A 72,089-nucleotide genomic window follows, 5' to 3' on the forward strand; every position below is an offset into this window, starting at 1 on the left:
ATTGGAGACAATTCACACTGTAGCGACGTGTGCTGATGTGTGTTTGTGTGTGTGTGCATGTGTGTATGTGTGTGTGTGAGATTATATGTGTCTACATTCTGAATTATGTGTTTGAACTCTTTTCTGTGGTTAATAATTGGTTTCCCCTCAAGTCACACACACACACACACACAATCTCTATGTGTTTTATATTTTATTATAGGATATAAATATTATATCTCTATATTATATTTATATATATTTGTTTGCATAGACTTGGAAGCTGAGTGGTAGTCACACACTTAAACATGTTTTGCCCACTGGTCCATTCCTCAAATTACTCCCACAGCTGTGTCTGTTTCAAACTGAAGCCAGGATCCAGGAACCCATGTTGCTCTCCCTCAGGGGTGACAGGGCTCTAAGTACTTGGGTCAACCTGTCCCACTTTCCAGATGCATTGCTAGATGCATGTCTAGAAAGGAGATGGGTAGCAAAACAGACTTTCTGAAATGCATGTGGGTATCCCCAGGCCGACTAATCCATTGTGCCACAGCACTCATCCCTCCTTTTTCCTTTTAATTTTTTGATCTGCTTTTTTCTGGCCTTCTTTCCCTCTCATTTCATCTCTGACTGCATCTTGTTACATTTGCCTCCAAGAACTCTTAATTTCTTTTGTTGCATTCAAATGAGATCACTCCAAAAATATCTAAGGTTTATTAAGCAGTTGTTTTATTAACCAAGCATGGTGATAACAGGGACCTCTAGAAATAGTAAATCACAAATCCACATGGCCATACAATCAATTGTAACCTCGAGTCCATCCATTAAACTGAAGACTTATGTCCCAACTTTCCCAACAATATAAATTATCCTAAGAGACATACAATGTATAATCTGGACACACAAGCTGCACATATTCACCTTTCCCTGGCTTCTCTGCCCACATTCCACTACTGCTAGGCCTCATGTCTCTGAGAACTCCTGATAGTACACACATTAGAAATACAAAGCATCTTAGCATTGCTATCTTCACTGTCCTACCAAAGCAGTGAACATGGACCATGCTCAGGGGCTACCTGTCCTCAGAGTGTGTCCGTGGGAAACCAGAGAGCAAGCGGGCACTGGGGAGGCCAAGAATCAGAATGCCACAGTGATGGAAGCATGTGACGAAGAGAGAGAGTCCGCCTTACCATGAGCCTTTACAGGTGCCTGTAAGGGGAGTGGTTGCACAACAGTGCAATACCACCCCCTCAGGTTCCAGGTGATGATAGGTGAGCAGCACAGGTGGACAGCAGGAAACACCTAGAGGGAGTTGGGGGGCTGGGGGTAATGGCTTTCAAAACTGTGATCCTGAACTAGCTGCTGACCTCACCATACTTTTATGAAAAATACAAACATAATCAAATAAAATGTCTGAATTCTGTTAACAATATACTTTTGCTGACAGCTTATACATATTAAGCAGTTATGATTTAAAAACTAAGGTTAAAAAAAGAAAAGGAATAAGAAGAAGTGAGCAATAACCCTTTCGTTGAAATATTCCCTTCAAATAAATTATAATAGTTCGGCATGCATATAAAATAAGCCAGGAAGGAGATAAAGTGAGTTTGTCATTCAGTGTGCTAACAGACAAACCAAAATGCTCTGTTCATGTCTTTCTATTTTGGGGGCACACATGATCATTGTGAGTCTGATATTCCTTATAAGGCTCAAATGAGGGGCAGACGAAAAGTTACTGCAGCCCACAGATCACACCCATTGGAGATGGTTGGAATCAGTGCAAGGCAGCCACATTAGAAGAATGAGCTAGACTAGCTTTTCTAATGAATAAAATATGAGGAATTTCACAATTACCCACAGCAGAGAGAAGAGGTCAGAGGATCAACAGTATAATGATAGCAATAAAAATCGGATTTTGTGCTGTTTCCTAGCTCATATTTCCAATTCTGAATAATATTTGTTAACCACCCTCCTGCTTATGCTTATTTGCAGGAGTACATAAGATAAAAAGGAAGCAAGGGTAGATTTCCTGCCTTCAAGGACTTTCTGCGCCTTGACAACCCACAAAGTTCATTTAATTATTCTGAAAGATATTCCACCATTAGAAAATATATACAAGTGGTAATTTCATTTTTTGAGTCAAGCTATATAATTTAAAAGGAAAGTTTACATGTTAAAAATTATATGTCCAATTGATATCACTGAATGATTTCATATGTCGTAGGAAGTAATTTTCCGAAGAAATGACTGAAAACCTTGGCCATCGTCTACTCAGATTTACAACCACTGATTAGTATGTTTACATATTGCAATTGGCAGACACAAAGAAATATTGTGTGAAATAATAGAGACAAAGAAACAGAAAGAAAGCAAATGAAAGCTTGACCTACATCTACTTAAAGACAAAGATGGTAAGGGTATACAGTCAGCATGTATTAAAATACCAGTAATTATTTGATTGAATATATGTGTATTCAGGGTGCATGTTTTTGTACTTGCATACATCTGCCTACTGCACAAATGTAGGAGGACAATTGATGAGAGCTGTAGGAAGTTAACTGATTAAGAGAGGACCTTGGGAAGCCTTGCCATTGTGGAGCTATAACTTGCTGCAATTCTGTTGGGAACACTCCTGGATCTGTTGATATGGAAGTACATAGGCCAGGAGGTTCCCAATCTTCAGGTTTAGATAACAGTTCAAAGAGAGGTGCTTCCTCTTGCCAGCAGAGCTGCAGGAAGTCCAAAAGACTCTAACCCCTGTTGCTACTGACATGTAAATTTCTCAAACACTCCTGGCTTATACCTAAGTGACCTTCAGTCTTTTTTATTTTTAAGATGTATTTATTTTTATTGGAATGTCAGATATACAGAGAAGAGGAGAGGCAGAGAGGAAGATCATCCATCCAATGGTTCACTCCCCAAGCAGTTGCAACAGCTGGAGCTGAGCCAATCAGAAGCCAGGAGCCTATTCCAGGTCTCCCACATGGGTGCAGGGTCCCAAGACCTTGGGCCATCCTCAACTGCTTTCCCAGGCCACAAGCAGGGAGCTGGATGGGAAGTGGAGCTGCCGGGATTAGAACCGGCGCCCATATGGGATGCCGGGGCATGCAAGGTGAGGACTTTAACCACTATGCTATCTCGCCAGGCCCGACCCTCAGTCTTTAAAAGTTTGATGCTGTTAATGAACCTCAGCTATTGACCATTAGTCCATAGGCTATGTGTATGATTATTGGTTCTGTGTACTAAGTCCATCACTGGCGGACAGTGAACGCTCAATAGAAAACACTATCCTCTGAATATTGCAGTGATATACACACTCGCAATGCTGCTTTCACAAAGATGAACACTGGTACCAAAGTTCATGACTACCACCCCTCAACAACAATGACAAGTACAGGAGCCAAATAGGATGTGGGACAGACTGGACTAGTCTGCTATACATACTGGCAAACCAGGGTAGGGGGCAGGCCTCGTGGGGGTTATTGTGGGTCGCCCCGACTAGGCTGCAGCTCTCACTGGTTGATGTAAGGGCCGAGTATATGCCGGTCAGAACCAGGCTGGACTGCAACACCCATTGGTTCCAGTGCAAGTCGGGACCGAAAACAGAACCAACCCAGCAATTGAAACCACAAGCTGATCGTGGTGATGGACTGTATCGGGCCCTGTGCTTGCTAGAACATATAAGAATCTGATCTGGGAATACCTCAAAGTTTCTTTGGAGATCTCCCCAATTGAACTTCTGGACTCAGAAACCTAGCCAAGAAAAGACAGAGGACAGAGCAAGTCAATCAACCACCTCAGCTATACGTTGGGCAGCGAAATACTGGGCAAATGAAGACTCTATGATGGACTGTGTCAATCAGTGGATGACCTCATCAAGCAAAACTGGCAGCGATTCATACCTGGAGAACTATTAAAACCATTTGAGCAAGGATCTCGGAGCATGCCCCACATCCGGGACTTGGGGTGGGTGGGAAACTGGGTGGAGCTTCTCCCTCAATATCCCCCTTTACCTCAGATACATGATGGAAACAATATGGACATAATACTATTACCCACTTCCCTATACCCCCTGAACCTTTTTTTTTTTTTTACCGTAATTAACTATGTAAAGATTGTCAACAAAAATACAATAAAAAAAAGAAAAAAATGTAGTTCTGTTTCTCACAGTCAGTTATATAGATTTTGCAGAACCCCATTGTTCAAGAAAACACCTTACTGCTATGAAAAGGAAAAATCTAAGTGATTGGTGGTAACATGATATGTTACATTAGCACTTAAAACTGAGGCTAGCAAAACTAGCTCTTGGCTCCTGTCAAAATGAACCATTAACCAAGCCTGCTATTTAGGATCTCAGGTGTGAGTGGGATCATGCTAGACAAGACTAAGGTATTTTAAACAAGCTTGGTGATAACAGGGACCACTATAAACTGGCAATCTAGTCTGACTTCAAACCCATGGAGGAACAAGTGGTCATTACGTGAAGGCAATCTTTTAAACCAAAGACTTATGCCCCAGCTTCCCAATTTAAAAAAAAAAAAAGTTATCCTAAAATTCATGCAGTGAACAATCTGGGAACATTTAAAAACCTGCAGACATTTACCTTTCCCAGGCTTCTTTGCCCATATTCCATCCATCACTGCTAGGCTTCACCTGTGTTGGAACTCTGGAAAGTACGGCAATCAGAAATACAAAGCTTCTTCATGACATTGTGTATTTCTGTTTTTTTCTTTCTGTTGTTGATTTTGTTTTGCGGCTTTTCACTTGGGGGGATTTGCAGTGTCTGTGTGGTGGAGACTGACATGTGCAGATGTGAGGATGCGATGCAGTGTGCCTCTCTACTTTCAGATCAAGGCTGGTCTCCAAATGAAACTGTAGGATGTGTCTGGATGATGGGGATGCTGGACTCTGCTATTTTCTATGCCTGCAATGATGGACTTATGACTGTCTATAAGAAACTATGCCGCTATAATCATATGGGAGATTTCAGTGGTGGAGGAGAAATTGGGGGCAGGGAGAGGAAATCACAGGGCCTATGGAACTGTATCATAAAATGATAATACTATGATGATAATAATAAAAAATAAAATTAAAAAAATGCAAAGCATCTTAGCATTAAAATCTTTCCTGTCCTGCCAAAGCAGTGAACAGAGGGTGAGGAATACAGACACACAGGGGCCATGCTCAGGGGATACCTGTCCTCAGAGTCTGTCCATGGGTAGCTAGAGAGCCAGCAGGTACTGGGGAGGCCAAGACTCAGAATGCCACAGTGATGGAAGCATGTGGCCAAGAGAGAGAGCCCCTCCTTATCACAGGCCTTTATAGGTGCCTGTAAGGAGAGTGGTTGCACAACAATGCAATACTTCCCCCTCTCAGGTTCCGGGATATAATAGGTGAGTGTCACAGGTGGGCAGAAGTGACCACAAAGGTGGTGGGGATGGATGGAGTGGTTTCCAAGCTTGAAATCCTGAACGAGCTGCCTATCCCAACAGAACAAGATAATTAAAGAGTTCCATTGAACAGACACAGCTAATGCGTTGTTGAATGCTTTTAGACTCTACAATCAAGTAAGAGGAAGGAGCACATTGCATAATGGAAACAGTGGGCAAAAAAGTCACATCTGTCAGTGTACCTAGTTTTCCAGGACAGTGTAATTACATAACCGGATTGATTTCTAGTTTTATGGAAAATATCTCAAGATGAGGGTATTATTTTATCCTGGTTACATCCTAGTTTCTGAAATGGCAAATAATGATCATACAACATCAAATACAATAAAATGGTTGACATTTTAGCAAGTCCTATCATTATTTTAGGTATAACTATGAAAAAATACATGGTGACCAGCACAACAAAGAGGCACTATTGACTGCAATATTCATTGTAATTTTACAGATATCAATTGGCAATGTGAATTGTGCTCCAACTCTATTTAAACAGTGATTTAGAGTTAAACTGATCAACATTTCATTTACATATCATGAATGGCTTTTAAATATGAACTGAAGAAATGGCTTAATATTTGTTACACTTTCTGTACACATAACTAGAATGAAGAATGATGTTCTGGTTGGCATGTAGCTCAACATGTTAAGCCGCCACCTGTAATGTGGACATACCAAATGGGTTCTGATTTATGTGCTGGCTGTTTCATTTCTGATTCAGCTAAATAGGTGTGTTACACAGTGTATGATGGCCCAAGAACTTTGGTTTTGAATGCAATTAAAGTCCTTATGCGCAGCCAATTCCCGCAGCTAAGTCCTTTTACCTTAAACCAAACACCAGATGCAATGACAGAGGTACTTTAGGAGGTTTTATACCAGTAGGGTAAGAATAGCTTGATGGGAGAGTGAAGAGGGATAGAGAGGGGAGCAGACCTGGGGGCCGGTTTGTGTCATGCAAGCGAGCTCTCAAGGTTTGAGGGGGGCGGTGCAGGTGGCGGAGTGGAGGAATTGAGGGCAGGCCCCAGGGATTGGTGTCTGAGATTGTCACAGGTAATTTCCTGAGGGTGATTGTCAGTGGGCTGGGGATGGGGAAAGGCCCGGTGAGATATTGGCAAGGTGGGAGGTTAGGATTCTCAGGTGAGATGCCAGGAAGTTACATCTGATTGGTGGATTCCTGGAACAGCACCAATTTTGTGAACTAGGAGGAGGAAGAAGTGGTGCCGGGTCCAGGATGGCAGGGTCTCATTTCCGTGACAATGAGATCACTCCATACAAACCTCATTCCCTACACTCGCAAAAATGACCTTCATGAGGCTCCTGGCTCTTGGGTCCTATCTTTGACCTGGCTTAGGTTTATCCACTGAAGCAGTGAATCAATGGATGAAATCTCTCTCTCTCTCTCTCTCTCTCTCTCTCCTCTCACACAATTTTGCTCTTGCTCTCACTGTTTCTCTCCTTCTGCATCTTGGCCTCTCCCTCTCTCTCTCTAACAACTTCCATATAGAAAATAAATCCCAGCAAAAACACCAGGATTCTATTATTCCTTTCTTATTTGCGCTAATTATTGCTCTATCAAGTTAGACACTTTTCTAAGTGTTTTACAAAAATTTTTAAAAAATGAAGGCTAGATAGAGTTCCCAAGCAAGAAGTCCATACATGTGGTGTTCCTGAGGAGTCCTGAAGTGAACTGACACTCTTTAAACCAGAGCTAGACCTGACACGGCTAATGATGCTGTAGCTGATAGAATGAAAATAACAATGGGGCTTCTCAGGGAGGGATAGGACAGGCCTGGTCAAGTCCTCTTGTTCATGGGATCCTGAATTTATGACACTGTTACTTGTATTCTGATAGTTTCCAAAGCTCTCCTCTTGCGTGTGAGTCAACCAAGTGGGGAAGCCATCTCAAGACTTTAAGGATACTTAGAATTGAACACTATTGAGTTGCGAGCCGCCCTTGAACCTCTTTTTGGATCATGAAAATTCATTACAATCATTTTCTCTGGTATGGGGATATAAAAATTGATCATTTGAAAGAGTTGAAGGGACTTGGTAATATCTTAGAGTTTTTTAATCCAATATCTTAATACTTCAATTGTAAATCCTGTCTCTTTAATAAATTTATTTTTTTTGCTGGATTAACATCATATCCCACTTGCTTGAGACTTTGTTTAAAAAATTAAAAAGAAAGCAAATTGTGTATTTAATACAGATTTCTGTTCAAAGATATATCCCTTAAAGAAAGAACAATTTTGCTAATATCTACTCATTTACTTGGTTCATTATGATTTTCAGTAAGGACATGGACATAACACAAATGAATAAGGAGACTGCTTTATGAATCAAATCTATGAACAAAGAAAAATTGTGGACTGCATAAAATATTTAAAAGTCATTAATGCCAATCCATTTCAAACTCTTCCAAAAATCTGTAGATGAAGAATACTTCCTATGTGGTAAGTCTAGTACCAAAGGGAAAAATAATAAAAAAAAAAAAAAAAAACAGAAAAGTGTAAGCTTATGTCAAAAATGCAAAGAGTTAAAAACAATCCTCAACCAAATATTGACAGTGAATTCTGTAGTCCATTTTAAAAAATCATATACCATGGTCAAGTGAGATTTATCACAAAACACAGTATTCACACCAGATCCAGAAAAGGTGTTTGGCAAAAATCAAAAAATTTTCATGCTAAAGAGTCCTGTGGTATGGCCTAGTGGCTCAATTCCTCACGTTTAATGGACCAGGATCCCATATGGGCGCTGGTTCTAATCCCAGCAGTTCCACTTCCTATCCAGCTCCCTGCTTGTGACCTGGGAAAGCAGTTGAGGATGGCCCAAGATTTTAGGACCCTGCACCCGCATGGGAGACCTGGAAGAAGTTCCTGGCTCCTGGCTTCGGATTGATTCAGCTCTAGCCGTTGTGCTCACTTGGGGAGTGAATCATCAGACGGAAGATCTTCCTCTCTGTCTCTCCTCCTCTCTATATGTCTGACTTGGTAATAAAAATAAATAAATGTTAAAAAAAATTTTCATGCTAAAAACTCTCAAAATATTGGAAGCAGAAGAAATGTGCCTCAACACAGTGAAGGTAGTAAGGTCATATATAATAAATGCATCACTAACATTGTGCTCGGTAATGAAACATTTCTTTCTGTAGAAGTACCAAGACAAGTAGTATTCACTTTTCCTACATCTGTTCTGGTAGATCAACTAGAAAAATAAAATTCATAGCATCCATCTTAGAAAGGAATAAATCAAATTGCATTTGCAGATAACATAATTAAGTATATAACTCTAAAGACGTCAAAGAAAATGCAGTCAGAATTTTTTTTAAAGATTTATTTATTTTTATTACACAGTCAGATATACAGAGAGGAGGAGGAGAGACAGAGAGGAAGATCTTCCGTCCGATGATTCACTCCCCAAGTGAGCCGCAACGGCCGGTGCACGCCAATCCGAAGCTGGGAACCAGGAACCTCTTCCAGGTCTCCCACGTGGATGCAGAGTCCCAAAGCATTGGGCCGTCCTCGACTGCTTTCCCAGGCCACAAGCAGGGAACTGGTTGGGAAGTGGAGCTGCCGGGATCAGAACCGATGCCCATATGGGATTCCGGGGCATTCAAGGCGAGGACTTTAGCTGCTAGGCCATGCCGCCGGGCCCAAAGAATTTTCAAAATGAACTCAGTACATTTGAAGTTTACTAAATCAACATACAAGGAGTAGTGAACACTCTTATGCAATAACAGTACATTTTTTAAAAGCAATAAAGGAAACAATCCCAATTACATTAGCATCAAATAAATAAATACATGAAATGGTTAAGGATGAAAGCAAATAAGAAGGTTAAAGGTCTCTACACTGAAAATATCAAATATCAATGACAGACCTTTGGAATGACAAAAACAAACATGAACACAGTCCGTGTTTATGCAATGGAAGAATTCATATTGCTGAAATAGCCACACTATTAAAGTTGTCTACAGATCCAGTGCAGTTACTATCAACAAATTCTGAGGTTTTGCCAGAAACAGAGAAAGTAAGTCGAAATTCATATGGAACCACGTAAGAATACAAATGACCAGATCAAGCTTCAATAAGGACAAAACTAGAGGTATCATAGTTCCTATTTTGAAATACAGAAATACTGTAAGCAAAAGTGGCATGATGCTAACATGAAAGCAGACACACAGATTAACCAGACAGACCAGAAATAAATGCATGCATCATGAGTCAAGGGATTTTCAGAAAGGAAGCCAGCAGCCTGGTTAGGAAGGGGCAGTGCTTCTGTGAAAACCGGATGCACAACTTAATAGAGAGTGCAGCTAGAGAGCAAGTCAAAGAGGACCCAATAGTTACATGTTCCTCTTCTATCCATAACACGACTGAGAGAAAACTTCAGAGAAAGGTTTCTTGGTACTTACCTGAGCCATAATCTTCTAGTTGTTGACTCAAACAGCATAGGCACAGAAACCACAAACATGAAAGTACATCAGACTTTTGCACGGCAGAAGACAGAAATCAGTGGCCCAGTGGTTGGGACTATGTTCGGAATGTTGTCTCTACTTCTGCTTAATGTAGACCCTGAGAGGCAGCTTACATGATGAAGGCAGGTAGGTAATGCTAGCTGGTGCAAAGAGGTTGAGATTGGAGGGCTCCAACCAACGCACATACATGAAGAATTCCGGCAGTGTGACAGCAGGAAGAAAAGCAAGAACCAGGACATGAACTGAAAAAAATGGACAATCATGTTAGTGCTTACAATATTTGGTAGGGAGAACGGTGTGCTTATGAGATGAAGGTAGGAAAAATCATCTTTTCCTGGTACAAGCTACCCACATGGGATGGCTTTCCTGGACGCAGAGAGGATGAATCCAAAATAACGCTTGATGTGTGTGTGTGTGTGTGTGTGTGTGTGTGTGTGTGTGTGCTTTCTCTCATTTAAAGTTCTTATTTTGAATCTACTATTTGGCAGAATGTGGCAGTATTCAGAATTTGGACAGACAGGTGAGATCCATCAATCAGCTTTCCTGCTCGTATCTATTAATCTAATCGGTCTGATGCAGACACAAAATGAAGGGTGTGGGAAGACTATAACGTATCCTGTGTTCAGTCTCGTTGTGTGACTAAACTTTAATTCAAGCATAAATACTGTTCTTGGAAATTGACAGGCAATTTGAAACTTTGAATATGTCAGACTACAGTGAGTATGTGATATTTATGGCAATGAAGCCCATCTTTTTGGTGAACATCGCATGAACGTGTTTGCATTTGGATGTGTTAATCAGAGACAACATGGCTGTAAAGAGGAACAGATAAACTTCCTCCTGAAGAGCACAGGGGTCAGTGAGACCCACACTCTCCCTTGCTTGTAAGCTTCACAGTTCCTTTAGACAAGCAGGGCCAGCACTGTTGAGGTCAGATTTTCCGTGCCTTCCATTTGGTCCCTCTGTGTTACTGGCAACAACGCCAAGTGTAGCGTCATCATCATTGCATTATATGGCAGATTTCAGGTCCTGATATCTCAGGCACTAAAAACGATTTTCTGGAAATAGTGCCTAGGAAAGAGAATTTCACCAAGATCCTCAGATGATTTTTACACATGAATCAAATTCAGAGGAACACAGTGTGTGGTCAATCAACTGTCTCTGTCGACCTGTTTCCTGAATGCCTTTAGATAAGGACAGCAATTCCTAAGACTAAATCAACTAAAATACAACAATCCAAACTCCTCAAGTATGCTTCGGGTGTTAAATGGATACAATTCCAGTTTCCTTCATAAATAAGAAGCTTTTCTCAGAGTAGATGGTCACCCAGCAGCACGCGGCCTCTGCTCTCCTTAATAGCACCACCTTCTACTCGAATCCCAGTCATCACCATCACGTGGAACATCACGTGAGACTATACTCATTTTCATTTTGGCATTATTCTGAAAGCCTCTATTGCTATCATGGTTACTGGCGAGGACACTCCTGATTAACATAATGACAGTTTGAGAGTGTCTAAATGGAAACACAGCATGGGGATGATTATGTAAAGATTAAGAACCATATTCAAGAGCATAGACAGCCAGGATACTGAAGCAGGGGTGATTATAAGCAATAGAAATGAATTGAGCAAAGGCACATGTGCACTTCAAATCATGGAAGTTTTGCCAGATCCATTCCTTTTCTCCTGGGATGAATTCTCCAGAGGTGGATGTATCCCCAGGTTGTTACGCACTACAGAGCCCAGCAGCCTAAAGCTATCTGTTCTCATCACAAATAGAGACCATGCGAAAAAGATCTGCTAGCTAATCAATATCTTTTTGCTTTTTGGCTAGTAGTTGATTGTTCTTTTTTTAAATTTATTATTATTATTTTTTGAAAGATTTATAGAGAGAAGAATAGATCTCCCATCTGCTAGTTCAGCCCAAGAGGCCTCAATGGCCGGAGCTGAGCTGATCCAAAGCCAGGAGCCTCTCCCGGGTCTCCCATGTGGATGCAGGGTCTCAAAGATGACTTTGGGCCATCCTCAACTGTTTTCCCAGGTGATAAGTATGGAACTAGAAGGGAAACGGAGCAGCCAGGGTATGAAATGGCACTCATATAGGATCCTGGTGCATGTAAGGCAAAGACTTTAGACACTAAGCTACTGTGCTGGGCCCATAGTTAACTGTTCTAAAACAGGTGTAGGCTCTTGTTTTTTGTGTACCAAAGTATCCTCGACACGTAGTGTGGAACCTGACTTCAGGTAAGTGACTGTTGGATAAGTGAGAAATAAGCACAGGGAACATAAGCACTACTACTACACTTAAGCTATTACAAAGCATAATAAAAAAGTGAGCATATATGCAGGAGCTGATTTTTTAAAAGATAAAGTTTGAAGTATTACCTGAGTAATAGCTTCCACTGCTATTTGTGCAATATCGAATATATCCAGCAATTTCAGAGGGAGCCATTCTCTAAGTAAATATTCCAAATAAACATGGATTTCTCATCATGCATCTGGATGGGAAACAGAGCCTCATGTACTCAACTCTGCACTTGGATACAGCATTTGACTTTCAGGCTGCAGCTTAACCAGCAGTGCCACACCAGGAGTCCTACAAGGATTTCTAAATGATCACCAAAGTAGAGTCAAGCTGGGGCCTGGAATGGTAGCTTAGCTGCTAAAATCCTCGCCTTGCATGCACTGGAATCCCATACGGACACCGGTTCATGTCTCAACAGCCGTGCTTCCCATCCAGCTTTCTGCTTATGGCCTGTTAAAACAGTAGAAGATGGCCCAAAGCCTTGGGATCCTTCACCCGAGTGGGAGACCTGGAAGAGGCTCCTGGATCCTGGCTTCAGCTCAGTACAGCTCCCGCCATTGCGGCCACTTGGGGAGTGATCTTCCTCTGTCTGTCTCTCCTCCTCTCTGTATATCTGGCTTTCCAATAAAAATAAAATAAATCCTTGCAAAAATAGAACGCAGCTGCAGACAGGGTCATTAGTATAAACACAAACTATCCTTAGCAGTGATAGCTAAGAGGTACCTTAATTGTTTTAATGCATTTTTGTACCCAAATGTGAGCATTTTTATGGAGTAAAAGCACAATATATGAACACATGTCCACTGCATGAAGTGATTAAACCAGGCAATTAGTGTTTCCTTTCATCTTAGAAGCAGTTTACTTACTTTCAGATACTTCAAAGGCCGAAGGACAGAGAGAATGAGAACAAAAATGAGAGACAGCAAGAGATCTTTCATCCACTGATTCACTCCCCAAATCCTTCCAACAGCCGGATCTGTGTCACGCCTATGCCAGGCAGCGTGATTGCAAACAGCAGCCTGGAGTCAAACTTACACTCTGATGTGGGATGTGGGCATCCAACGTGGCAAATTCATCTGTTGACCCAAAACTGTTATCACTGTTTTGTTCAGCTTTTCTTTATGCTTGAGTACACCAGTTTCTCTCTTGCAATTTTTTTTAAGATTCATAGATTTTGGTTGTAAAGTCAGATATAAAAAGAGAAGAAGAGACAGAGAGGAACACCTTCCATCCGATGTTTCAATTCCCAAGGGGCGCAACATCTGGTGCTGAGTGAATCCGAAGCCAGGAGCCTGGTAGTGTTGGGGGATACCATGGTTGCTTCCCTGCCTTGTATTGCATTAGCAGCAGGGAGCTTAGATACTCAGCTATTTCAATGCAGAAACTATTGGATGAGCTTAAAACAGTCCTAGATACTACTGCACTCTCCCTGGCCTGTCTCCAGTCTCCACTTAGCTCTCTAGTAGTTAACTCTCCCAAACTGGAAGGCCTTGGACTTCCTTGCCACAGACAATGGAGGCAGCTGTGTGTCCCTTCAAGAGGATTTTTGCTATTACATTAACCTCTCAGGGGATGCTGAACAAAATGTTAAATCCTTATTAGACATCAAAGTTTATCTCCATCAATCTCAAGCCAATGACAGCTCCTGGTGTTCTTGGACTTTGTCTCCTTTAATGTCTCTGTTTACCCAACTCTTACCTTCTCTAAGATTTCTCCTCTTGGGACTCACCACACTCCATTGCATTATCTCTTTCTTTCTTTTTTTTAAAGATTTATTTATTTTATTACAAAGTCAGATATACAGAGAGGAGGAGAGACAGAGAGGAAAATCTTCTGTCCGATGATTCACTCCCCAAGTGAGCTGCAACGGGCCGGTGCGCGCCGATCTGATACCAGGAACCAGGAACCTCTTCCGGGTCTCCCATGTGGGTGCAGGGTCCCAAAGCCTTGGGCCATCCTCGACTGGTTTCCCAGGCCACAAGCAGGGAGCTGGATGGGAAGTGGAGCTGCCGGGATTAGAACCGGCGCCCATATGGGATCCTGGGGCGTTCAAGACGAGGACTTTAGCCGCTAGGCCACGCCGCCGGGTCCCATTATCTCTTTCTTTCAAAAATGTATCCAAACTCAGATGCAAATGAGTCTCATCAAACTTTTAGCCAGCTTCTCTGTAAGGATATCAGCCTGTTCTGATCTCCGAATCCTCCCACGCGCCACTACGAAACCACTGCCTAGAGAACGCTGAGCCCAAGCTCAGCTAGAGGAAGCCACAGAAGAGAATGATTCCCCTTGTCCTTTACGTATAACAAAATGGAGGAATGTGAGACGTGACTCAAATATCAGCCCCAAAGATTGAAAAGTCCCCACCAGTTTTGTCTCAGTGCAATTTTGAATGCCTGCTTCCCCCAGGTCTTGGTTTCCTTCCTCCAGTTCACTCCAGTAAGTGTTGTGTTCTTCTTACATTCAGAACTCTACTAAAACACTTGCTGGCACCGACGTGGAGCAGAAAGGAAAGGGAACTGGATGGGAAATGCAACAACCAAGACATGCACATGCTATCCCAACACTTGAAGGGGGAGGATTAACTAACTGTGCCATTTTGCCTGGAGTGGATACTGTCATATTAAATAAACAGATGGTGGGCCTGGCACGGTAGTCTGTTGGATAAAGTCCTCAACTTGTACTCATCATATGAACACCGGTTCATGTCCCAATCCCCCTGCTTCCCAACCAGCTCCCAAAATCTGGCCTAGGAAAGCAGTAGAGGATGGCCCAGGGAGTCAAAAGGTGGAGTTCTGATGGTGATTTTGGTGCCATGCATTTATGTTCCTGGATTTCCAGGCAGGTCATGCTGGGACATCACTCGGGGCAGAGCCTGTCAACCTCTTTGCTCTGCCTCTGTGAGTGATTCTGGATTCTTCTTCACCCTTTCCCCACCCCAGGATAATTGAAAGGCCAAAATAGCCATGGCAAACTAGTAAAAGGCACACACATGCATTATTCTTGCAAAATATGCACCAATGATCACATTTTCATAAATTGGTAAATTCTCACAAAATAAAATTTCCGTATAATCAGTTATTGGAGTGTACAGCATGTCTCTGTATCCCAGAGAAAGGAAAACTGTGCAATACAGAAAAACTTTTAATTCTGTCTTGTCTTCTCTTTCTGAATCACACAAAGCCAAACATTGCTAACACATGGAAAGGGAACATTTGCTGTTCTGGTAATTTCTTGATGCTCTTGATAATTCCATTTCAAACTATGTGGGGCAGCATCTTACAATCAGAGATGCCGCTTGCTAATTTGCCCAGGTCTAGACAAGGTCTATATTGACTCAGTGTTGATTTCCAGGTCTGCTTGCATGCTGCTCATACTATTCTCACTCTCAAAGCAGTTTTTTTGGGGGTGGGATCATAATGCCTGGGGAAGTGATTTGAGAGGCAGTTTTGATGGATATCTGCCACCCTCATGAGAGACTTGGATTGAATTTGAAATGTTTTGCCTTTGCTAGACCCAGCTCCAGCTGTTGCCAGTTTTACGGAATAAGGTAATATATATGAACATACCATAATATATATGAACATGTGTATATATATATATATATTTTTATGTGTATGTATACTGAAGCCTCCGCCTTCAGAACCAGCATCCCATGTGAGTATTGGTTCAAGACCCAGCTGTTCTACATCTGTCCAGCTCTCTGCTTAAAGGCCCAACTCCTGGTTTTGGATTATCCCAGCTTTGGCAATTGAAGACATTTGGAGAATGAATGAAAGAATGGAAGGTATTTTTTTCTGTTTCTGCTCTGTCCATAACTCTGCCTTTCCAATAAAAATGAATAAAATCTTTAAAAAACATCTTACGACACTCGATGACTCTATTCCAATCTTTACTCATTCAACACAGAGACAATGCCAATTGTTGATCACATGCAGTTATAATTGTAGAAGGACTAGACTTAAAACCTGTAAATGTAACGCATCCTTGAAGAAGGCAGCATAACACACACACACACACACACACACACACACACACACCCCACTGTCTAAAATATGTACATGCATACACAAGGATTATTTCAGAATTCTTAGAAAACATATATTACAAGATCACATACATGTAAAATCTGTATACCAGAAGATATACTTTTGTTTTAATTCTAATGGCCACAAATTTTTGTAAGTACTCTAATATCATTTATAATTATACTGTAAGATATATACAACACATTGCGTGTTACATAGTATAGTTACATACTATATAATTAAAGGACTATACTATTGTAATTATATGGGGAAAATCAATCTGGGGTGAAAATTTGGAGGGGGTAGGGACATCCTAGACCCTGTGGAGTTGTACCATAAAATTAAAAAAAAAATAAAATAAGATAAACGAATTTTAAAAAGCCAAAATAGAAGACATTAAGGGGGATTAGATATGGGGATTTGATTTGATCTGGGAAATTATTCAACTCCTGAATGTTCTGTTTAACCACCAGGGAAGAAGTGTCCAATAGGCAGGATCGTTCCTCCCTTCACAGCTAATACCATTGTTGGAATTTCCCTGCAGAAATGTCTCTAACTTTTCACAGCCATGGGTGGGACATGCATCACACAAACTTAACTCTGGAATACATTCTTATGCATATTGATAAGAATATGTCATTCACTCACTTGGCTGGGGCCATGGGTCACTGGCCTCCAACAATATATACAGAAATTGCAAAAATATTTCCAAGAGCTCCATGTGTTTTCAAAAGCAGAAAGGAAGCAAGGCAAAGAGGGAAAGTATGGTGATAAACTTCACTCATATGGATGTTTTATTGGTAAAGAATCTCAAATGCTTTGTTTTACTTTCAAATAAAACACATATATGCTTATTCAGACATGAGAACAGATGGCACATTTAACACTAGAATGCAAACATCTGTTCAGTCTCAGTCACAGAATAAAAGCATATTGGGTGGCAATGTTCCAAAATTTCAGATTGGTCTTAAAGCAGTTTTTGAAAGCATGGAAAGCAAAGGGCAAAACCAGGAAGAGAGAATGAGGGCAAACTGTTTTGCAAATTGGCAAGACAAATCCTTTAGTCATGCTGCCATCCTCTTTACTAGTGGGTCCATCCCTTGACCGGTCATCTTAAATTCAGGTACATCTTCTTAATTGTGGATTTTACATAAAAGCAAATTTTGTTTGAGGTTTCTCTTCCCAGGGCTGTATATAACAGACACAGGGCAGACACATTAGATGCTATGAAATGCTGCTAAACTTTTTGTTTTTTTGGAACAAATAATGCAGGTGGTTGCAAGGATAACATCTTTGCAATTATTAAATCGTGAAATATAAAATAAGATATTAGAGAACGTGCATTTTCATGCACAAAATTTTTAAAGTAAAGTCTTTTGCCTATCTTTAAATTGGGGTTATCCTCAAAGCATAGAACCGTGCATGAGAACTCACCTGTGTCAGGATGATATATTGATAGTACAGCATTTTGCATCTTTCCATCTTGGATTGAAACGTTAACCTGGACCCTGTGCTGCTAGTCCTAGGGATGGTTTGCACTGCATGACATAAAGCACACATTGTATAAAACCATCTTCTTCCTGCCTTCCTTCCCTCCCTCACTCACTGTACTGTACTGAAGATAACAACGACTCTATGGAAGCTTCTATCCAAGGAACTCAACACAATTAAGCATTCGTTGAACATATTTCAAGTGCCCAGTGGCCACTTGTTGGGAGTGACTGTAGTACTGGACAGCACATATTAGAACATGTTCATCTTCTTCAAAACTGCTTTGAACACACTTGGAATGGACTGAGAAAGGAAAGGTGAGGGAAATGGAGAGGTACTCCATGGGGAAGGGCCAGAATGGATCTTTCATGCAGGCCTCCTGATGAAGGAACTGCTCAGCAGGGGAGACTCCTGGTGGGCCAAGGATGTCTGACCCACCCCTTCACAATTCCACAGAGACTAAGGCTTTGGCCTTAGTTAGCAGAAAGAGCTTATCTCAGTACATCATCGCAATAGCTATTGACCACACACGCATGGGCAGCATGCAGTACTTAGCAGAAATAGTTAATAACGTAAAGAATTATGCAATGATGGTGCTAATGATGAGATAGTACCAACATGTTTTGTGCCCTTAGATTAGGGAATCGGTATTGGAGGATGCGGGCCTCATGTCAGACTCTACAAGGATATGGCTTCTTCCTCATGCTTCATTTTTTAAATAAGGGTAGGTCTTTAAAATCCATCCATCAGTTTATTCAATAACTTTGCTAACATGAGACAGGCCTTGCTAATTTTATCATGGTGGAAAAATGTTATTATTGAATTAAGGGAAAAATAACATTAAATATTAAATTAAAAATCAAAGATACTTCCTAAACCAAGATAACTTACCAGTATTCCTGAAAGCTGTCAAAGTCATCAAAATCAAGGAAGGTGAGAAGTTGTCAAGGTCAACAAGAGACTGAGGAGACAGGACAAGTACAGTGTACTCTCCTGACTAGAATCCAGGAAGGGAAAAAGATTTGAGATAAAAGCTACAGAGACTACAACTACTCTGGACTTGAAGTAATGATAGAGAACCAGCAGAGTTCTCTTGGTACTTTAATGATAGCAGAAGTATTAGACAAATGTCAGGTGTTAAAAACACAGGAAATGGGACATAGGAAACTTTGTGGGTTATTGTCCCAATTTTATAATAAAAAACATTCTAAATCATTGAAAGCTATGAAGATCAGGAAGAAGCAGGGTCTATGAGCCGCTCCAGGAGACTCACTGGTGAGTGGTCTCTGGAGGTGTGGCTGAGCTTAACCTCACTCATCCTCCTGAGGAACTATTTGTTCATGCAGCCTTCCAAATACAGTAGAATGAAGCTAGATCAGAAGTGCCCATCAAACTCTGATATGTAATGATGTTGTCCTGTGAATCACCTTCATATGCTGCCACACCACTCCTGTTTGATTTGTAGTAAGTTTGTTCAACTTGTGTTTGGAATACAGATATGAAATACAGACAACCAGAGAGACCATTGCCCAAATGTCCTTCAACAGCCAAAGATAGGGCAGGTCAGGTCCAACGACTGGACACTCAGTGCAGGTTGTCCCTGTAGGCAGCAGGAGTTGAGGTGACAGAACCAGCACTGTTACTTATCAGGTGTGCATGATCAGGAAGCTGGAATTGGACACAGATTTGGGGCTCAAACCCAAGCAGATTTATATGCAACTCTGATCTTTCAAGTAGGATCTTCTCACAGTAGCAATTACCAAACCCACATTTAATTTCAAAGTTGGCCTGCAGCTGGCTTTTGGGCACAGTGACTTCCCACATTCAGGGTATTTATTTATACATATGGTGCTTACTTAACACCTAGTTTGGTGGAAAGTGTGAGTATCAAATCTATATTTCCTCTCACCTTTGCAAGCCACCAAAATCTGCTAATTTCTGTAACTTTATCATGTGGTACATGGTACCCTGAGTGTTTTAAGGACTCATGTCCTCCTTACTGATTCCATTTCCTATTCTACACGTTGACAAATACTCAAACTCTGTAGCCCTTTCTCTGTCACTCCACAGTGACAACCTACCTGCAGACTCACAGCATTGCCTACCTGGCTTATACTTTGTTTTCTCCAGGTATCCTTTCTGTCCTGACACTCTCTGCCTCTATACTAACCAACACAAAGTGAACAAGTGAAAATATGTGCCAGACTTGATTTTTTTTTTCCTGTCACAATCAGAAACTAGATGAGTTGATAAAACAAAGAGACTAAACAGGAAGAAAAGGACCTTTGTGAGATGCCATAGCCTATTAAATGCAATACTGTACTTATAACATGGGTGATGTTTGGGGGCAATTCCATACACCTGATCTTGGAACATATTTCTCTGTTATTACTGATGGTGCCAAGATTCCCCAAGGTCTTGATTATCAAGAATAGCAGGAAAACAATTTGTTCCATTAAATTTTGTATGTGTCTATTCTGATATTTGCTTCATGAGCATATTTAGCAAGCTATGGAGCATATATGGGAATAAGATAGACATGGAACAGATAAGGTTAAGTGGTCCACTCAGAGCTAGTTATTGGTGGCACAGGGCTGGGCATGGAAGTTGCTTCCTATCTGGTTCCTCAGTAGTACAAATCCTGAGGGAGCTTTCTCTCTTGCCTTAGGCAATTTTAATTTCATTTCTCATCCTCTGCCAAGCCTTAATACTCAGTTTACCTAAACATTAAGAATTATGAGTCTTATTAAGAGGATAGAGCAACTCCACTGCATTAGCATTAATAGTCCATGGAAAGCACTCCCTGTGGCTTCATTTTTAAAGCTGAAGTCATTGCCATGTCCATTCTCTCTTCTTTATATTTCCTCCCTGCAACACTTAATGAGAATCTAACGGTAGCAATGACACCTGTTGTAATGCAAGAGGAAAGGAAACCACCATTTCTGCTGGTCACATTCTCTTTTCCCGATGAAACGCAGTGAAAGGCAACAGCATCCTTGAAAAGGTTTGCCTTGTTAGTAAGTTTCATTGCTTGGGAGAGGAGACTGAAGAATTGGAAATTCTCAGGAAGGCTCAGCCATAGACAGACTTGGTTTAACTCATTCATGTAAATTTTCCTTTCTTGCTGAGCTCGCAGGCTGTTAAAGAGTGAATGATGTAATGTGAAACACAAGTGACTAGTGGTTATGATCAGTGAGCCCCTGATTTCATAACACTGTGAAGTGACTCTTGTGCCCTGCTTCTGTGTATACATAATGTTAACAGCCTCCTCTCTACGTCCTTTAACAGAAATCATTTATTTTGTGATAGAGCTCTGTAGGCTCAGGTGTTTCCCTTCCCCCAACAAGCCTTTCCCCACCAATTTTCCCTGTATGAAAACAATTGAATAGTCCTTCAAAAATAGTCATATGTCCATCTTTTTGCTATTTAAATGCATTCTGACATTGTAGGTATAGACAATGGCAAAAAGTCCAATATCCTATTGCCAGGATATGTTTAAAAGCTTTATTGGGAGCCCATCTTTGATTTAGGAGTAGAGATGCATACTGCAATGTATCTTCAGTTCTCGATATGATACTCTGTATTATAGAGTTTCTCTAGATGACTATACTTACGTGTCACCTATCTGTTATGTAGTGTACAGAGAATTTTTTTCCCATTCTTTTGGTTGCCTCTTAGATTTTATTTTTTGGGACCTGGCGGCGTGGCCTAACAGCTAAAGTCCTCGCCTTGAATGTGCCAGGATCCCATATGGGCGCCAGTTCTAATCCCGGCAGCTCCACTTCCCATCCAGCTCCCTGCTTGTGACCTGGGAAAGCAGTCGAGGACGGCCCAAAGCTTTGGGACCCTGCACCTGCGTGGGAGACCTGGAAAAGGTTCCTGGTTCCCAGCTTCGGATTGGCTCAGCTCTAGCCATTGCGCTCACTTGGGGAGTGAATCATTGGAGGGAAGATCTTCCTCTCTGTCTCTCCTCCTCTCTGTATATCTGACTTTGTAATAAAAAATAAATAAATCTTTAAAAATTAAAAAAAATATATTTTTTTTAAATTTTGTTTTCTGTACAGAAGCTTCTTAGTTTGAAGTAGTCTCATACTTTCATTATTCCTACATCTTGGTGTGTGCTTCCTAAGCTTTCCTCTGTTAAATTGAGTGTTTCTAGGCAGATTTAGGTCATTGATCCATTCAGTGCTTATTTTTGTGTAAGGTAACTGGTAGCGCCGTGCTTCTTCAGTCTGCTATCCAATGGTTCAAACAGCAATTTTTGAAGAGACCAAGATTTTTCTCTGGGTTATTTTCAGTTCTCTCATTAACGATTAGTTGGCTAAACATGTGCAGGCACCTTTTGGGGGTTTCTATTGTTATCCATTGATCTTCTTCATGTGATGATCAAAGAATCCATTCAACAAGAAATCACTGTAATAAATATAAATACACCAAATCCCAAGACGCCTAAGCTAAATGAAAAAGAAAATAATTATAACTGTAAAGGGAAGAATAGAATGTAACACAATGAGAGTGGGGGATCCTAACACCCCATTTACCTCAATGGACAGATTGATGAGACAAAAACTCTGCAAGGAATCAATAGGGTGCACCCAGACAATAGAGCGAGTGGACTTAATCAAGAGATTATTGGAACTCAAGAGAATTTGGCAAGTCAGCATGAGACAAAAATTTTTTTTGTGTGTGGCTTGGGAATTATTATTATTTTTTTATTATTTTTATTATTATTTTTAATTCATTAATTACATTGTATTATGTAACACAGTTTCATAGGTACTTGGATTCTCCCCACCCCTCCCCAAACCCTCCCACCATGGTGGATTCCTCCACCTTGTTCCATAGCCACAGTTCAAGTTCAGTTGAGATTCCCCCATTGCAAGCATATACCAAACATAGAGTCCAGCATCTTATTGTCCAGTCAAGTTCAACTGCTTCTTAGGTATACCCTCTCTGGTCTGAAGACAGAGCCAGCAGAGTATCATCCCGATCAATTGGCATTAGTGGACACATGGCTGAGAAAGAATTTGCAAGTACAATCCCCTATAAAACAGCCGAAAACAATCTTAAATATCTTGGGATTTGCCTAACCAAACGTGTGGAAAACCTCTATGGTGAAAGTTACAAAACACTAAAAAACGGAAGACATTAAAAGATGGAGAAACCTTCCATGTTCCTGGATCAGCAGATCAATAATTACCTATCCCTTAAAGCATGCTTTCCTCATCACAAGTTTTCACCATGAACCATGGCTTTCTCTTCTGGCTTTATAGTCAGGGAGAGGCAAAGGCCCCAGCATTTCCACACTTCAGCCCTGAGTGATCTTAAACAGATAAAAGGCTGGGGCAGCTGTTTGGCATGCCGTGCATTCAACAGACACTGAGGGCCAAGGGGCAAATGAAGCATACACTGAGTCATTACCAGAATTAAGAAGTTACCCAGAACACCAAGGGTGGTGGAGCGAGGCCTTCGTAAATATTTTATTTACCGACACTGGGCAAGTTGCAGCTGATCTTTTGTTTTGTTTCCTCCATTGGTTCTTGCTCCACGTTCTATGTCTGAGCTTAGGGATTTTCAAGGTGTGAAAACGCAGAGAGTATTTATGGATGGACATCTACAAAACTTTTCAACCTAAGAAGTAAAACTCAGAGGATGATTTTACGAGATGTGATATTAATTCAAGAATAGAAATACATTTTGACATGAATATACACACCATGGTAAGCTAGATTTGCACTCGAAGAGAACAGGGGAAGTTCTTAGGTACAGACATGAGGGATCAGCGTTTAGGACTGTGGTTAAAATGTTCCTTGGGAACACCACATCCTGTAACTAAGTGATTGGTTGGAGTATTGGCTCAGCTTTCATTTCTGGGTTCTTACTTATGCTCACCCTAGGACAAAGCAGGTGTGTGGACTGCTTATTTAAATTCGAGAACACTTTATTGGAGCACAACCAACCTCTTTCAAAAACTAAAACGTGCTACTCTGGGTATTTCCTCTGGCTAATCTTGAATATTGTGGATCAGGTGTCAAGATCAACTATTGAGGTACTGTTCTTTGGCCTACCTTTGGTAAACCTGAACTTGAACTCTATGGCTGATACATTGCTATTTTATTTGAGATTTATGTATTTGAAAGGCATAGTGGTAGAGACAAAATCTCTGTCCACTAATTCACTCCCAAATAGCCAAGAAACGCCCTAGTCAAGGGGGCATCTTCCACTGCTTTCCAAGTCTCATTACCAGGGAGCTGTATTGGCAGCACAACTAGGAATCAAAATGGTACTGCACTGTGTGATTCTGGCAGAGATAGCTTAGGTCCTGGACCACAATGCTAGCCACCATTGCTGGCTTTTAAAACCTCAAAATCTATAACACATTCTCCATTAATTTAAAACACATTTTTTTGGTTACATAAATCATCAGAAATAAGGGTATTTGTGGATTCTTTGTGTCCAATTCTGCCTTTTGCTGGCATCTGGACACACTAGGATAGACAGATACTGGACTAAATATTTTTACCACTTTCATAGCAGAAAAGAAAAAAAAACAAAGTCTTCTAATTAATCTTGCAAAAGGTTAGGTAGCTAACATTTATCGACTAATCACCTGACTGTGATAATTGAGTAATCTACTTAAAACCACGGGGGAGGTGGTTTTTGGAAATATTGCCTTCAGCTATTCCTTTTAATTCTCTGTACAAGACCCAGGGATCCTTAGAGCCAGATTGTACTGAAGAATGTCATGTTTCCAAAGGATAAGGTTTATCTTCCATGAAACAGACCATTTGCAAAATTAATAGGTAAATTAACAAAGTGTAACAGCCCATTAGCCCCACTGTCATAGCTCTAAATCTGGGTTGCAGGAAGGAAGCCAAAGCTGCACATGTCCACAGCAGTTCCCTGAAACAGCAGGAAAGGTCAGTCTGTGGTGGAGAGTTGTGGCCACTCGCAGGAAGCAAGTGCAGTGCCTTTTACATGTGGCCCTGCAATGTGGAAAACACACTCAACTGGGCAACACATGGGATTAGAGACCAGAGCTAGCAATCTCAGCTAAAGAGGTTGGGCCGAGTGTGTGGTATTGCAGAGTCAATAACTACCAACCATTTCTTGATTTACTCAAAATATTTCTATTGAATACTCATTGTGTTGAAATTCTAGTTCCCTTTCCCCAATGCCAAAGCTCTGGCTGTGATCATCGGTTTCACTCGTAAGGATCATTCTCTGGGGAAACTGGAAACAACTGCCTTCCTAGTTTGAAAGCTGTTGACCGGGCCCGGCGGCCTGGCCTAGCGGCTAAAGTCCTCGCCTTGGGGGCCCCGGGATCCCATATGGGTGCCGGTTCTGGTCCCGGCAGCTCCACTTCCCATCCAGCTCCCTGCCTGTGGCCTGGGAAAGCAGTGGAGGACAGCCCAATGCTTTGGGACCCTGCACCTGCGTGGGAGACCTAGAGGAGGCCCCTGGCTCCGGACTTCAGATTGGCTCAGCTCCAGCCACTGCAGCCACTTGGGGAGTGAACAATGGGACTGAGGATCTTTCTCTCTTTATCTCCTCCTCTCTGTACATCTGTCTTTCCAATAAAAATAAATAAACCTAAAAAAAAAGTTAAGGAAAGTATCTACTATTAAAAAATACAAAATCTGTGCCTTCTAGAAATCTTTAAGTTTAAAGAAAATAAATCTTGGGCCCGGCGGCGTGGCCTAGCGGCTAAAGTCCTCGCCTTGAATGCCCCAGGATCCCATATGGGCGCCGGTTCTAATCCCGGCAGCTCCACTTCCCATCCAGCTCCCTGCTTGTGGCCTGGGAAAGCAATTGAGGATGGCCCAATGCATTGGGACCCTGTACCTGCGTGGGAGACCCGGAAGAGGTTCCAGGTTCCCGGCTTCGGATCGGCGCGCATCGGCCCGTTGCGGCTCACTTGGGGAGTGAATCATCAGATGGAAGATCTTCCTCTCTGTCTCTCCTCCTCTGTGTATATCTGGCTGTAATAAAATGAATAAATCTTAAAAAAAAAAAAAAAAGAAAGAAAGAAAGCTGTTGACCTCACTTCAGAGAAGGGCTTTGCAATCAAATAAACTCTTGAGTAGTTTTGTGAGCTTGGGGAGTTGGTTCCACTGGAAGTATTGTGGGTGGTGCTGGTAATGTGGTGCACCAGGGTAAGTTGCAACTTGCAAAGCAGACATCCCAATCTGGAGCACGAGTTCCAGTCCTGGATAGTCTGTTTACACTCCAGCTTGCTGCTCCTGTGCCTGGGTCATTAACAAAAGACAATCTAAGTGCTTGGGCCTCTGTCACCCACATGAGAGACCATTATATTGTTCCTGGCTCCTGTCTGACCTGGATCTTTCCATCATGTCCACTTGGGAAGAGAAGATTAGAAATCTCTGTCTTTAATTTAGCACATTATATATGTGTATGCATATATACACATGCATACATATATTTAATAAAAAGAGGTAATGTGATGTTATGATCACCTGGTGAGTTGATTTTAGTGGTGACAATTGTATGAGAGAGCCTATAGAATAATAGGAGATTTTCACTGAATTCTTGTTGCCATATGTAATGTACTGAGAGATTGGTTTGCACTACGACTTTCATTCCCAAAGTAAACCTGTAGGATAGGGACTATTGTTATATACACCTTATATTTGGGGGAGGTGATGTATAAAAATGTAAACATCGTGTCAGGAAGACTCATCTCCGGCACGGTGGAGGTGAGTTCCATACCAAGTCACCAGCACCAAGACCTTCACCGATTTCCTGATCAAGAAGTACTACTTTTGCTGACAATGACCCCTGAGATGACGGGTCACCTCCAGCCTTACCACCACTTCCACTCTTCATATCTGGTCTAGGGATTACAGCTCCATCTGAGTAATTTTCTAGCAACCTCCAAGGTTAATTGGTTAATAAAGCCTCTGATGTTCCATGCGTAAATGACTTGCGAGCCAAGGTGCTCCCTGGTGAAAAGTTCCCTCGGATACTTTTTTTTGTAATTCCAGCTGCCACTGTGCAAGAGGGTTCATTTTGCTTTTGCATTTCATGCAGATTTAAAAAGACAGAGAATCCACATTCTTTTATCGCAGAGAATGCCTTCTCCTCTATTTCCCAGACTACGCAGAATCAGTACTTTCAAATAGCTCTTTCCTGCCCACCTATAGAAATATTTGTGTCAACGGCTAAGGCAGATGATATATTCTTTTCCTTGTAGGTTATGAGCCTGAATAACCCAGCATCTTTCCACTGAAATAAAAGTAGTTACACTTGGTATTTGTGACGATCGAGGTGGTGTGACTATTTTTTACGGTCAACAAAAGCAGCTTGATAGCATTCAATCCTGAGTCACTAAAATCTGAATTTCCCACAGAATGAATCGTGCTGCTTACAACCAAGGTTTTAAACTGAGGGAAGTGGTTACGTAGCCAGTCATCACTGGCAAGATGGCCTAAGTGCTTAATGTCTCTAAAAAGTCTAGAGAAACTTGGACTCCAGTCCCTGAATAGTGTATGGTGTGTGTGTGTGTGTGTGTGTGTGTGTGTGTGTGTGAGAGAGAGAGAGCGAGAGAGAGAAAGGAAGGACACAGAGGCGTAAACATTGACCTCCTGGGCAATGACAGCTTTTGGAGCCTCACGTACCCGCTGCCTGAGAGTTCTTAATGCTTATATAAACTCTCCTGATGTGAAAAGTAGGCAGAGTTATGCTAAGGTTTTTTTTTTAAGTTGTTAATGCTTTTGTAAAAAAAAAAAAGTAAATGTTTTTCATTTATTTATATGAAAGCCAAACACAAACAGCCAGAGAAAGCTCCAGTCTAAAAGATCATATCCTCAAACTCTCTCCAATGTTTGTATTTGAGCTAGGCTCAAGACAGGAGCCAGAGGATTCCATTCAGGTCCCCCAGGTAGGTGGCAGGGATGCAAGTTTTCTTCTGCCACAACCTGCTGCACCCTAGGCTCTGCATTAGTGGGAAGCTGGAATGCGGAGTAGAGCTGGGACTCAAGTCCAGTAAGTTCGATGTAAGAAGCAGACACTGGGTGGATGAGTAATAGGTCACGTCTCTCTATATATACATATGTGTCTGTCAAATAAATATTCACTGAAAAATTGCATCTAGATGATTTCTGCTTCTTTTAAAAACATTTATTTATTTGAAATAATAGAGTCAGAGAGAGAGAGAGAGAGAGTCAGAAGTGTCTCCTGTCTGCTGGTTCACTGCCCAGATGGTTGCAACAGTTAATGATAATAGTTGTAAAACTACTATACCAATGCATGAGGGGGGAATTGGGTGTAATCCTGACAACCTCTTAACAGGAGGTCATGTGCGTGGAGCAGGGGGGCACTCCAGGGTGGAGCAGGTGGCAAGGAGAAAGCCTGGATCCCAACCATGAAGACTCCCAGACCTTCACCACAAACTATTAATACAAGCAACAAGGACTATATCCCAACTGCCAAGGAGGCCACAGGGAATTGGATGCCCTCGGAGGCCGAGTACTCTGAGGTCACCCACCCGCAACCGGAGCTTCCACAGGGGATGGAAGAAGTCCAAACACTACCGTGCAGAAACCAACATCATCGGAAAGACAACCAGAAGCCCTGAGCGGTCCGCAGAAACAGAAGAACAATAAACGTTCTTCGGGACCAGGGAGGAGAGCTTTCTCTGGACCAAGCCTGGCTCCACCTCTGGACCCCCACCCTCCCTTGCAATGACCATCAGGATCTCTCCGAAAACCCCTCATAGCAAACAAACAATCATACAAACTAAAAAAAAAAAACTAAAATAAATAGACAAACAACAAAAAGTAGAGCTTGGAATCTGACAGGAAAGAGCTGGCATGGATTGGCTCATGCCTCGCTGGGTGGGACACAAAGATTAGTCACTCTTCACTGTGGTGTTGGGGACTTTCCTGCACACCCCCCCCCCAAAAATGTGCTGCACCTTAATTGTTGACAAATGTCTTGTTAGAGTTACAAGCCAGTCTAGATTATCCTAAAATCTGCCAAGATCAGTAAAATTATACTTCAACACAATAAATGGCTAAATACTAAAATGAAATAGACACGAGACAGCTGAATGGTACCTTATGGCCATTTTAAGGTATATAGCAGCCGGTCCTGTATACAAACTAAAATTGAAATGTCAATGAGCAAATCATAAGTTGTGGTTAGGACTTGTTTTTTGGTTTTTTTTAACATACTGGTTACGCAAAACCATGTCAATTCCATAATGTTACAAATTGCTGTTAATGTTATATTGGGACTCTTAATTGACTGGGATGATATTCTACCAGCTCTAACTTCGGACCAGAAATGGTCTCCCCAAGAAACTGTTCAACCCATCTGGACAATAAGCAGCTGGACTCTATGTTTGGTATATGTTTGCAAGGAAAGAATCTTGATTGAATTTGAACTGTAATACTGCACCAAAGTGGAGGAATCCACCAGGGGGGAGGGGCGTGGGAAGGGGTGAGGGGATTCCCAGAGCCTATGAAACTGTCACATAATGCATAATAATTAATAAAAAAAAACAGTTAATGATAAGACCAGACTGATGGTCAGAGCTGGAATTCCATCTGCATCTCCCACGTGGGTGGCTCGAACTCAAGAACCTAGTCATCTTCTACTGCTGCCCAAGGCATGTCAGTGGGTAAATGGGTTGGAAATGAAAGCCCAGGAATCAAACTCACTCGTATGGCATGCTGGTGCCACAAATAACAACTTAACTTGATGTATTCTGATGTCAGCTACCAAAACATTTTTTAACTGTTATATAAGTATTGGATGGCTAGAAGCAAATTATTGAAGTGTAAATTCAAAGAACTGTTCATCTACACAACAGGGGCACACAAATAACATCTGAGAGATTGCCTAACTTTAGGGAGAGAAAATCTGGGAACAGCATGACAAAGAGAGACAGAGAGAGACAGCTTTTTCTATGCTCCAATTGAGCAGTCCCTTCCCATATGCCAGACACTGGAAGAAAGTTACCTTGGATATGTCAATTCCACCTGCCATTTGCTCGTGGAAGTCTGAAAAACCCCAAACAAAACTAAGGGAAAATAGTTGCAACTGAGAACTTGTCAGCTTCAGCATTCTGAGAACGCATTAGAGAAAGTATTACAGAACTCTGGGAAAGTCTGTGATCCAGCAGTATAGAGGACACATGATGGGGCTTTGGAACTTGGATAAAAGCTGTGCAAACCGATGGGAATTATAAACACTGCAAGTGCTGAGAAGAACTTGGCATGCACTGATTTCTGGATGCAAGACCTACTGACTGTTGAAAGATTAATTTATTTAAAATCAGTTAGAGAGAGACACAGAGAAAGACACACATAGAAAGGAATCTTCCATCCACTGCTTCACTCTCCACATGGTCATAATGACCAGGGATGGGCCAGGCTGGAGACCTCAGTTAGGAGCTTCATCTAAGCCCTCCATGTGGGTAGCAGGGCTCCAAACACTTGGGCCATCCTCCACTGCTGGAAGAGTAAGTAACACAGCATCATGCATGTATGTTTTCATGCAGCACAGGTGGCAGTGTTACCCACTGAGCCACAAGGTCAGTCCTCTGTTTTACTTTTTAAATATTCACTTGTTTGTTTGTTTTTCAAATACAGAGGGACAAAGAACCATCCTTCTGATTAATTCCCCAAATTCCTGATACAGGTTGTATACCCACAAGGTATACATCTACTGGAAGCTGTGGAGAAGACTTGAATTAAAAATCAGATGCTAAAATTTGGGTTGTTGGCATCCTAGATCGTGCCTTAGCTTGCTGCACCACAGTGCCAGTTCCAGGCTGCAAGTTAGTTTCTTTCTTTCTTTCTTTCTTTCTTTCTTTCTTTCTTTCTTTCTTTCTTTCTTTCTTTCTTTCTTTCTTTCTTTCTTTCTTTCTTTCTTTCTTTTTCCTCCTTCCTTCCTTCCTTCCTTTCTTGCTTTCTTTCACAAATCAATTTACTTATTTGTTTACATAGTTGAAATGCAAAATGACAGAGGGAGAAAGATCAGATATACTCCATAGCCTACAGGTCTTTTTTTTTTTTTTCATGAAATAGCTGATGATGAGTGTTCATAAATATAAATGAATTCACATAAACTTTTTTTAAAAGATTTATTCATTTTATTACAGCCAGATATACACACAGGAGGAGAGACAGAGAGGAAGATCTTCCGTCCAATGATTCACTCCCCAAGTGAGCCGCAACGGGCCGATGCGCGCCGATCCGAAGCCGGGAACCTGGAACCTCTTTCTGGTCTCCCATGCAGGTACAGGATCCCAATGCATTGGGTCATCCTCAATTGCTTTCCCAGTCCACAAGCAGGGAGCTGGATGGGAAGTGGAGCTGCCGGGATTAAAACCTGTGCCCATATGGGATCCCGGAGCTTTCATGGCGAGGACTTTAGCCGTTAGGCCACGCCGCTGGGCCCTTCACATAAATTTTGATACATTTCCTTACTGATGTTTGTCATAACTCGTTTGAGTTTTGATAAACAGCCCTAGAGTTTTGGCTTACTTTGTGTTCAAGTATGTTAATAATCGAATCAATCATTCACTCAGTGAAGTACCATAAGGAAAACAAAAATAGAATCAGTCTCTTTGTTTCTAAAAGCAAACGTTTATCTTTAATCTTTTAATTATTGCACTTTCTTACAAGTCAGAGAGTGAGAGGAAGTGGAAGAGAGAGAAAGGACTGTCACTCTCTCTGGGTAGCCATGTGGATGGGAGTTACCAGAGGGCCATCAGCATCTGCTCCTTAGGATGCACCAGCAGGAATCTAGATCAGATTGGAAGCCGAGGATCTGGACCTTGAACGAGCACTCTGATACAGGGTGTGGACACTGTGAGCATCTTAATATGCTGTAGCATCATGACCACCTCTGCTTCTTCTTTCCAAAGGGTATTTCTCTAAGGGTTTAACATTTCAGGTAACGTAAACCAACAGGATGGTACCCACCTGCCCATTACTGTACCCTGATGAACACTTTGCCTCACATACAGTTCATTATTCTTGGGTCAATATATTGAGACCCTTGGTTTTTTATCATCCCAGAAAAAGCACCTTCCCTCACACTCCTCTTGGCTCCTGAAAGCACCCTTCCGTGCCAGTACTCTCAAGAAACTCCTCACCCTCACACAGGGATAAGATCGCTACTGTTACGGTTGTCTTCTGAGGATTCAGAAAAAAATCTTCGGAGTCTTCGGAAGCATCTAGGCTACCTGCTGGACATCAGAGCCAGGATTAAGCAGATGCATGTCACCTGGTACATGTGCCTGCACTGCACGGTGAGCAACTGAAATGATATTCCCTTCCTGTCAATCCCAGGATTTGCTATTCCAGAGTGGGGAGGCCACTACTGAACATCAGGGGCGGGCCATGCCTTACCTGCTGTGTTGACCAGGTGAGACCTCCTACAGTGGTAAGCCACCACATGCTTGCAGTGCTCTGTGCTGTCAATCAGGGCTTCCAGCTGCTCCATGCTGCCGCCGTAGTCCAAGGTCATGGTGTAGGACTTTTCAGGCATGTAGCCCTGTACAGGTGTCAGCTCTTCATTGTTGTGCTGCACTGTTGTCCAGTTCTTGTCCTCTGCACAGACAACACAAGACAAGGCAAGAGAGGTCACAGGCAGGTGGGAAGAGGATCACATCAGCAGTGTGCTGGGTCACTCAACAGACAACTCTAAGTCACCTCCTGAGTGCTCCACCTGGGCAAAGAGGAAAGCCACAGAAGTTTTGTTAATATTGAAGTTAAAAATAATCTTGAAGTTTGTTATTCCACAGCTTTTTGCTGAACACTCCATGAGCATTATTTTATTTTAAATTAAGCCATTGGGCCCGTTGTGATTGCTTTGCATGCCACACAAGTACAGATTCTAATTCTGCCTCTTCTACTTCCCATCTAACTCCCTGCTCGTGGTCTGGGAAAGCAGTGGAGGATGGCCCAGAGCCTTGGGACCCTGTATGTCCATGGGAGACCCAAACAAAAGCCCTGGTTCCAGGCTTCAGATCAGCTCATTTTCAGCTGTTGCAGCTATTTGGGGAGTGAACCAGCAGAAGGAAGATCTTTCTCTCTGTGTCTTCTTCTCTCTGTATATCTGAATTTCCAGTAAAAAAAACCTTAAAAAAATGAAATTAAGCCATTACCTAATCATAACCAAATTAAACTATTATCTCATCATCTCCTTCAATCATCTTCATGTGTCCACAAGAGTGAGGACTTAGTTCTAGAACCATTATGTATACCCCAATCTGTGGAAGTTTACATTCCTTAAATGTAATGATATAATATTTGAATACAGCTTACAGCTATCCTTTTTAAAACTATAAGTCATTTTTAGATTACTTATGTTACCAGATACAATGTAAACACTAGGTAAGCCACTGTTGTAATGCGTTGTTTGGGTGATAACTAAAAACAGTCCTAACACATTCAGCACAGACACAGACAGGTTGCTTTTTCTAAAATATTTTCAGTCCTAGGTTGGCTGAGTCCTTGGATGTAGAGGTATGAGAAGTAAGGGAGCCAATACTGCCACATCTGAAATGAAGGAAATACGCATGAGGAATATAAGGCAACTCTTTGAAGATCAGACAATCAGTGAGGAACCCAAGGAAATACTTTAGCCAGGGCATCCAGTTCCTCCTTGCTACTGGCACACATTCCCATAAGAGACTAATCAACACAGATGATTCTCTGTAAGAATAATAGATATTGTGTTGAATACAGCAGATAACACACAGAAAGCATCTGTAAAAGATGCCTCATTTACAAGGTTGCAAGTATACAGTTCACATTATAATTGCAATGCACTTAACAGCTTTTACAATTATTTCTTCTCCAAATGGTTTCTTTCTGTCAGGAAAATAAATGTGTTAAGACTTACAGCAAGAGGACCACTCTAACATAAAGACCTGGAAAAGGACCTGGTTCACCCTGAGGGGCAAGAAGAAAGGAGAAGAATATGAATTTTAAAACTTAAGAGTTCATTCTTCAACAACAATAAGCTTGCATAAGGCACTTCGTTTTGATAAAGCTTGATTAAAAATACTACAGGAGTGACCACAAAAGCAGGCTAGAATACCCACAGTACCATAGCAAGGCTGCCAATGTGGAAGAGCAACCCGAAATATGAAAGCACGATGCCTTATCTGGGACGTATCAGTCACTCTCTAACTATAACCTAGGCTAAAGCATTGATTGCAATGGGCCATGCAATTTAATTCCAAACATCCTCACAAATGAAGCAGAACAGGAAATAGGAAGACTGAAACAGACATTGTCAAAAGAGTATTGGCCCACATCATTATATCATTACTCTTTAGAGGCTCTTCGACCTGAAAGGAACCCAAGGTAGCTAGACATCATGAGGTTTTTTTTTCATTGTTCCCTAGGGAAAGTCCGGAAGGGATAGAAATGACTCAAGGTGCTTCTATCAGACACATAAGTTGGGCACTACTCCAGTATCAGTTTACACATGCTAAATGTAAGTAGAACAGTTAACATTGCTTGGTGTTGAGCTGGCTTAGATGAAGAAGAAAAGTGACTACAAAGATGCCCTGTTCTAATCTCTTTCACTAATGCTGTATGCAGCTTGGGAAAAGCTACTTCGTCTCCCCATAGCACATTTTCAACACATCAGAAGGAAGAACAGGCAAAGGTGTAGTCTTTCATGACCTCTGAAGGCATATTCAACTCTAAAACAGGGAGATGCCGTTAGCAGCACACATTTGCTCTGTGCCCAGGCGCTCCAAATTATCTGAAGACCAATCCGAACATTCACCTCTGGGTGAGCTGAACATGCACATACACACACTAATAACAGCAAGAGAAAATAAAAGCAACTTGCATACAGAATCAGTAGCTGACTCCCATTAGGAAACTCTGGAACATTCTCTGTCCCTTTCTCCTTGTAAAGCTGCCCCGGTTGTCACCACAGGGAAGCACATCCACCACCCTTGGCACTGGGTCTCCAGGTAACCCACCTGGATCCTCTAGCTTGCATTTCCAAAGCTGGAATCTGTTTACATGCAGACCCACTACTCAACCCTCTTTCTCTTAAAATTGATTGGAGTTGTTATTGTCATCATTATTTTTATTAACAGTAACTACAGATGTTGCAAAATCTTCCCTTAGTTGTCATGGGGTACATGTCTCAGAAGAAAGAATAAACAAAAAGAGCGGAGAAATGGAGATACAGGAAATACCTCTGCTTCATGAGACCTCATTGTGGCCCACAGAACTGTGTCTTTGCCGAGCCAGGGAATGCTGTGATGTTTTCTATTACTGCGCATGGAGGACAGGCCAGTCTAGTTCCATAACACCCAGCTTTTTTGAGCATTGTAATCGCTATAGTAAGCTTTTATACTGCTTTGCACAGTGTGCCAAGTCACTTACACTCCTCTTGTCACGGAGCAAGTCTATATCAACATCCCTACAGTTGCCTCAGGTTCGTCATCCATGTTAACCAAGCGAATTTTCTATGCCAAGGGTGAAGACAGTTGAAAGAATCCTGCAAGCACTGCCTCTGCCACTCAGCTGCCATCTGCTCATGTGTGACTTGTGTAGGCTCCTGTCATTTTGCAATGATTGTTTCCTGTTTACATCATGCCTCTCCGTGTAAAACATGTGGTAGCCGCTCATCAGGGATCATCTTGGACAGGAAATCCATGGTCCACAGAGGAAGAGGTGTCAGAGGAAAACCTAGGTTGGGGACTCTCAGGCTGGGGTTTGAACTCCAGTTCCCATACCCAGCAAACTCCCCACCTTGGGAGAGCCAGGTCACCTCCCAAAACCCCGTCATTTATCGCAGACCTAGAAATAATCTGTTTTACCACACTCTTGTAGGAACATAATAACAAAACACAGGAGTGCAGCTCAGTGGGACAAACCAGCATACAACTGTAGCATCCTGTGTCAGATCCACAAAATGAGCTGACTGCTAAGGTTCTGATCGATTTCCCTATTTAGTGGTCACAGGAAGGCAGCAGCAGAGCGTCCGAGTACTTGGGCTCAGGTGATTGGTGTGGGAAATGCGGATGCATACATGGGCTGCTGGCTTCAGTTACTATGGTCATTTGTGGACTAAACCATTGGGTGGGAGATCTTTGCCTCTGTCTCTCGCTTGTTCTAATCCTGCACACTCCAATAGTAAAATACACAAACTCAGGATGGAGGGGTAAGCATCTAGCATAGGAGTTAAGAAGTCGTCTGGGACACCAGTGTCACATGTTACAGTGTTGGAGTTTGGGTTCCGGCCCCGTGTTCAAACGGAACTTTGCGTTCCTGTGTATCCTGGGAGGCAATAGATGGTGGCTTAAGTCCTTAGCTCCCTGCCACCCTTAAACAGAGACACAGGCTCCATTCCAGACTCCTGGCCTGGTCTGGCCTGGCCTTGGCTACTGAAGACATTGTGGCAAAAAAATCAGTAGATGGATGATCTTCCTGGGTCTCTATGTCTTTCAGATAAGTGGAAGTAAATAAAGCAAACATGAGTTGAGAGGTAGGGAAGGGCAACACTTGATCCACACAGCTGCCTGACTCCTCCAGCTGAATCCAGGAACAGAAACGCTTCTGGGGACCTGTGCTGCGGGAGGGGGTCCATCCCACTTCCTTTCCCACCTTCCCAACACAGGCATTTTTAAAATTCTTTTTATTTATTTTTTTTTATATTGGAAAAGCGGATATACAAAGAGGAGGAGAGACAGAGAGGAAGATCTTCCATCTGATGGTTCACTCCCCAAGTGGCCACAATGGCTGGAGCTGAGCCAATCCAAAGCCAGGAGCCAGGAGCTCTTCCAGGTCTCTGACACGGGTGTAGGGTCCCAAGGCCTTGGGCCATCCTCGACTGCTTTCCCAGGCCACAAGCAGGGTGCTGGATGGGAAGTGGGGCTGCCACGGTTAGAATCGGCAACCATATGGGATCCTAGTGCATGCAAGGCGAGGACTTTAACCACTACGCTATAGTGCTGGGCCCAACGCACGCATTTTTAAAAAGAAGGGAGATTAGTGCAAAGAGATTTCCAAAACCCTTAAAACGCGAAGAGTTTCCATGGGACCTTGTTTCCCTGCCCACACATCAGGCCACGTGACCTTGCAAGGCTTTCAGGCTTGGCCAGCCTACAGCAGCATTTCCCCACAAATGTATGGGGCATCCATTACTGGCTGCAGCTGGCTGGCTTCCTGGCAGTATACTGTGCTGTGATTTATCCTCACCTCTCACTCTAGCCCTCACTTGTTTATGTGCTATTTTGGGCTTCTATTTCTTTCTGTTTTCTCCCCCTCCCCTGCTTCCAAACTAATGGAATGATCAAAGAGACCCGGGAAATAATTCAGAATTTGGGAGGAAAGAGTGATATTGGAATGAAATTCTATGCATTTGAGTTCTGTTAACTAATTCACGAAGAGAGAGGGAGAGAGAAGGAGAGGCAGACAGAGTTATCCACCCGCTGGTTCACTGCCCAACAACTGCTGAGACCGGGGCTGTGTCAGGCAGAAGCTGGCAGCCTGGAACTCTTGTCTTGGTCTCTCAGATGGATGTTAGGGACTCAGTGGTGATACAGGATGGATGTGTCCTGCTGTGTAAGAATGCCCTCCCCAGTTTTGGTTCATTTTAAAGGTAAAAGTAGGAATTAACATAGATCTAACCTCAATTGCTAGAAGTGCTTTTACCGGTTGTATGGTGCTGAGCAGGCTACTCAACCTTTCACAACTCTAAACGCCCCATGCTTTACAGTGTGGACTGAAAGAAACACACTGTAGGACTGAGTAACCTATGCGTGGGGTATAGAGGCACTGGTAGCAGTTACCAGGATTTTGTTGAGAGGATTAAAGAAGACTTGCAGAAACTAGAGTGCTCTGACCCCCAAGGGCTTTACATCAAAGAAGAGGGACAAAGTAGGGCACCCTTTACATCTTCTGTTGTCTCCCACATACATTACCATGCCCCTTACTCCGCTGGCTGGGAGCTTTTATTCTTATTGTGGAGATTAACAAAAATTCCAGGATGAGAGCAGAATTCTTTATCTTTGTGCCAGCTGGTGTGTTACACATAGCATTGCCTCAGCACTATCCTATTAGGAGACAGACCTTCCCAATTCCACCAGCCACTCCAGAACGATTCCAGCAACCCTGTTACTCGTCTAACTTCTACACTGCCAGTGCTACAGAGAGCCAGTCTCATGCTTACCCAGGGTGCCTAACACCTTCTACAATCGATATCTAGTTAATGCTGAGCCAAACACTCAAGAGATTGTCAAGATTTTTACTCATCCATGCGGAAATCTCTTGAAATCTGAAGGAAAGTGAGAAATCAAAGAATTTTGAGATATGTACTTGCAATTCTGCTGGACTGCCATAGTTATCTACTGCACAAAGTGGAGTATTGGCAAATGAACACTCATCAATAGGTGTACAATTAGACAGGTGGAATACAACATAGACATAATACTAGTGTAAGATTCCCACTATGTTGTATGACTACAAAATCATGGTATGGATTCACCAAAGTGCATGTTACATGCTGCACAATGAAAAGGAGAAGATGTATACACAAAGGGTACACTAATGAATATGCATGGTTATCCAGGGGAGTTGGCCAATAGGGGGTGAAGACAATAGAAGCTAAGCAATGTAGATATCTCTGGTCAACCACTGCTTACAAAATAGTGTGCTGAATCAGCTTTTGTAATGTAAAGCTCTTTTACATTGTCAACAAGTTATGAAAACAATACTAATGATTGTTATAAAAATTTGATAGTGTTAAATGTTAAAAAGAAACAAAAAGATGAACTATGCCTTAAATTGGTAAGACAATCACAAAAATGGAGGCAATAATAGCATCAGTAAATTTAAAATTTATTATTCTGGTTGTACATCTCTGGCTAAATATCTTCTATCAACAAAAAATTAAAAATTGGGGAAATCTTCAAAACTTTATGTGTCATATGCTATGACATTATTGATGTGGTTCTGATAGGATGTGGTTATGATAGGATACAACAAATCAGTAAATATTTTAGTATTGTCAAGGCAATTTCTTACAATGAGAGACAATAGATAGAGAGAAGAGAATGGTGCGGAGACATCAGATAGTTCTGGATTTACAGAGCAAATACTGCATGAGCTAATTATTTAGACATACTTACCCAATCACCTGTTTTGTGCACTGAAAGGGTCTAGAGAGAATAAGCAAAACCTACACTTAGACCTTGCTTTACAAATAGCAGATAGCAAAGCTCAGGGAAGAATGAGGCCTCTTGAGGAGGATGACTGAGTCTAGTGTAGGAAAAGCATCAGGTGACATAGACAAGCAGCTGTCGGTAGAAAGCAGTGGCATGCTGCAAGATTGATGGGATCCCATGACATCACACAAGAGTAGAATTACAGGGACAATGGAGAGCTGTTAGAGGGGCAACCTGGACATGAAAACAATAGCAAGAGAAACATGATTGGCACTTTGAAATTAAGTGATTTATGAGTCTGCAGTGACAGGATGTGGACACAGGGCAAGAAATGGAAAGCTCTTGTGTAAAGAATCTGCATGTAATTATAGTGTAAAGGAAACCCAGAACTGAAAAACAATAACAGAAAATACACTGAAACAGTGGGAATGTGGGGACCAGCAACCAATTAGGAGGCCATTTGGGAGAAGAGAGGGAAAGGGGGCTGGGTGTTGGGCTGTCGTGAGTTCACCTGTTACTATGGTTGCACCCTCTATCAGAGTCCCTGGGCCCTGCTCCTGACTCCTGTTCCAGCTAATGTACAGCCTGAGCCTCAGGGGTGGGAGCTTGAGTGGTGGGAGCTTGAGTAGCGGAATTCCTGCTACTCACACGGCAGCAGAGATTGATTTTACCATCCTTCATACCTGCAATGTCAGGATACACTTAAGTAGCAGAATGATGGACTTAAGGCTGTTTTGAAGAATTATCTTACTGTAATAAAACAGGAGGAATTAGACAGCAGGGTTTGAGGAAGGGAAAGGGGAATCCCAGAGCCTTTGGAACTATATCACAAAATAAATTCATTAATTTTAAAAAAAGAGATTGAGATCCTATGCAAATAATAATTAAGAAAATCAGTGGGCACAATAGAGGGCACAATTTTTAGGATCACTTCCTGTAGGAGCTTTCCTCCTGCGCAGTGGCTGAGGGGAAGATAACCATGGATGAGACAGGACAACCCATTGTGTCTGAACATGCGGACCTTTTCTCACTTCCAAAACTCTCTCCCAGAACCCAGGTTTGAGAATTGTAGCCTCGATTCTTGAATCTGTTGTTTGCCCCTTGAGAGACTTGATGGTTGAGATTTCAGAGCTTTGTCCTGCAAAATGTAGAGAGTGTCACTTCTCCCCAGGGCCTCTGGGAACACTGCACAGTGGCATACCATGTGTAATATAATTCCCATTGCCTCATACTAGTATATTCTCAGGGAGTGTTACCTGTGACAAAATTTAACTTTATGGGCAACTCCTTCAACCACCACCTGGTCTCCCTGCACACTAGAGTCCACCCCATCCCTTTGTACTCTTCCCATGCCCTGTGGGCAGCTCCTTTTCCTACACCATGGGTACAATCATCTGTGTTCTCCTGTGATTCCTCTTTCTGGAGGACAAGGGTAAATTCATTCTGTTGCTAACCTTAGTGTCTAACTCAGCCCAGTACTTGGAAGTTTATCTCAAAGGCTTATTTTCTGAATAACTGCTTGAATTATCGAATGAGCGAATGAAAAATGTGGAAGTAAGTGAACACAGGATAAAAAAAAGCAGTAACCAATGGAGATGAATAAGGACTTCAGAAATTCGGTGAGTGAATTCCTAAAGGGAAGCTGCAGGAATGGAAAGCCCATCTCCATCATCTGAGGCCACTGTTCTTGTCCATGTTGGCTGGAGTCCGTTGGCTCTGCAGAATGTGCAGAAAGAATTTGTCTAAGTGCCTGCTAACATTTTGGGCAATTTAAAGGTGACAATGCTTTAATTTCAGGGTAATGCTTCAGCTTTTTGACTTAGTAGCTTTATTTAATGGTCCAATTTAGCAGAGAATGATGCTGTCTGCTGCTTGCTCAGACTACTTAAAGCTCAAAGCTTAAACACAAGTCCATCAGGACCCTGTATTTGGCCCAAGAGATTAGCTGTCTAGAAACCCCTTGAGGGTTTTCTTTTTAATGCATAATGCATTAAAAAGGGAGACAAGCACTTAGACAAGACAATCTCTCTGAACTTGTCCAATTGTCATTGTAGTCCTCAGGATTTGACTTAATGATTTTTATTTTTATTTTTTAAAAAGATTTCTTTAATTTTTTTTTTTTAATTTGAATGTCGGATATACAGAGAAGAGGACAGACAGAGAGAAAGATCTTTCATCCGATGTAACGGCAGGTGCTGAGGCAATCTGAAGCCAGGAGGCAGGATCCTCTTCCAGGTTTCCCATGCGGGTGCAGGGTCCCAAGTTTGTTTTTGCCTGTTCTCGACTGCTTTCCCAGGCCATAAGCAGGGAGCTCGATGGGAAACAAGGCTGCCAATATTAAAACCGGTACCTGTGTGGGATCCCGTGCATGCAAGGCAAGGACTTTAGCCACTAGGCTACCACACCAGGCCCTATGATTTTTTATTTTTAAACTACTTTTCCTGATACAGTTCCTTCAGCTCAGGGATTTCTCATTCCTCTCTTCCACTATATAACAATAGTTAAGTCCCTCACCAACAGTCACAAGGAACAGATTTTTTTTTTTTAACAGAAAGCAAGCTGCTGCTTTTAGCATAAACAGCAATGCAAGTACTGCTGCAATGGTTTCAGGTGCTCCTGACCCACAAAGTATGTGACCCAGAATGAATCTCCACCAGGAAAGAGGCATAGCAGCTGAGCCCCTCTCTCTGGTGACAGAAGACAGGTGTCCAGGGGAAGGGACAAAGCCTTTGGAAAGAACATCACATCCCTTTCTTGCGGGAAGCCATGCAGTTGGGTCGGATGGCATGGGTGTGTGATGAGCACTGCTCCTTGGTTAGCAAGGCTATGAGGAGTTTCTGGCTGGGTGGCAAGGTCCAGAAGAATGTTTCTGTTCACCTCATTGCTGCCTGACCCCATTGTATGGACCCGCAATCACCTCGCTGATGTTTCATAGAATTCTCCTGAGGGTGGTGTTGTTGTTTTTCTGCAATGTGAAATGATTCCTGTAACTGGTATATCACCTCAAACGGATGAATCATATTATGATTAAAAACATCTTTAGTGACGTAAGGCAATGACACACAGCTAAATGCATACAATAGTACAGTTGAGCCCACAATGCCTTCAAACATCCTGTCATGTGCACACCTTTGTCCTGAAGTTTGCCCCAATATAAATAATGTTTTCCTTAAGAAATGGCTTGATAATATCTTGGAACAGGTGGCAATCATGGAGGTACAAAGAGTTTGTTTACCATGCACTTCAAACTGTTAAAACAAATGAAATGACGCATATTGTTTCTCGCCACAAAAAGTAGAAAGTATATGGGGCATCTTCTAAAGGAGGAGAAATGTGAACTCCCCTTCAAAAAATGGCTTGGAATTTCTACCTTATATTGGCACTTATATTTAGGGAAAGAAAACAGTTTATAAAAACTTCTACCTTATATTGGCACCCATATTTAGGGAAAGAAAACAGTTTGTAAACATAAAATAAAGTTTCTTGTAAAGATACTCTGTAGCAAGGCTGAGTTGCCTGATCCCTTTCTCTGCCCTTTAACAAAAGAACAGAAAACAATTGAATCAGCACTAGGTGAAGGTGATGGTAAATAATGCATGATTGATTATAAAATTTAATAAAGAATCTATGATAAATGCCTTTATAAATTCCTTTATGAGCATTTCTTTTAATTCTGTACTCTTGGTATTTTAAGTGGTAGTAGTTAGTTTAAGTTTCGTGAAAATTGATTTTGGATATAAGTAAACCACTTGTCACTATGTAACGGCATGCGTTACCAACCATGGAGTTTCTGGCTTCTGCCAGGTCACTGCAGGTTTGAATGAGTAACAGTTTGCTGAAAATATTTTCTCTGGAGTAAAATAATTATAAATGATCTTAGGATTATTTTTGTAATCATTCTTTTATAATGAACTAAAAATCAAACAATTGGATGTTGGGCAAAAGCTTGTGATGATTTGTGTATAAATGAGGAAGGCAACTTTTTTTCTTTTTATTTTTTTTATTAATTACATTGCATTATGTGGCACATTTTTATGTGCACTGGGATTCCCCCCCACCCCTCCCCAAACCCTCCCCCCACGTTGGATTGCTCCACTTTATTGCATTTCCACAGTTCAAATTCAGTTGAGATTCTTTCATTGGAGGTATTTACCAAGCATATAGTCCAGCACCCTGTTGTCTGGTAAGTTCAATGGTTTCTTAGTGAGACCATCTCTGGTCTGAAGGTAGAGCCAGCAGAGTATCATCCCAACCAATTGAAAGCCCCAACATAATATTTACAACCAATTACAACATTATGGCATTAATTGACATGGTATTGATTAACCAATATGTTAATAGGAAAGTTCAGATTCTCAACCACAACCTGTGACCTCTTCATAGACATTTCCATTTTGGTTTATATTCAGCCCTGTTCTATACACCTCAAAATGGCTATAGATCACCATTCAGTTGTCTCATGTCTATTCTAGTTTTAGTATTTAACAGTTTATAGCACTGAAGCATGGTTTCTCTGAACCCGGCTGTTTTTTGTGTAGTCTAACTCTATAAAAAGACAGTTTAGGTGAACAGTTATAGGAGGGATGTGCAAAGAAATCTTCAATACCCCAGTGAGGTGTAACCAATCTTTGTGTCCCACCCAGTGAGTTATAATTTCCTCCCCCCTGACTGTTTCCTGTCTGTTTCTAAGCTTTCCTTGTTATTCTCTGATATCTATTCTAGTTTGTTTGTTTGTTTGTTTTGAGGGGTTTCTGGAGCGATCCTGATGGTCATTACGGGAGAGGGTGAGGACCCAAAGTTGGAAGCAGGCAAGGACCAGAGAAAGCTCCTCTCCCTAGTTCCGAAGGAAGTTTACTGTTCTTCTGTTTCTGCGGACTGCTCAGGGATCCTGGTTGTCCTTCCAATGACCTTGGATTCTGCAAGGCAGGACTTGGGCTTCTTCCATCCCATGTGGTAGATCCAAATGGGGGTGGGTGACCTCAGAGTTCTTGGCTTCCAAAGGCACTGCATTTCCCTGTGGTCTCCTTGGCAGTAGGGATATAGTCCTCGGTGCTCGTACTGATAGTCCTTGGTGAGGATCTGGGAGTCATCAGGGTTGGGATACAAGCCTCCTCCTGTCTCCTGCTCCACTCTGGGGTCCCCCCTGCTCTATGTGTATGACCTCCTGTTAAGAGATTGTTAGGATCACTCCTGATTCCCCCTGTATGCCTTTGTAGTTTTGCTATTGTCAAATGCTGATTCGAGTCTGTCGCCGATGAGTTACCAGTTATGATCCTGATAGGTTATATTTCCCATCTTCCTCACACCTTCTAGGGTGATGTAAGATTTCTCTGCTCTCCCTCCCCCTTTCCAAGTATCATAGGGCCTTACAAGTATATTAGGTTTTACAATTCTTTGATGTAGATCATAAGCAATCTGACACGTATAGATTGTTGGTTCATTGGTTGCTTCACAATATCTTATTGCATGAGATACAGGCTGTTTGGGGTTGAAATAATATTACTGTTTTCCAGATTGACATCATTTCACAACAGCCACATCAATCACAACAGCAACAACAACATCAACAACAAATTATAGCACCGTGATAAAATAGTGCACCATTGAGTAACCAACACATGCTTAAGTAAAAGGAAACACAGATGTCTCTTGGGAAAAATGACACCATCGTATACTTCATGTGCATGTGATGAATTCTACTAGAGGAAAGAGATTATTTGGAAGCACTGAAACTGACATAAAACCATCAAGACATATGAGACACAGCCAAAAGAACAAACAGACAAAAAAAAAAAAGTATAGATTGGACTGTCCATGTTGGCTTCCTTATATGAGAGAGAATATATGGTATTTGTTCTTTTGTGATTGACTTATTTCACTGAGCATAATGGTTTCTAGTTGGGACCACCTGGTTTTAAATAGAATAATATCATTCTTCTTGACAGCTGAATAATATTCCATGGAGTAGATGTACCACAGTTTCTTTAACCACTCTTCCTTGGACGCACATCTGGTTTGTTTCCATGTCATTGCTATTGTAGATTGTGCTGCTGTAAATATAGGATTATAGATCCCCTTGTCATATACAGATTTCACTCCTTTTGGGTATATTCCTAGGAGTGGGATAGCTGGGTCATATGGCAGGTTTATTTGCAATTTTCCAAGCACTCTCCATACTGATTTCCACAGTGGTTGAACTAGCCTACACTCCCACCAGCAGTGAAGGAGGGGGCCTTTCTCCCCACATCCACACCAGCAGGTGTTGTTTTTCGAGTTCTGAATGTAGGCAGTCTCACTGGAATTAGGTGGTTCCTCAAGGTGGTTTTCATTTGTATCTTTCTGATGGCTAGGGAGCCTGAGCATCTTTTCATATGTCTGTTATCCATTTGAATCTGTTCTTTTGAGAAATGTCTGTTCATCTCTTTTGCCCATTTTGTTACAGGGTTGGCTTTTTTACTGTCCCTGGGTTTCTGAAGCTCTTTGTAGATATTAGTCCCCTATCACTTGTGTAATATGCAAAAATTTTCTCCCATTCTATTGGTTGCTTCTTCACTTTGTTAATTGTTTCCTTTGCTGTACAGCTTTTTAGTTTGATGTAGTTCCATTTGTTCATTTTGGATTTGATTGCCTTTGCTTTAGGCGTCTTTTCTAAGAAGTCTTTCCCTGTTCCTATATCTTGGAGTGTGTTGAGGAAGGCAAAGTTTCTGAGTTGTTCGCTATGAGCATTCATGCCGTAATGGTCCACGCCTCATCTCTCCTTCTTACCTCCTTGCTGATCCACGCATCCTTTGCAAGCTCTCGTGCCAGCAGGAGCAGGTCTCCGGTACTTCTGTCTACTGTGTGGCAGTTGCTCTCCAATACCCTTCATCCCCTCACTCATTGCACTGAGTATACGCAGTCAGGTAAAGCTGTCAAACTCACCTCCTGTTGCAAGAGACAGATTCCAAGCAATGAAAATCGAAAGTCCTGTCCATGGTCCCCCTAAAATTTTTGTAACAGACAATAATATAGTATTTCCGACTGCAATACTCCAAAACATTGTTCTAAGAATTTTATTTGATGCGTATCAATTCATCAGTCTTTACACCATGCTCTTTGAAAATTGGAAACCGAGGAGGAATAACTTTAATGAATGCAAGTGGAGCTAGCATGGTCCAATCTGCATTTCATCAAGATCACTCTACTGGTGGTCTGAACTATGAGTTAGGTTGGGAGAAGACATGGAAAGTTTTAATTATAAAGTGTGTGAAGCCCAGGAACAACATCAGTACCATCTCTGTCTTCTTGTTGGGTTGTTAGCACATGACAGCAGAGACTACAATGCAAATTGATGCAAAGGACTAAAGGATAGTCTGTCTTGGCCCCTAAGTCTTTGCCTTTCTGTGATAAGATGTATTGCATACAGAGCAAAGCCTTAGATCTAGACAACTATAATCTGCATCCTGTTTCTACAAATTACTAGTCTCCCTAATAACATTGCAAAATGAAAATTATTCTAGAAAATTCACAGTGAAGCTTGCTGTACTGGCTTGGTATCCTGTGGACAACCAATGTGATTTTATTGCAGCCTGTAATCAAGTGACACATTTTAAACATGTTGTATCTATAGTTGAGGCTTACTCAACCGATGATATGCAACACATCTGAGAACATGAGCTTGTTCTGTGAGTCTGTGGCAGGGAAGTGGTGTGGAGGGAAGGAGGCTATGGACACAGTAGTGCTTTTGAGCGGGAAGACAGCAGCCTGGGACTTCATCACGAAAGCTCAGGACACAAGCATTGCATTCCTTTTGTTTTACCATACAATACAACTGCCAAAAACTAGTTGCCTGTGGACAAACAAAAGGCCAGCCGAGCATTCCCATCCTGTGTACTGGATGGTGCTCAGTCCCCAGCACTGGTAGACATGTCTGCTGACCAGAGGTAAGCTGCCATCATTGTTCAAACTGTGCCAAGTGTGTGGGCACATTTTCTTTTTACTTCCCATCAAAGCTGGGATGATAATTGATTACCTGCAACCACAATGCACAACTTGTGCAAGAATATTGGGCAGAATTCAATCACAGTTTCTCAATCCACTCCATTATGCATTATATGATAGGTTTTAATGAAAACAGAAGCTGGTGCCCAGGGAGTGGGAGACAGCACTATATTAGCTAGCTAGATAAGATATGGAAACTTGAAAGGTAGTATGTCAAAGCATTACGAACTGTTTGAAAATAAAAACAAGCTCTGCTTTAGGTATTGGCTAATGTTCCTTCCAAGTTCTTTACAATGCCATAGGATTTCAGCAAAAACCCAAGTGTGAAATGGGCACTGCATCCCTCCAGATAGGAGATAAGTGTATTTTGTTAGTTGTCCTAGACAAAGAGTTTTGCATGTCAATGTGTAAGGCAAATGTACCTTACAAAAGAAAAACATTGTGCAGCTGGGAAATGTATTTGCCATGTTGAAAAAGTGTCTTCTTAACATTAGAAATGTAAACTGGGGAGAATGAGATTAAATGCCAAGTTCTGAGGAGCATTTTCTTGGGGAGCTTTTTCCATTTAATTCTGCTCTGGGTGTGTCAGAAACCTCCCCTGAGACGTGCACCTTGCAGGCTGTCAGAGCCTCTGAAATCACACAACACCCACAGGAAGGGGGCAGACTTTATGGCTAGGATGACTATGAGGGAAAGCTTTCAAAAGTGCATGGAATATTGGAGCCGGCGTGGTAGCCTAGTGGCTAAAGTCCTCACCTTGCATGTTCCAGAATCATATATGGGAATCAGTTCATATTCTGGCTGCTAAATTTCCCTGCAAACTCCATGTTTGTGGTGTGGGAAAGAATTGAGGATGCCTTAAAGCCTTGGGACTCTGCTCCTGGCTCTTGGCTTTGTATTTGCTCAGCTCCAGGAGTTGCAACCATACAGGGAGTGAACCAGTGGATGGAAGATCTTTCTCTTTGTCTTTCCTTTTCTCTGTAAATCTGCCTTTCTAATAAAAGAAATAAATCTTAAGAAACTAATTGCATTGGGCACAGGGGCGTGGCCTAACAGCTAAAGTCCTCGCCTTGAAAGCCCCGGGATCCCATATGGGCGCCGGTTCTAATCCCAGCAGCTCCACTTCCCATTCAGTTCCCCGCTTGTGGCCTGGGAAAGTAGTTGAAGACGGCCCAATGCACTGGGACACTGCACCCACGTGGGAGACCCAGAAGAGGTTCCTGGTTCCCGGCTTTGGATCGGCGCACACCGGCCGTTGTGGTCACTTGGGGAGTGAATCATAGGAAGGAAGATCTTCCCCTCTGTCTCTCCTGCTCTCTGTATATCTGACTTTGTAATAAAATAAATAAAATCTTAAAAAAAGAAATTAATTGCATGGAAAATGCAATTAAAGATGGGTTTGTTTGGATGCTCACTCTTTAAAGATTTGTCTTTATGCTAAAGGCAAAATGAGAGGGAGAGAGAGGAGGCGGTTGGAGAGAATATCTATTCATTGATTCATTCCCAAATGCTCAGCAGAAGTCAGTGTTGGGCCATGCTGAAGCCAGGAACCAGGGATTTCATTTGGACCCCTCCAGAGGTGTCAGGGTACAAGTTCTTAGACCGTGATATACCGCCTTGTGAGTACATTACCAAGCTCATGATTGGAAACAAATTATCTAGGACTCAAGTCCAGTATTTACATATTAGATGTGGGTGTTAAAACCAGCAGCGTTACCTGATGTACCACAATGCCTACCCTGGTGGAAACAAATATTAAATATGCATTTAAAATTCTATTTTTATTGCAAATGCCAAGTTACAGAGGAGAAAGCAAGACACAGAGAGATCTTCTATCTGCTAGTTCACTCCTCAGATGTCCACAATGGCTGAAGCTGGGCTGGTTGAAATCAGGAGCCAGGAGCTTCTTCTGCATTTACCGTGTGTGTGTAGGCTCAAGGCTTTGGACCAGCCTCTGCTTTTCCAGGGATCAGGATCAGAAGTGGTACAACCAGGAAGGAACTGGCACACATACTCTGTATGCTGGAGCCTCAGGCAGAGGTTTTGTCTGTTGTGCCAACCTGATGTCACTATACATTTTTGAAATGTTTTCATAGAGTGGTCTTCAAAAATGTGTCAACAATATGTAGCATGAAAATATTGGCACAAAATAAATGCATTTCAGGTTCTTTTATGTCTTGATATTTCTGGCTTCCCTGAATTCTCCGACCACCCTGTATTTGAAGAGGCTGGGCAGTCAGGCAAATTCATGAAGGCAATGAGGAGCGGGTGGCCCTGTTTTGTGCCTGCACTCGCAGGCAAGGTTGCAAGTGGAGGAGATAACTCAAGTACAATTTGATTCACATCATGGCTGTTTCATAACTGTTATTGATTTCACAGGATAGCGCCTCAGTCTAAGATAAATCCAGGAAAATGGAAAGCTAAAGACAGAAAGATAAAAATTAGTCTTCAATTTGGCAATGATTTCTCAGAGTTCAATTGACATTGGATTTACTCAGTGTGTGTGTAAAGGTAGATCTGGGGATTTGTCATATTTCCTACAAAGAAGCTCACTGTTAGTTGTGAAACAGAAGCATACACTGTTCTGACAAATTAATGTTGTTGGTGTTGTGTTCAAATTTAGACAAGAGTGGGGTGTGGGCACCTGCGCCCCACAGAATAAATTGTGTGTGTGTGTGTGTGTGTGTGTGTGTGTGACAGAGAGAGAGAGAGAGAGAGAGAGAGAGAGAGAGAGAGAGAGAGAGAGAGAGAGTTCAGCAGTTAGATTGCTTGAGTCTACAAGTTAGTCCAGCAGGCCAGGTATCCAGGGAACAACTGCAAACTGCAAAGACATCAAATTGCAGAATCCTTGATGGTGCTTATTCTGCTAAGGGATTCACTAATTGAAAAACAATAAATTAACCCACATTACAGAGGGAAAATCTGGTTTTCTTGAAGATTCTTGAGTTAAAAGTTAATTTTCACCTGGTAAAACACCTTCACAGAAAACATGCAAAATATTTAACTACAGATGTGGATTACATTTTCCCACCAAACTGACAATTAAAATTCATCTTCTCATCAAAAACAAAAAAGTAGCATTGAAAAACTCCAGCTGCCTATAGAGGCACCTCAAGTGTTCACAAATTTGAGCACTTCCTCTTGCTCTATTCTTTCTCCATTATTGACTTTTCCTGGGTATAAACTTCAGTGCCAAGAAACATGCCTTTTCCTGATGGCATCTTAGCTATCCTGAAGTCTGCCTAAATACCTTTTCATGCACAATCTCAATTCCCAGACTATGATGGATTCCTGGTTGTCAAAAGCATCCCTCCCTTTTTGATCAATGGACTTATGGAGCCAAACATGACTGCAGATTTTTTCATCACTGCTGAGATGGATAGACAGTGGATTGGAGGCCCATTTTAGCAATAAAAAAGGTTTTTCATTTGTTAGACTTCTCTTGGCTAAACTGAGTATCAACCTTTCAGGTCACTTAGTTGTATAAGAATTTTATTTGCTTTGTGTTTCCCGCCTTGATCCCAAACTTTCCTCCACTCAATCTTCCCAGTTAAGCAAAGGCCCTTTGTGATTGAGGATAAAGCTCATTACACAATGCCAGGATTCATTTATTGGAACGGTTAGTTGTTTTCCCTTACAGTATGCACCAGAACTACCATCTTTGATCACTGGTGAACCAAATTATTTTCCAGATTTCTTTGGACAGTCCTTGAAGTCAGTCAATGCAGATCTTTCATTCATCTCAGAAGACTCACCTTCCACCTTGTTCCAGCTTTCTCTGTACCTGGGAAAGTTTGGATGGCCTAAAGCCTTGGGACCCTGCAGCTGTTTGGGAGACATGGAGGAAGGCACTGGCTCCTGGCTTCGGATTGGCTCAGCTCTGACCATTGTGGTCACTCAAGGAGTGAATCAGTCAACTGCAATATCTTTCTCTCTGTATCTCCTTTACTCTGCATATCTGCCTTTCTACTAAAAATAATCAAATCTTTAAAATTGCTTTCAAAATGCATTTCAATGATGTAATGGAAGGAGTGTACTTGGATTCTGGAACTAATATTCTTTATACATATATATGTGAAATATATATTTGTGTGTGTGTGTACAAAATTATACATCTATAGCAAACATATCTGGGAAATTCTAACAAAAATGGTATCTTTGTGCTTATGAATAAATGGCATCACTGGCATTTGCTTCCTATTTTGTACTTTTATTTAATTTTTTCTAAAATTAGCACTGATTACTTTTGTAGCAAAAAGAAATGAAAGCATTTTAAAGCAAAGCCATGGCATAATGTTTGAGTCTGCAGGTTATTCCTGAAACATAAGAGGGTCTACTTGTTTGCTGACCTTTGTGGATGACTACAGGATGTGTGAACTTCGGCAAGTAAAGAAATTAGCAATTTTTCCTTCTATAGAATGGAGATATATTATATCTGCCCTAGATATGTATTGTGAGGATTAAAAATTATGAAATTTACGAGTTCCTTCCTGATTCTCCAATTACCCTTGACGCTAAGTTACTGATAACCATCATATCCCTTCCTGTAATTTTTGGAGATCAGGGAAATTTACATCAAAATTAAGCAGGAAGCTCAGTTAATGTATGATTATAATATTGAATATCCTAAGACTGGAAAGTCTGCATTTTAAATAATAGAGTGTTTATTATTAGTAGTAGTAGTAGTAGTAAGTAGTAATAGTATTAGTAGTAGTAGCATTTTAGAGTGTTAATTATTTTGACAATGATTAAGATCCAGTGAGAAGCCCTTGACTGGTTTGTTGAACACCAGGGGTTACCTGAACCATGAAAAAGGAAACAATAGTATGTTTTTAATTTTGCTACAGTATTGATGAAAAATGACTTGCTTATATCCCCTCTTTAGAGATACTCTTGTCAAAATGCAGCAAAATGCATAGAATCCCAAGAAACTAGCATCTTGTGCAGATGAAATACAGCAGTTTGTAGGATGATGGGCATTTAATTGCTTTGTTTCCAATGACTCATCACTGTTTCTCACCATGATTTGCTTACATTCAGGCCTGCCACTTAGCATGCTAGCGTCCTTAGTTTTACAGTCTCATGAAGCGATGATTATTTCTGTCTGCACTCTTGGCTTGCAGGAAAGATTATGGCTACAGAGAGAGTTTTAGTAACAAGGTGGGAATGTTACGGAGAAGTTGGGCTTTAGGGACTCAATGAGTCTTATAAAGGCCCTATGTTCTTGCTAAATTATACAATGTGGCAGGCATCTATAAAGACCAGCACTTGAAACAAACAAAAAAATAACATACCAAATGATGATGTTCACAGTGCTTGCATAACTGGATTTTAAAATATCCATTAGGTCAGAGTTTGCATTAGTGGAAATCGGCTTCAGAGTGAGCCTGTTATTATATACTCTTTGTCAATGTAATAATTGCCTCTTGCTATGTTCTGAATTTTGGAAACCAGTTGCAAACTGCAAGGAGAAACTCAAGGGAAAAAAGCAATGCTCACATTTTTGCAATTTCTTCTGACTAGCCAACTGGGTTGGCTGTTCCAATATAATTGATAGCATTTAATTGTCACCACTTGAGGGACGAGGAGAAATTATTTCCATTTCACTGATGAGCAGTTAAAACTGCTCTTAAATAATCCGGGTACCAGATATGATTCACAATTACTGACTTCCAGAGGGAGAGTTTTCCACTAATTTTTAGTCTCTTTCTTTGATTTGTTTGGTTGTTTCCTTTTTCTTTGTGTTTATCAGTTTTAAAAGAGAAACACCTGTGGCAAGTCTTACAGTAAATGCTTGAAACCTGAATATTGGTTCACTGAAGCATCACCAAGTTCAATGACACATTTTCTTCTATTTCTTGTTCATGAGCAATGAACTGTTATTTCCTAAGAAAATTTGTCCTTGAATATTTTAACCACACAGGGGTCTTCTTCCAGGAGAGACCTTTTGGCTTCATGCCATCAACAGGTGATGGTAAGTGTGAGAGGGAATTCACACCCTTACCAGTGATATTGCAGTACACTTGGAGAGGTGCCAGGGGCTCGCTGCCATCTGAGTCGATGTAGAAGAGACCGGCTGTGTTCCCTTGATGCCTGTACACCTCGCAAGACTGCTCGTACATGGCTGAAAAGACACAAAGGCAGGGGAGAGGAGACTTTGCTTGGCTCTGTTTACCTTCTGCAGGAATCAGTAACTCCTGCTTCTCCTTACTTCCTGTATGTATTTCTTCCCATTCTGTAGGCTTGACTTTCTCCCCAGGACGACACAGACCAGCATCCCAAAGCCTAACAGAGGCACATTTACCACTGCCCTTCCTTCATTCATTCTTCCGCACTTAGTTCACAGGCTACATCACCCTCCAGTCTCCTCTTACTCCTTCTGTGGTCCTTATCGCTCCATAATGATATGTCTGTTTTTCTGTCCTATTCTACATGGATCCAGAATTATCTCTCCATTTGGTTAAAGGATCTGTAAGTGCAGGGACCATATGTTACTTAACATTTGCTTCAACATCTAACAAAGTGTGTCATTCAAATCAAAGTTCAATAAATATTTGGTAAGTGAACTTTTAAAAATGCATGGGGGGTGGTTGTAGCACAGCTGGCTATGTTGGAGCTTTGGATGCCCCTTTTCAGTCCCAGTTACACTGTTTCTGAACCAGGCACCCTGTTCATGTTCCTGAGAAGCAACAGAGGGTGGCTCGAGTATTTGAGTTCCTTTTCAATCATATGGGTGACCCAAATGGGATTGCTAAGGCCCGCCTGTTGTGGTCCTTTGAGGAGTAACCATTAAATATAAAATATTTCACTCTGTCTCTGCATCTCTTTCTTTGTCACACTTTCAAAGAAACAAATAATTAAAAACATTTTTTTTCAGTTATATATCCTCATCAACACAGTGAAGGAACACTTCTATACACCTAGAATGTAATACAGTAGCTAGCATATAACAGGTGCACAGTCCAGTATCCCCAGTTCTGACTTAATGAGCATGTGCTGAGTTCCAAACACCTATCAATATTGTGTTTGCCAGCACAAGGCAAAAGAACAGACGAGACAATGAGACAATTAATTTGGTGCTTAAAAATCTCACGGCCTGGCTGGCAGCCATCAAAGTCTTTGTGTGCCTGAGATTCTGGACTTTGACCCATTGATGGGTATAACAAAGATGCAAATTTGGTTAAATTTATATGAATGAATTGAGAGACATTTGAAGGCGGCATCTGCCTCCTCATGTGTGAGAAAAGGAATGTTATCTGAGAACTCAGAATGAATGCCATAACCCAGAACAGCAGGTGCTCATCCAATCAAACCACCTTTGTAGATTTAAAACATTTCATTAGCTCCTAACAGCTCTGAAGATTTAGTGCAGTCTTCTCACACTCGCCCACTGATGCCCCAGGCCTAGGACACGAAGTTGTACTTTGTCATAATCAAGGGCACCTCTAATAATTCATTACACTGAAGTTCTGCCTAATAGTAGTTGATTTCTTCCAAATTAGAGTAAGTCAAGGTTATCCTTGTACTATGGGGTTCTATCTTGATTCCACACATACTCTCAAGCAAAAGACATCTGGGAGTGTCACAGCCTGCACCCTACCTGTTGAGTGTATTATAAAACATATGTAGTTTTGCACAAACCTAATGACATCCTTGGTTGTGTTACATATGTAAATCTGACTTTCTGGGAGTGGCCCTTCACCAGCTACTCTGCGCTGCTCAGGTGATAACTCTGTAACGACTTGCTGTTTTTTGCAGTTATAGTAAACCTCACCCTGACTGCATGTGTGTGGATGTCTCCTGGGTAAAAACATGAACCCTGGGATCAAGCTGGTTGGGATTCAACTGGGATCAAGCATCAGGGGAAGAGCTTTCCATCCAGCTCCCTGCTTATGGCCTGGAAAAGAGTCACCAACATCATGAGTGTCTCAGTATTACTCATGTTCTCCATTGCCCTGGAAGGCATGCATGGGGAAACCATCATGCTTTCGGTGGGAATAATATAAGAAAAGTAGAAGAAACTTAGCCAGTTGCAAGATCTGTATGGGAGCAGCACATTTTTTGGGAGCGCACCCTGATGTGAGCGTGCCAAACCAGCACTGGGGTGTGAGCTGCATGATCTACAGTGAACACACGGTGATGCACACAGGGAGCCTCTTTGGAAGACATTCTACATGAATGTGAGAAGGAGCATAATATACCTGCATGAGGCAGATCATTTGTTTCCATATTAGAGAAAAAACTGTCTGAATAGAGTTCAGGCAGCTAATACATTACCTCGGGTCCAATTTCAGATGTCCTTGTGATGTCCACTCTCATTAACGATAATGATAGCATTCTGACAGCAAAGTAGTTTGATGTAGAGCTTGCCTGTTCAAGTGTCAAGGTCAGGGCTGTAGTCCTTCTGCCCTATTGTGTAATTCCTATTGCAGAACTATAGGAGCAGACAAGAAACTAAATAGAACATGTTTAAGGCAGTAGGAATGATTCATTTCTATTTTCTTTCCTTAGTCTTTCTATTCCCAAGAATCAAATATCTGCAACATGATGTGTATTTAATTGCAAGTCCACAGTTAGAAATAAGATCAAATTAGTTCTAGAAATTACATAAACCCTTAGCAGCCATTTATTACATTAAGTTTATTAACTAACTCACACAGTCAGTCCCCTTGTTGTACATTGCCTTCATTCTTTTTCAGTGATGAAAAGGAAAAAAAAAACATAAAACTAACAGGATTGCTGAAATTAGTTCAAAAATACGTCAGGAGACTAAATTAGAAATCAAAGCTTTATAGATAGTGCTGCAGGCTATAAGTGGATATAAGCTCGGTTACATTTTCATCATTTAGAAGACGGTGGTTGTCTGGTGGCCATGTCTGGGCATGTTCATTGTGTTTGCCATGGTAACAACTTGTCTCTAAGTCATAAACTGTGACTTCACAACCAAATGATGATGTCATGAGGAAGAGTATGTAAAAAACAGTATGTTAAGTGTATGCTATAAAAGGGAAATGGTTTTCAACCAAGAAGTTGTGTAAAAAAATTCTGCTTGTGCTCCTTATAAGCTGTATATATCTGGATGTTTTTAAGTGTACAGTAATATCAAGAATTTGACAGCAATTTTCAAGCTAGGTGCAGAATGAGATTTTACGTTGCAGCATGGAAAAAAAATGAACCGTTAGTACTCAGGGCACCGCAGCATCACACAGTTTGTATTTGATTTTGTGGGCATCTCCTTGATCAGTGAAGATATTTCCCATGCCACTCACAATCTATTCTGCATGTCACACTGGTTTTTGAAATTGCAGGTAACTATACTATCAATTGTTTTTAGATGTTTTAAACAATAATCAAAGGTTCTCATTTTCTACAGAATAAGAAAGACATGGACATGTAAACATTGACCATGTCATATGGCCTGGTTTATGAAAAAGGCATACAGAGGATATAGTCTACCTTTGATGATATGCATAGCAAGGTTTGTGAAAGGAGCCAGTTGCATGGCTTTTGAGCTGATATTGAAAAGCTATGGAGGAATGTTCCCAGCAAACAATCCATCTGCAGCCTTCTTAGCAGAAATGGCAACAGATAATAAAGCTCCGGGGAGGAGAACCTAATGTGTGTAGGTGCTTAAAATTAATTTGGTGTTTCTTGAATAGAATTGGATGGAAACATGTGACCACTTGCTCGTATCATCCTGGGAGAGTATCCATGTGTCTTCCCTTCTACTGAATGAGGAGAGATTCTAGAGGTCCTGAAGATAACGCAGTGGGGAGACTGAGTGATTGAGCCTCTATGCATCTGCCCAGATTGACTCAAGGCTGTGAGGTATGGGCCAGAAAACAAGCTTGCAGCTGCCAATCCTCTGAGCTGTCAGGTTGCTTTGCCACAGTTACGGCATCTTTCTTAACACTCCTGCTTTTATACATTAGTTCAGTGCCAGGGAGATTTCCAAGGGCAGAGCCTGGTAACATGCATTCCTACAGGCTCCTGCAGATCATCTCAGAGACTTACGTGTCCATGCCCAGATTCTCTCCACCTGAAAATGCATGTTACCAGCGAATCTGATGCTGTGGTCTGGCTGTCAAGCACTGGCTCTTTTGTGCAAATGCTGAAAGCAAAATCTCATGCAAAAGTATTTCATGGTTATATGCTTCCAAAATGGGCCTCAACTCAGCAGAGAAGTAAAGGCAACCTACTGAAACGATTACACAGCATTCGTCAGCTGTATTTTATCACCATTATCAATTACTACAGAAGCCTTTGTGTAGAAACCCCAGTGGTAAAATACATGAATATTTTTGCACTGAGATGCCTTGAACAATTTTTCTTCCTATATGAATTGATCTTTGACTATTCTCAGCTAGGAAGAAGATACTTTTTTTAAAAAGAAAATGTGTATCTTTTTTTAAATATTTCTTTATTTTTATTACAAAGTCATATATACAGAGAGGAAGATCTTCCATCTGAAGATTCACTCCCCAAGTGAGCGCAATGGCCAGTGCTGCGCCAATCTGAAGCCGGGAACCTGGAACCTCTTCCGGATCTCCCACGTGGGTGCAGGGTCCCAAAACTTTGGGCCGTCCTCGACTGCTTTCCCAGGCCACAAGCAGGGAACTGGATGGGAAGTGGAGCTGCTGGGATTAGAACCTGCGCCCATATGGGATCCCACGGCATTCAAGGGGAGGACTTTAGCCACTGGGCCACTTTAGCCGGGCCCAAATATGTGTATTTTTATCTTGACACAAAGAGATTTACAACAACAAGAGCAATAGGCAATGTGGGTAAGATACAGGCAAAAGATCTGAGCATACACCTGTCACAAGAAATTAAAAAGTGGCCAGCAAATATATGGAAAGATGGTCAGCAACATTATCCATCAGGAAAGTGAAAAATCAAAACCCCAGGGAACTGTATTATCTGTCACTGGTTAGAATAATCATTACCAAAAAGATAAGAAATAACAAATGGCTTACCAACTTTTGGTTGGAATGCAAAGTAACGTGGTCATTGTGCAGAATAGTTGGAGGGTTTCCCCAGAAACTATGAATGGATCTATTACATGACTCAGTTGTCCCACTTTGAAGTATTTCTCTAGGAAATCAGATCTGTATACAGATGCCTGCAGCCACCTATTCATTGCAGCCTTGGTCACACTAGCAAAGAGAGGAAATCAGCTTGGATGTCCTGCTGTGGCTAAGCGGATAAAGCAAACGCGGTGTTTATGCACAATAGACAGTATTCCACCATTAAAAAAGAATCAAACTCAGCTTTGAAGCAAATTAATGTAATTAGTATTAATAAACAGAAATAAGCCAAAGAAGAAAAAGAATGAGTCCCTTTCTCATAAGTGGAAGTTTAAAATAGAGTTGACCTGAGAGTGTATCATGATTACTAGGCAATGTTTGAACAGTGGCAACAAAAAGCACTTGGACAGAGGATAGCAAAATGCAGCCAGACACAGGACGTAATTCAAGCACTACACAGCATTGTTGGGTGACTCATAGAAATGAAGGGGCTGACGGGCTTCACTCTGTTCTAAAGAAAAATAAGTGGGGAATCTACTTGCTTGATTTGTTCAGCTTACCTTGTATGCATGGGTTGAAAACATGCTTTAGCTCTTGCTGGAAGATGGTGGTTACAATTTCTTTTCCTGACCAGGGTACTCAGAGAATACTGATTGTACTGAAGCATCCTGTTCTCCAAGGAGGGAAAACAGACCATAAATCTACGGTAAAGCGAATGGAGACCAGATCACCTGATAAAACTGATTGTGGATTGTAGCAGGGCATGTCCGAGTGTGTGGGAACTGTGTGTTTAAGTGCAAGCTTGACATGCAAATGAAGCTTAAGACAGGATGGGCTCAGTAGATGCTGGCAGTCTCTCATCTCCCCTCACTTGCCTGAGACCACATATTCCAGAAACAGCACAGTGGACCTGCGTCCCCTTCCCAGGATTCCCATTGCGGAGCAGTCTGACTCACGTCCCCAGAGGGAATCCAAGATGCTCTTTGTTCTGGACCTTTCCATGTATTCAGGGCCATTTATTCTCTCCAAACCCATAAACTCTTTTTTTTTAAAGACCCATTCATTTTTTTTTTTTTTTTTATTACAGCCAGATATACACACAGGAGGAGAGACAGAGAGGAAGATCTTCCGTCCGATGATCTACTCCCCAAGCGAGCTGCAACGGGCCGGTGCACGCTGTTTCGATGCCGGGAACCTGGAACCTCTTCCGGGTCTCCCACGCGGGTGCAGGGTCCCAATGCATTGGGCTGTCCTCTCCTGCTTTCCCAGGCCACAAGCAGGGAGCTGGATGGGAAGTGGAGCTGCCGGGATCAGAACCGGCGCCCACATGGGATCCCGGGGTGTTCAAGGCGAGGATTTCAGCCGCTAGGCCATGCCGCCGGGCCCCAAACCCATAAACTCTTAAGTAGCTCACATCCTTCCTTCCTTCTTCTCTAAGAGTGCATATCTAATTAAAAATATTACTGGGATTTCAAGGACTCTTTCCTTTCCTGGGTTGTTTGAAGCCATGTCACAAACTGTTATGTCTTTTCAGCTACTTCTCTGTCTCCTGTCAGTTCGTTAGACAAACTCAATTGTGGAAACTTCAGAAGGTAAAGGATGATCTCTCTCCATTAGAGTACTTTATCAGAGAAGGCCGTGTGATGCATGTGATTTGACAAGACCCGCCCCACGAGGATTGATTGTGGGAGTTGGCAAAGTGGGCTCCGTAAGACTGCTGTTTTCATGACAGACTTTGCATCTGGGGCCGGAGGATAGGAGTCAGAAAGCAAACTTGACGTAAGGTGGGAGGACACTTGCCAAAGTCCAGGAAATGGGATGGGACCCATGAACTTTCATGAATGTCCCTTGACCTTGGTGACAGGAGTATCCAACAAAAACAAAAACAAAAACAAAAAAGTCCTTTTTGGTTACCCAAACACACACTTGACCCAGGAGTCGAGGAAACAGAAGAAAGAGCCACAAGAAGATGGAGAGGTTCATGAATCACCCTTTGCTCTGAGTCAGAGAGATGGGACTCATCTCACAGTGACTTACACAGGGGTTGTTGCCCGCCCCTGCTCTTCCTCCCAAACTTCCTACAAGTATCTTCTACAGTTTCTATAACTAGAAAGACACAGAAAAGAGAATTAGGGGCAATAGAGTTCAGCCACAGGTCATAAGGTCGCTAAGCACCGCAAAGGTAAATTATTTTAATTTCAATTTGTTAAAAGAAAGCTGTCACTGTCTAGCTGGGGAATACCACAATCCCATTCCCCTAATCGTCCTCTTGTTATGCATTTCATGCTAGACGAACTGTGAGAAGCTGCAGGCACTTTCAGGACCCAGTAAGGAAAGGTCCACTCTGGACAGAGTTAGCTGAGTGAGATAGAAACAGGTCATGTGCAGCCATCTCCATGTTTTGATAAGTAATACGTCAGCCATTGTAGTTTAAGAGAGGCTTCAGTGAATTTACCTGCTGTTTTTTTTAAATTCATCCAGCTTCCTAACAATGAAGTCTGTGGCCATAGGTCATACCTCAGCAGCAATTCCTCCTTGTTACCCAGGTCGAGAAGAGGTAGAGAAGAGGCTGGAAATGGGTGGAGCCCAAAGATCATCTTGGGAAATTCTCAGCCATCTTACATTTAGTTAATGCAACTTAAAAAAAAAAATGTATGGTCCTAATTTCAACCTCGGTCACAAAGGCCAAGATAACCTTACCAACAATGCAAGTGAAGTTAAAGAAACAAAAGCTTGGAAACATCAATGTACTTTTAAAATAATTCTATCATTAATACTAGAGGAAAAAAAATTACATCTGCAGCTGCTTAATTTTGTTAACAGAATCATTGTGTAAGGAGGCAATTACAGACAACAATGACAGAGAAGGGTGTTGGGCCCAGCAGTCAAGATGTTCATATTCCAAATCGAAGCAGCTTAGAGCAATGCCTGCCTCCAGCTTCCTTACCAAGCCAATACTCAGAGGCAGCAGGGGCTGGCAAAAAGGTGATCAGATGCTTGGAAACCCACTGAGTTCCTGGTTTCTGGTTTCAGCCCAGTCATGGCTATTGTGGACTTGTGGGGAGCAAATCAGTGAATGAGAACTCTCTCTCTCTCTCTCACTGTCTCTTCTCCATTTGATTAAAGAACATCGTTTTTTTAAGTCTCCAAAATATGTAAAAACTAATATAAAGTAGTGTCAGAAGTTTACGAAAAAGTGACATTAAAATACAAGTTCATTTTGGTGCAGAGCAAATTGAAATCCATGAAAAACTGAAATTCATGAAAATGTATATTACACACAAAAATACGTGTGAATAGTTCAAATGTAATCTCACACATTTTCAATGAACTTTTTCAAGTATCCACATCTATTTTTATTTCCATATAGTTATGTTTTACAGAAAGAAGGATTCCTTCTGCTGGGTCACTCCTCAAATCCATGCACCAGTCAGGTGTGGGCCAGAAGAAACCAGAAGTCAAAGGCTCCATCAAGATCATCCACACAGGTTGGGGAACTAAGAACAGGTGCCATCACCTGCAGCTCCTGAGAGCATGCATTAGCAAAGAGCTGAATGAGAAGCAGAGGTGGGTCTTGATCCCAATCACTCTGGTCCAGGATGTGGGTAAATACTTAAATACTCCCATGTCTGTCACCACCCTTGTACATTTTTAGAGAGATCATCCATCCACTGGATCACTCCCCAGAGAGCTGCAACAAACATGGGTGAACTTAGCCAACGTCAGCAGCCAGGGTTTTTTTTTTTTTCTGGGTCTTCAACATGGGTCCACGAACCCACATTATTTGGATGCTTTCCCATGTTCCTTAGTGTTCCAGGACTCTGGGATGTTAATACTGCAGGAGGTGGCTTGCTATACTATGCCACAGCACTAACCCCAAACCTTATATATATTTAAATTTCTCTTTTAAAAATAACACTTTGAAGTGATGCTTTTATTTTTCTCATTCTAACACTAATTTAGAAAAATATCAACTGGAGGTCTTTAAATAAGTTTTAGCCATGTCAACATTCCCTGCCATAGCTCAGAATACACTGCCCAAGCTCAGCATTAGACAACCGCTATTTCCAAGCTCATCAATACAGTATGGAGGGTCTGTCTTGTGGCTTAGTGTATTAAGCTGCTCTATGGGCACCATTTCAAGTTTGATTGCTCCACTAAAAATTGAGCTCTCTGCCTATTGCTGGAAGAGCAGTGAGAAATTGCCCTGCACTGATGTGGTTGATGCAGATGGAGTAACTGAGTTCCTGTTGCCTGACTTCATCCTCACCCAGCACAAGTCACAGTGGCCATTTGGGGAGTGAACCAGGCAATGGAAAACACCTCCCTCTCTGGCTATTAAACAAACAAATAAGTAAAAAGTAAATAAATACATAAGTAAGTAATTTGAAAGAAGTGAGAGCCCACAATTTCCAGGACTTTTGTCTCAGGGTTTGTTTTGGGTCCTGATTATGGGCTTCTACACTTTGGATGTACATTTTATTTTTTCCTTTATCTTTGTCAGAAATGTTGAATTAAAACTCCCTCAGGGAGGGACCCTGCATGGAGGCTGAGCCTGCCTCTTAGTGGTAAATGTTGATTCCCAGAGCAGGCAAACCCAGGTAAGCAGCATTAACTCCCCTGCGGATACTGTTCTAAGCAGCTGCTTTCTGTTTCCTAAGCACAAGCTTGTCACCTGGAAGGTAAGAGTCAAACCCTCTAATGCCTTCTTACCCCAAATGGAAAACACCGTTGTGCTAAGACGTCAACTGACAGAGTGACACTGACAATGCCACAAGCTGTACACAGCATCTTCAATTTATAAATGTTTCCGGGTCACTTGCATCTCAGTCCTGTAAACAGAAATGTCACCATCTGAGTCTGTGCTACATAATGGAGCCCCAGCCCAGGAATCGTTCTTTTTTTCTACTCAGGAAGAAATTTCCTGGAGTTCTATTTATACTTCAAACTCAATTGTCACCTTTGAGCGAGGTGGCCGCAAACGCAATGGAAATGACCTTTCTTTTTGACAATGTCTATTATCTACATGTATTATGAAATCTTCCCTTTTTCAACAAGCTGGGATCTCAACAGGCATTGCTTCACGTTTCTATTTAGAAGGCCTTCATTGTAGGGCCCTGGCTTGACCGTGTGTGCCTGCCAACTTCCACATTTGAGCGAGTGTCTCTTGCCTGATGGCACTTTTTGCTACTTGTTCAGTTTCAAGCATTTTGAAGCTTTGAATTTAAAGGACATTCAGATGAAATTTGAACGATTTTTCATTGTTGTTCAACACCTACAATATTATTATGTTCTTTTTTTCAATCGCACTGTTTAAATTTTGCCCATATTCAACAAAATCCTTAGAAGCATTGATGTCTTCACACTAAAACATTGAAAATGAAAGAGCTCTGATTTCTTTGTAGAGGAATTAGACAAGGGAATCTATTTACTCATCTTTTAAATCGTGTAATTGCAGAATGGGATTTCAAGCAAGGAGGCTGGGGGAATGAGAAACTTTACAAGGACGTCATGTTAACCTCCACATCTTCACTCCCTGCACTTTCGTTGTCACCTCACCACAATTTTAGTTTACAGCCAAGGAAAATGGGATGGACCTTGCCAATAGAGGAAAAAAAATCTGTGTGTCATTCACAGGAGAATTTTAAAGGCCCAAACAGTGTCAGAGGATAGTCTTTCCTCAAATCATGATTGTCCCTGAGCCTGGCTGCCCAGAGCCTCCTCAGGGCGACTCTCCACTCCAGTCCAGCCAGAGCAGCCCAGTCCACATGATTTCCTCAATGCCCCCCAGGCCAGCTCTTCACTGCCCCCCACTGCCCATGTTCCATGGCCCCGCAGAGCAGGCCAGCACACATGATCCCCTCAATGCCAGCTCTTCTTCACTGCCATTTCTGCCCGTGTTCCATGGCCCTGCAGATCAGCCCAGCCCACATGATTCTGTCAGTACTCCACCTGCCAGCTCTTCTCTGGCCTCCCTGCCCTCCCTGTCCATGTCCCATGGCCCTGCAGTGAGAGCCTTTGGAACGCCAGGAATTCCTTCTGCTTTGAAGGACTCTTGCTCCCCATGGCCTCGGCACCTGATGTGATTAAAGGTATGCTGTAAAGATGTGCTTCAGCTTTATCTTACATAGAGAGACTGGCTGGGCATTTGGTTGTGAACTTGTGAATTCTATCTACAAGAGAGCTTCAGAAAGGCCACACAAGGGGCACGCGTTTGCCTGAGGAGTTAAGATTCTGCTAGGTCAGCCCACATCCCATATTAGGGGGGCCTGGCCTGAGTTTCAACTATGCTCTGAATGCAGTTCTCTGCTGATTCATATCCTGAGAGGCACATGCATTCCAGTCCCGGCTTCTTGCTTCAGCTCCAGCACTAAGCCTCCTGATGTGGGTATTTGGGTGGTGAGTCAGCTAACAGAAACTATCTTCCTTCCCCTCCTTCTGCATCCTTTTTTTTTTTTTTTTCTGAATTCAAAGTTCCCTAGGAAACTCATTTTCCAATGAAAAATTTCCATGAGTATTAACAGGCTGCCTCATATTTCAGTTACTGAATATGCCACCAGACGGCAGCGCTGCAGTTCAGTGGGTTCAGCCACAGCCTGCAATACCAGCGTCCCACATGTACTGGAGTTCTAGTTCCTGCTCTACCACTTTTTCAAGTGCATTTTTATTTGGAATTTTTAAATTATGTGGTACAATTTTGTATGGACTGGAATTCCTCCCCACGCAAACTCCTACCTCCAATAGATTTTCCCCATTTTACTACAACGGTATAGTCCTTCATAAAGAATCCTAATTCCATCAGTCTCTTATTTAAGTGCACCCCCAATATTGCTGGCAGAGGCAATGTTAGACAATCCAGCATCCCACTGTCTACACATGTCCAACAGTTTCATTCAGAATCCATCTTTCATCTGGAAGCAGGAATGTATGTTGCATTATGCCCCCACATCTAGATATGATGGGCCCCCATACTCCATCACTATACATTTCCATAATTGAGAAGCCATGAAACAAGATCAACAACTGGTATGGGTTAGAACAACAGCCACAACAACAACAGTAACAACAACTTCTGATCGAACACATCTGGAAAAGGAACACAGATGGCTGAGGTGCTTCTATGTCTACAGCCATATGGGAAACCCGGGTGGGATTTCTGGGCTGGCTCCTGGGTTGGGCCTGAAAAATGGCAGTTGAGGAGTGAAACAGCAGATTAAAAACCTCTCTAACTCTGCCCATGTTCTGTCTTATGTAAACTATTCCAAATGTGTAGATTTCTCTCTTTACAACTTTTTAAGGGCAAAAATATTAAATGCTCATACACATTTTCACACCCTACACACAGATTCTCTCTCACACATAAATACAGTGCAAAAGTTCATGGAAGTGAAATTAAGTGATAATTTTATTATAATGCACGGATGTCCTAAATCCACATACAGGGACCTTCAACAGTTGGGGGTATTTGTGTTATAAAAATGATATATGCAACCTTTGATGTTTTTGCCACAAAGTAGATGCTTTTAACTCAATTTTCTACCAACTGCTTGCATGTTTGTAATGGCCTTGTGTGTACTCACAAATATCCACACCAGTTTATAGGCAGCAGTGAATATAGCAGCCGATAGACAATGAATTTTCAGAAAATTCCATTCTATCAACCACTGATAAGACAATATAACTCCAGCACATTGAGGGTTATATAAACAAAAGCCAAACATTTGCAAAGCTCTCCTATTACTCTAACACCACCAGACCTTCAATTGATACCATTTTTATTATCTCAGAAAGCAATGAACAGACTGGCAAAAAGCTCAACATTTGCCAACATTCTTTGTTACTGAGTCTACAGGGAGACCTGCACTCCTGAATTGCTAATACAAATGAAAATGGGCTAAGTGCCTCTGGAGGCAATTTTATCAACATGCAGAAAAATCAGAATCTCACCTTTGGCCCAGCAATCCCTCTTTTAGGAGTTTAATCTACAGATACAGGTTTGCTTGTAATTGCTTATTTGATGTGCTTTTATTTCTGTAATATATTTTAAAGGTTTAAAAAAATGCCCATCAATTAATACTATGTAAAATGAAAAATGCCCATCAATTAATAATATGTGAAATGAAAGATGGTATAACTCTACAATCAAATGCAACTGGAAAGAACCCCACTGAATGTAACACTAACCCACATGGTCACCCTTGCATTGCTCTCTCTGGCTGTACAGGTCATGACTGGCTTCAAGGTGTAGGGTATGTGCACTAAGACACATCATCCTCTCCATGCAGCTCATCTGGCCCCTTGCTCAGTGCCTTTATTATGGTTGCTGATCACATTCAGTTTCTCTTGTGCCTAGGTATTGTTCTGCATTATTTTCTAAGTATACAATCCAGCAACCCTCCGTCTCTTGCTAGTTTTCGTGCTTGGAAACAAGAGTCAGATTCTCAGTGGGCTCCATTGTCACTCTGTGTGTTTGGTTCATTCTCTGAGCCAGACACAGAATAAAGCTTAGTAACATGTAACTTGTATGTGTGTGTCCCACATGGATGAGTAGCCTAAAAGTTGGAGATACTTGCCAGAACTGGATTTGAATGAATATGAATGTCTTGATGAAATTCCAGAGTATAACATTACCACAGCCTAAGGATGGAGTAAGCCCTATTTATTGATTTTGGAATTAACTCCATTTATAGTGTACTCCTGATAAGTATATTACACACCATTGAAAGCAAGCAAAAACAATTTCTCCCTCTGATTTTTATTTCCCGATTATTTCTAAATCCAGTGATTACAGGGCAATGGACAAAGCACAACATGGTGAGTCATCCACTTTCCAGGAGTGCATAAAACCTCAGAAGACTGATAATAGTAGGTTCACTGTTCTAGTATCTCCCAGGACCCAATAGAAACAGCAACAGAAAGCAAGAAGAGGAGACCTTAAACATGGTAACAGCATTGGTCAACCTGTTTCTAGATTGTCCACCTGAGGAAGGGTTCAATACATCACACTGGCTTTCAAATGCCAGTTCCAAGCATGGGATTCTGAATGTGTCTGTCACCAGATCAAAAGCTAACCCGAAGGCCAGAATATGTAGAACTTTACAGGGTTCATGAACCAAATAAGTAACCCCCATGTAGACAATACATTCAATAGTGTGTATTCCCTTAATAATCACCAGAAACTTGCTAAGACATAGATACTTCTCCTACAATACTTAGGAAAGAGAAAATAAAGACTCATTGAAGTTGAGTAACTTTGGCCAAGTGATGCACTTGGCATTGGAATCTGAGGTTAAACCCAGGGTAGCAACCTTTCCAGAAGCAATCATCATGTTTCATGTACATTCAAACAAAAATAAAAATGGAGAATTTTCTTTTTTCTGTATGAATGAACACCCCCCTGCTGACGTCACGGAAATGAAGACACCTGTAGGCAGGTACCAGAGTTCACAGACCCTTCTTCTGAGAGTCTGCAGGCTGTCACATACCTGATTGGCATTCAGTCACTTGAATGAATGTTTATGTAGAACACATGCAGTCATGTACTCAAACAATGGCAGACAGAAATGCTTGCTTCTCCAGTTACCCTGAGACTAAGTTCAGGTTAGCATACAAGAGGAAGTGATTGCCAGGTCATCTCTCAGCACATTGGCAGAAAGGCTTTGCAACTGACAAACTGGCAAATCTCCTACTGATAGATCAATATAGTTAGTCAAAAGTCTCACCACAACACTGTAAAAAAATTAACAGTATATACATATAATTCCTTATCCTAAAGTCCTATTCATGCTAATGTCTTAACAGGATGCACTAGAATTATTCCAACTACAGGATCATTTATGAGCTGATTTGAGCACCGAGAGGCTTTGATATAAGAATCATTAAAAATCAGACTTTTTTTTGAAGAGATAGAAGCCTCAGTTCTTTCATGGGATTAAAATGATTGGATTTTTGGAGATGGCGCCATGGCGTAATACACTAAACTTTCACCTGCAATTTTCTTCAGTTAATTACTTTCTCTCATATATTTTGAAAAGCTTTTGTTTTGCTTTTAGAGTTAAGGAAGAAACACAAATCTGTGATTTCATTCCTTTCATTTTGATAACAGAGCCTAAGGGTTTAAAGTTGGCTTCATTGTGGCCTCAATTATGAAAGGGACACAAAAAGTTGAGGTAGAGATATTGAGAAACAGGAAAGAAAGAATTATCACCAAAGTTACATGTACATAATATCTTTTTTTTTTTTTAAAGATTTATTATTATTGGAAAGCCGGATACACAGAGAGGAGGAGAGACAGAGAGGAAGATCTTCCATCCGATGTTTCACTCCCCAAGTGAGCCGCAACAGCCGGTGCGCGCCGATCTGATCCCTGGAACCAGGAACCTCTTCCAGGTCTCCCACGTGGGTGCAGGGTCCCAAAGGTTTGGGCCGTCCTCGACTGCTTTCCCAGGCCACAAGCAGGGAGCTGGATGGGAAGTGGGGCTGCCGGGATAAGAACCGGCGTCCATATGGGATCCCGGGGTGTTCAAGGCGAGGACTTTAGCCGCTAGGCCATGCCGCCGGGCCCGTACATAATATCTTTAGGAAACTTTTCATTATGATGTATTTAAGAGGTAGAAAACCACTCCAAGGTTGCCATATATACCTTTTATTCATCTTCCTGAAGTCTTTGGGATATCTGTTTTTTTCTGTTTGTTTGTTTTGTTTTTTTGGTTTTTGGTTTTTTAGTCATTATTTATGTCCATAAAAAACTTTCTTCTCATCATTGCCTCTTGGTTGTGTTTTAGGGTGCCTGGAAATGTTCACTTACCAGGTTTTCTGTAAAACGCGTAATTAACTGCATCTACCCAAAGCATTTTTAACAAACACCTTTCCCTTGGACCTGATTCTAGAGAGGCCCATCTACTTCTGAACAGAAACCACTCTTTCAGGAAAGCATGGGCTCCCAAGCTGAACTGACGGCAGTGCCCACTGAATCTCATCTTTCATCTTCTCTAGCTATTCATAAAAGAACTCTGTTATTTGGGAGTTTTCATTTAGCAGGCATCCCACAAATGCTTTAAGGATGCTATTGTAACTAATGCTAACAATATTTGACATGATATTTATGATTTCTCCACATTACAGAAAAGGAGATTACAGCATGTGAAACCTGCACAGCTCGTCCTAAGTTGTACATGCTGTAAGCCGTAGGGCGTGGACATGAAATTAGACCATGATGTCATGAGATGTATCTCAAGACCTAATCAGAGTGATTTTTGACTATAAAGCCCTACAAGTCAAAAAGCTAAAGATCATGATGGCACATTCTGTGTTTATTATGTCTTCATGTTTGATCGATTCCATTTTAGATGCACCGGTAATTATATCTGATCTCTTCTTTCAAGATTCTTCAGATCTTCAGTAGTTGCTACCTACACAGTTGAACTTAGTAACTGATAGCTCTCTGCAGGGGACCCAAACCCCCAACACTATCACAATCATAGCTCCAAAAGGCATTCAGAAATAAAGACAACATCAGCACAACAAATGTTGGCTAGTTAACTCCTAGCCCTTAAATGAAACCAGCCAGGCCTGGCTTCCAGTTGCCAGTGGAGAAGCAGGTCCTTTCTGAGTTTACCACCTGTTCTCCTCCTTGACTGCATTTTCTGTGACTGCATTTTGTTACATCTCATCCTAAATTCTCGCTATGCTAGTTGTCCCATCACCCCTGTTTGTTGTATGGCCTTTCATTAACCTTGGCCCTTTGCACCTATCACAGTCTGATCCTGGAAGGTCATTCTTGTTCTTTATTTTTTTTTTTCATTCTTAATGTTGGTGCTGAGAGGTCAATTATTGTGAAAAATGTTTCATTTTCCTAGAAAGAAATAGTGCTCTCACCTCACAATGTTGCACTACCGTGTATATATACCCCATGCCTCATCTACTTGTTTAAAAATCCAAGAGGAGATATCTAATGTATGCTGTGGTTTTCAGGTACTGGAGACTCAGGGTAGATTCAGTCACCATCCTCCCCTCCTGGTTAATGCACTGAAATAATGCTTTTCTGCTTCTCTGTCTCACCAATTACGCAATACACCCTACACAGTACTAATGGCTTGGATGTGTTAATGTAAATATAAGTAAGGCATAGTTTGTCCCGTAAAGAATTTTATAGGATCAGCAAGAAAGGCAGCATAAATAAAAACCTTGATGAGACAGAAGACTGTCATTATCGTCATATAGTGAAGTGTGGTATGGATGTAACAGTTTGTGTATTCTTTCTCCTCCCTTTTGTGACTGTATTTGACAATCTGCTAATGACATTCAGGCCTAAGAAGTATGTGAATTTCCTTCAACCCATGATAAGAATCCCAAGAAATAATATTGGGCTATTAATTGACCCTTGCAAAAGAAATAGGAGCCCTGCTTTTAAGTAAATTGCCTTATTACCCTAATACCCTCCCACCTTCATTCTTGCATTGCAACCACTCTATTGATGTGCAATCATAGGACCACTTAGCTACTGTCAAACTAACAAAGATGTTATTCTTCTGTGATGGCTCCTGCAGAGAGTGAAAGCCAGAGAACCTGCTATGCTTCTAATCAGTCTGGCTATTCAATGTCAGAAGCACTATAATGGGAAAGGAAGAGTTGTGTAAATTACAGTAAATATTTCTGGCGGAGAAGATAAAATAGTCTTAGAAAACAGTGCGGGAAGCTTAAATTGCAGTAAGACTTTAGTTAAACAAGTTGGCAAAATACATCATGCTCCCTAAACCACTCCAATATCTTTGACTTGAGAGTGCCTTTTTTAAAAAATATTTATTTATTTTTATTGCAAAGTCAGATATGCAGAGAGGAACAGAGAGAGAGAGGAAGATTTTCCATCTGAAGATTCACTCCCCAAGTGAGCCACAACGGCCAGTGCTGTGCTGATCCGCAGCCAGGAGCCAGGGACCTCCTCAAGGTCTCCCACGTAGGTGCAGGGTCCCAAAGCTTTGGGCTGTTCTTGAATGCTTTCCCAGTCCACAAGCAGGGAGCTGAATGGGAAGTGGAGCTGCCGGGATTAGAATCGGCGCCCATATGGGATCCTGGTGCGTTCAAGGCGAGGCCATTAGCTGGTAGGCCACCATGTCAGGCCCGGTAGCACATTTTTGTTGCCACTTCGGAACTTGATGGGCTTAAAACCAAAATATGTCCATCATGTCCTAATACATTAATGTTTTCATGGTTATTGTAGAAACACAGAAACTTTGTCAGTACTCAGTTTGCTAGAGCTGCTTTCTAAACTATGAGCTGTTGTCTAAAGATTTTAACAATGATGCTATACGTCCTGCTGCACCGCAAGAAAAAGGAAAATGTCAGGGATGTCTCATCATCAAGCTCAAACACGGACGTCTGTAGATGTGTTACCTTTTTGAGACAAGCAATAAGTGATGGGGCTTAAGCATCCAGCATCTCAGACATTGTCTTGATTGATGATCTAGCAAAGTCAGTTATGGGCTCTGTGACCTTGAAATATTTACAGAAATCTTTAGCCTATGATTTTCTCATTAGCAAAATGAAAATGCAACTATAAATATCACTTCATCATTATGTTGTAATGATATCTATCTATCTATCCAATCTATTATATATCCACTAAGCTTCTACAACCCAAACTTGTTTTTTCTAATCATAACACAGAAGCCTGGTAACATGGACAGACACAATAGCTAAGACACAGTCTTTGAACTTAAGCCTCAATTTTATAACCTCCTGATCTTACACACTGTATAAATACAGTAAGTATAGCCACTGTTTCTGGTGATTCAAAGATGCTGGGTTGCCACTGACTTGGTTGTCAGGGCTAGATGTGGATGGCAAACACAGATTTATATTCAATTCATCGTCCACAGAACAAAAAGCAACCATTGGGAGAAATCTGTCTGCAACAAGGAATCGACATGATATAATAGTGTCTAACTGAGATTCGAGGTTCTGAGATTCAAGATTCTGGGCTCAGGTGCCTTCTGCAGGAGAGGATTTGCACACCTATGCACCCCCTTTTTACTTTAGAGATGTTTTTCTTCTAACTGCATTATTCTGCTCATCATGCTTCATCACATATAAACAAAAGGACGATGAATTACAAATAGTTTAACCGCTGACAGCAACCTGCTGCATCTGAGGACTGGCAGTTCTCATTTTCCTATTCTCT

General features: G+C 41.7%; 1 protein-coding gene across 1 annotated transcript; it reads right to left on the reverse strand.

Moving 5' to 3' along the window:
• Window positions 1–26,422: 26,422 nt before the first annotated feature.
• On the reverse strand, window positions 26,423–53,005 carry LOC131480286 (contactin-associated protein-like 5). The gene is made up of 3 exons (XM_058664172.1): window positions 52,888–53,005; window positions 32,110–32,310; window positions 26,423–26,610 (listed from the first exon to the last, which is right to left on the reverse strand). The coding sequence occupies exons 1-3, from the start codon at window positions 53,003–53,005 to the stop codon at window positions 26,423–26,425; spliced, it is 507 nt and encodes a 168-aa protein (XP_058520155.1).
• Between the last annotated feature and the right edge of the window lie 19,084 nt (window positions 53,006–72,089).

Source organism: Ochotona princeps, chromosome 5 (assembly GCF_030435755.1).
Source record: "Ochotona princeps isolate mOchPri1 chromosome 5, mOchPri1.hap1, whole genome shotgun sequence".
NCBI classification, from domain to species: domain Eukaryota; kingdom Metazoa; phylum Chordata; class Mammalia; order Lagomorpha; family Ochotonidae; genus Ochotona; species Ochotona princeps.

Bases quoted from the DNA above. Each gene is read 5' to 3' on its own strand.
- LOC131480286 (XM_058664172.1), bottom strand. From the start codon at position 53,005: ATGTACGAGCAGTCTTGCGAGGTGTACAGGCATCAAGGGAACACAGCC. The intron at 32,311-52,887 runs GTAAGGGTGTGA...TTGTCTGTGCAG, and splicing joins AGTGTACTGCAATATCACTG to AGGACAAGAACTGGACAACA. The intron at 26,611-32,109 runs GTAAGGCATGGC...GGAGGTTGCTAG, and splicing joins TCACCTGGTCAACACAGCAG to AAAATTACTCAGATGGAGCT.